Source organism: Hemicordylus capensis, chromosome 2 (genome assembly GCF_027244095.1).
Source record: "Hemicordylus capensis ecotype Gifberg chromosome 2, rHemCap1.1.pri, whole genome shotgun sequence".
NCBI classification, from domain to species: domain Eukaryota; kingdom Metazoa; phylum Chordata; class Lepidosauria; order Squamata; family Cordylidae; genus Hemicordylus; species Hemicordylus capensis.
In genome coordinates this window covers 320,964,875-321,036,584 of record NC_069658.1, presented here as the reverse complement: position 1 = coordinate 321,036,584, position 71,710 = coordinate 320,964,875, and the positions used below count along the sequence as shown (strand labels likewise).

At 44.9% G+C, this 71,710-nt stretch overlaps 1 protein-coding gene across 4 annotated transcripts; it reads left to right on the top strand.

Annotated features, from left to right (window-relative positions):
* The first annotated feature begins 29,332 nt into the window (after window positions 1-29,332).
* On the top strand, window positions 29,333-67,454 carry POC1A (POC1 centriolar protein A). 4 transcript variants are annotated; one of them, XM_053296686.1, is made up of 12 exons: window positions 29,333-29,487; window positions 32,576-32,660; window positions 32,756-32,927; window positions 37,195-37,374; window positions 39,377-39,484; window positions 41,786-41,901; window positions 43,161-43,294; window positions 46,310-46,378; window positions 49,027-49,125; window positions 56,567-56,626; window positions 57,947-58,096; window positions 67,187-67,454. In XM_053296686.1, the coding sequence occupies exons 1-12, from the start codon at window positions 29,485-29,487 to the stop codon at window positions 67,283-67,285; spliced, it is 1,275 nt and encodes a 424-aa protein (XP_053152661.1). In that variant the 5' UTR covers window positions 29,333-29,484; the 3' UTR covers window positions 67,286-67,454. The 4 variants fall into 4 exon arrangements, with proteins under 4 accessions (XP_053152661.1, XP_053152664.1, XP_053152663.1 ...); XM_053296688.1 differs by lacking the exon at window positions 29,333-29,487 and adding an exon at window positions 29,751-30,249; XM_053296687.1 differs by lacking the exon at window positions 29,333-29,487 and adding an exon at window positions 30,252-30,384.
* Window positions 67,455-71,710: the final 4,256 nt, after the last annotated feature.

The window sequence follows — 71,710 nt, the reverse complement described above, 5'->3', positions numbered from 1 at the left end:
ACAAGCATATGCACCACTGTTTTAAAGTTGTTCATCTTGGGAAATGGACGTAGCTGATGTATCAACTGAAGCTGATAAAAAGCACTCCTGGCTATTGCCTCCACCTGAGATATCAAGGAGAGGTTTGGGTTCAGAAGTATTCCCAAGCTTCATACCTGATCTTTCAGGGGGATTGTAACCCCATCCAGAACAGGCAGATCTAAATCCCTTCCTAAGTTCCAGCCTCCCACAGCAAGTACCTCCCTCTTGTTTGGATTCAACTTTGGTTTGTTCTTCCTCATCCAACCCATTGCCAATTCCAAGCATGCATTTAAGAGGTTAAGCCATCTCCTGACAAAGCTGATATGGAGAAATAGGTCTGGGTGTCATCAGCATATTGATAGCACCCAGCATAAAATTTCCTGATGATCTATTCCAGCAGTTTCATGGAGATGTTAAAAAAGCATTGGAGATAGAATGGAGCCCTGTGGTACTCCATATAATAGCTCTTGCTTTGAGGAGCAACAATCTCCAAGTGACACCATCTGGAATCTACCCGAGAGGTAGGAGCGGAACCACTGCAAGGCAGTGCCTTCCACCCTCAACCGCCTCAGATGCTCCAGGAGGATATCATGGTCAATGGTGTTGAAAGCCACTGAGAGATCCAAGAGGACTAACAGGGTCACATTCCCTTGTCATTTTCCAATTAGAGGTCATCCATCAGGCTGACCAAGGCAGTCTCTACCTCATGGCCCTCCCGAAAGCCAAATGGGTCCAGATAATCTGCTTCTTCCAAGACTGATTGGAGTTGAGAAGCCACCACCCTCTCAATCATGTTGCCCAACTATGGAAGTTTGGAGACAGGCCTATAATTGCCTAGCTCTGAGGGATCCAATGCAGGCTTCTTCAAACGTGGTCTAACAACTGCCTCCTTGATGAGGCAATTTAATATGAGCTCCTTAAAAATTGTGGTTATAGCTGTATTTACCTGAAAGGAACAGAACTCTGAATTTAAGATGACCTCTTGATTTCTAACATCAAAGAACTTGGAAAAAAAAACCCTTGTCTTGGATTCAAGTAAATACAGTAATTATCCTTCATATTAGCTCTGCCGCTGAACCATGAACTGCTCTTCCATTACCCCACTAGGGTCAGCAACATGTTTTTGGAGTGCTGGGAGTACTTGCAAGTATTAGGGTTTTGGTACAACAGTGTTCATGCTGGAGGACTGGTGGCGGGGAGCTGTGGTTGGGCTCCCGCTGTGTGCCTGCAGAGCCCAGAAGTCTGCATACTTATCACTTCATTTGTCAGGATGTCAGCCAGTGTTTCGATCTTGACAATGTCTGTGATCCAGTTTTATTGAAGGAGTTGCTCATCAATAAAACAGGTCTTGCCAGGCCGGCTTGCAACTCATGCGGCAACCTCTAGCAATCACTACCAGAGACACAACAGAACTGGCCACCGAACAAATATGATGGCGTTAAGTATCTCTTGAAGGCCAAAATGAGAAATGTCAGCACCTGACTGACAATGTTCTGAGAAGTGCCTGGTTATATTTGATTAATCTAGCAGTGGCAAAATCAACACAGCAGAATACCATTGAGGTTTTTTCTTAGCAATGGGAAAGCACAGGAAATGAAGCTCCCTTCCTTCCTTCCTCTTCTCTTTGACTACTTGGAATCTTGTAAATAATTAGGCTGGGTGGGCCTAGTTGTTCCCTTAATGCCACAATCCACACGTATAACTGTTAATGGGATGGCAGCCAGAATTGTCGAATGAACTGGACAAGAGCAGAGAGGGACAGATTTTCAAATCCTGGGCAATGGGAAAGAAATAAAAGACACACACAACAGGAGGATTGGATTTTGGTACAACTGGATCTTCTTTGTCTTGTGTGCTCCATGAGTTCTGTTCAAGGATATGACTGTGCATTTGTCTGTGTTTCAACTCCTTTGCACTCTGCCAATTAGCTGCCAAGAAAACAGACAGATACAGCCAGAGCAAACTTTCCAGGTCATCTCCTTGGCTCCCACACACAGCTGCACATGCTGTTTAATCATTCAGTGGAGGCAAAAGATTAAGAAACATCTTTAGTGATATTGCATTATGTTTGGATTAGTCTTGAGATTATTGATGAGCATATTTATTTGTTTTAACCATTTTTTAATCCTGCTTTCCCACAAATTATATCAATAAACAGTAAAAATCCAGACAACTGAACAACTTTTAAAAGTGCCTTGCGTACCATGTTGTGAAAAGCAGGGTAATTTTTTAAAAAAATAAATACATAGAACTGCTGTCCTGCACACAAGCTCTTTGCCTTCTTCTTGTTTTTGCTATACAAACCACTTTGTGAACTATTTGGTTGAGAATTGATATATAAATATCTGAAATAATCATCATCCCATTCAAGTCAATGGGATCTAAGCAACCTGTGTGTAGGACTGCTGCCTCAACTTACAGGATGACTGGATGTACATTGAGGCGGTAGGAAGTATGTGAACTTCCATGAACTCTAATGGCTTTCGTCTGATACTGATCTTGGCATCCAGCCTATTCGTGCCTGTATGACCCTGAGAGCAGCACAGGCTGTGAACTTTGTTGGCCTTTTTATGCAAACACCGTTCAGCAACAGACTGTAGTGTGCACACATCAAGGCCAGGAGAACTTCATGCAGGGATGTTTATGCAAAGGCTTAATATCTTTTGAGCTAGAAATTTCAACCCACTTTGTTTTTGCCTAGCCCGCCAAGTCTGACTCCTCATGAGCTTCCCAGGAGATACTTCCCAGGAGATGATTCCCATCCCATACTGTCAAGAAAGGGATGGTGCCCACCCCACCCCACAGCTAGAGCTGCTCTTTTATATTTTATTTTATTGATTTATTTGATTTCTATACCTCCCTTCCAAAAATGACTCAGAGAAATAATAAATACATAAGATGGCTCCCTGTCCCCAAAGGGCTCACAATCTAAAAAGAAACACAAGATAGACACTGGAGGTACCGTGCTGGGGGAGGATAGGGCCAGTTACTCTCCCCCTGCTAAATAAAGAGAATCACCATGTTGAAAGGTGCCTCTTTGCCAAGTTAGCAGGGGGTCAATAAATTTTAGCACTAGGAACATAGGAAGCTGCCATATACTGAGTCAGACCATTGGTCTATCTAGCTCAGTATTGTCTTCACAGACTGGCAGTGGCTTCTCCAAGGTTGCAGGCAGGAATCTCTCTCAGCCCTATCTTGGAGAAGCCAGGGAGGGAACTTGGAGCCTTCTGCTCTTCCCAGAGCGGCTTTATCCCCTGAGGGGAATATCTTGCAGTGCTCACACATCAGGTCTCCCATTCAGATGCAACCAGGGCAGACCCTGCTTAGCTATGGGGACAAGTCATGCTTGCTACCACAAGACCAGCTCTCCTCTCACTACTTCATGCATTGGTTCATATACTCCCTTGTTACAGGAAAGCCAAAGTTTTAGAATTTTCTCCAGTCTGTTATGTATCCCAGCAGGCTTCTCAGCTAAAGACATGGGGAAACCCAGGTTCAAAATCACTTTTCTGCCCTGTCCTTCATTCAAGCAAGTCAGAGTGACACACAATGGATGCACTATTTTGTCCTTAGAACAATCCTGTGAGGAAGGTTAAGGTAAGAAAGAAAAACTGATCCAAGGTCAGCTGTGACTATGGGGGGATTTGAACCCAGATCTCCCCTGTCCTAATCCAATACCACTAATCACTGCACCACACTGGCACTCTTGAAAATGCTTGAAAGGGAAGGATTCCCCCTCCTCTGACTGTTCAAATTGATCATTAATGGGTTTTTTTGTTTTTTTTAAAAAGCACTACATGTTTGGATATGGGGATGAGCAATAATCTTTTCACATATTTAAAGATATCAGGATTCAGATAAAGGACTTAAATGCCTGTTTGGACATCTGTCTATTTACACATATAACTTTTCTAAAGACTACATTTTGAGAACAAACACAAGCAGGTTAGCAGTACTTTGGACATCCAAAACACATTCCCCTCCCAAATAGCAAAATGTTCATGTTTATACTGTTGATGGGTGTAATTTACCCATGATGGGTTTTGTAATTAATTAGCAGAGCACTAAGGAAGCTAGCCACTCCAGTTACAAAGTAGAAGGCAGAGTTTAGTTGTTGCAGTTATTTATAGAAGACACATGGAGATTCTTGTAGAATCTAAATACTAAGTAGATTTATTGGTGAAGTACACTTTGGATAGGAAAGACGGAATCCTATCACAGGAAATGCCTGAGGAGTCAAGGCAGGGGTCATAGAGTAGAGGTAAAGCAGGGACGGTAAGTAGACCCTCACTAGCAGCATCTACTCCTCATTCCCCTAGTGGTCATTAGGATAGTTGATGCAAAAGGTCGATGCACTGGAACTCCATCTCCAACATAAACAGCGCAACTGTCAAAGCGTTCATGTATTTCACACATTCATCAAAGAGCTCAGAGATCATACTGCAGTGATGTTTGACTTCTTGTTTCCCTTTGTCTAAACAGAAAAAAATGCAGATTGTGTTTGCTTTACCATATTATTGCTAAACAGAAAAAGATGAGTTATTCTGCTTTGGTGTTGCTTTTTCATTTATAGCAGGGTTGTGTTCAAGGTTCTTGCTGAATACGATATGCTTTTCATGAAAAATCAGTGCTAGTTTTATATCATCAAGGCTTTGGCTTCGAGGAATTTAAAGCTTTGTTTGAAGAAGCTAAATTAAGTATTGGAGAAAACTATCTCATATTGATAGTTAGTCGCATTTACTGGAGGATAAAGTATGTTGTATTCAGAGTTAGGGTTAAGTCAAGTGTTCATTACTTTAACTGATGGAGATGTGCTTAACTCTATTCTGGACTGCAAAGTGCTTTAAAAAAAAAAACAGGTTCATAAATTGGATAACCAGCATAGCTTGCTTTCAGAACTGAAGTGATCTTCTCCTAACTAAAATGCTTACTTTAATTTAATGGAACCAACATTTAATCTCAATTTCATGATAAATACCTACTTGGTACAAAGTAGATTACGGCTTCACCCACGATACATCATGTTAGAGAGCTTGGAGGGGAGATTTCTTTATCTACCCCAACTATAGCAAAAGTGCACAGGTAAGGAGAGCACTGCTAATTAATATTGTCTGGAGATATGGAGTTGTTCTAAATAAAATAGTTTATTTATTTATTTATTTAGGAAATCCATCAGGGAGATAGATAAGCCTACATGCCCGACTGCTTGCTACATACAGGAAGGGGGAATGGAGAAGAAGGAAGCCTCTCTCTCCAGGTGAGAGAATGAAACCTGAGACAATCAGTCTAGCAAAGGGGAGTCGGAGTGGAGAAAGCATGGTCAGAGATGGAATGCCCTTACTGGCTGTCTCTACCCCTAATGCCCCTAGTGGTCAATTTTATTGATTGATTAATTGCATTTCTATACTGCCTAGTATAGACATCTCTAGGTGGTGTACAAATTAAAACATAATATAAAAACATTTAAAATTCATCAAAACAGTTAAAAATCACAGTAGATAAAAACACACATTAAAATTTAGAATTTAAATTTCAGTTAAAAGACTGGGAAAACAGGTATGTCTTCAGGGTCCTCCTAAAAGCAAACAGAAAAGGAGATGCTCTTATTTCAGCAGGGAGTGTGTTCCAAAGCCCTGGGGCAGCCACAGAGAAGGCCCAGTCCTGAGTTGCCACCAAACGAGTTGGCGGCAACCATAACCGGACCTCTCCAAATGATCTTAATAGGCGACAAGGTTCACGATGGAGAAGGCATCCTCTTAAGTATCCCGGACCTAAGCCATTGAGGGCATAGGTAATAACCAGCGCTTTGTATTTCGTTTGGAAACATATCGGCAGCCAGTACAGTTCTTTTTGATTCGGTGTTACATGGTCCCTTCGGGTAAACCTAGAGACCAATCTGGCTGCCGCATTCTGTACCAATTGTAGTTTCCGAACTACATAAAAAGGCAGCCCCACGTAGAGTGCATTACAGTAGTCAAGCCTAGAGGTTACCAGCAGATGGACCACCATTTTAAGGTCATTTGTCTCCAGAAATGGATTTATCTGGTGTATCAGCCGCTGCTGATAAAAAGCACTCCTGGCCACAAGCTCAGCCTGAGAAACCAGGGGGAGTTTGGGATCCAGGAGCACTTCCAGACTACGGACCTGATCTTTTAGGGAGAGTGCAACCCCATCCAAAACAGGCAGATCTAAAGCATCTCTCGAATCCCGGCCCCCTACAGACAGTACCTCCTTCTTGTTAGGATTCAACTTCAGTTTGTTATCTCTCATACAGCTCAATATCACCTCTAGGCCGGCACTTAGTGGGGTCATGCCATTTCCTGATGAAGTTGGTATGGACAAATAGGGATGTGCATAAAACCGGTTCTCCCGGTTCGGTTCGGGTCCGAACCGGGTCCGGACCGGACCGGGGTGGTTCGGTTTTGGTTTTGCCAGACCACCCCCCCGGTCCGGTTCGGTTTCGAACCGGTTCGGATCCGAACCGAACTGGTTCGGATCACAAAAAGTGGCTGGTTTTGAAGGGGACATTGTGTTCTACCTGCCACCCAAATTTCAAGTCGATTGGACCTTCCTCTGATTTTTTACAAATTTTTTTCAAAAAATAAATTTTTGCCCATAACTCACAATGTGGAGCCCTTAGGGGCAAAAAAGCTGGGGTGGGTGGTAGCCACCCATGGGTGTCCTCCACCCCCAAAATCCCAAGGCAATTGGTGGCTCCTAGTATTATTGGTGAATTTCTGAAGAAAATTTTTTTCCCATTGGCTAGAATGGGGGTTCGGGGCTGCCCCAGACCCACCTCTGTGGGGTGGCAGCACCCCCAAAGTGGGTCCGGGGCCATGGCAAAAATGCCCTCAGTCCCTCCCAGCAATCCCCGTAGAGATAGGAGTGATGGTTCTGTTGTTTTTCTGAGGTATTCTGAGTGTAGATTCTATGATAGCTTATGAGATTTCCAATGAGACACCATGAATCCACTCTCATTTGCTATCACAGAATCCACACTCACTCAGAACACCTCAGAAAAACAACAGAACCATCACTCCTATCTCTACGGGGATTGCTGGGAGGGACTGAGGGCATTTTTGCCATGGCCCCGGACCCACTTTGGCGGTGCTGCCACCCCACAGAGGCGGGTCTGGGGCAGCCCCGAACCCCCATTCTAGCCAATGGGAAAAAAAAATTTCTTCAGAAATTCACCAATAATACTAGGAGCAATCCAACAATTGCCACCCCATCTTTTTGGCCCCTCTCTCTGGGCGCCCTAACACGTAACACCTAGTCAGTCCATCTTAATGCCTACCTACTACCACCACTCCTATCCAAGCAAGTAAGAGGAGGACACTCAGAGAGACAACACCCACTCTCTGATCTAACAAAAAGGCCACTGCTGTGCTGCCTGCCAGCACAGCAGCAGCAGCGGAGCAGCACACTAAGCACAAGAGCAGCACACACAGAGAAGAAGCAGGAGGCGGAGCAGCAGAGCAGCAGACCTGCCGCTCTGCATGATGGGTGACGTGATGCCCAAAGGAACCACCGCCTCACTCAGTGCCTGCCACTGACTAGGCCCGACAGACAGAAGCCAGCCAACCTGCTCTGCTCTGCTCTGATGCTCCCCATGGATGATGCACACACACCCTACATCTGCATCCCAATGACCAGACCAGACCAGACCAAGTGCGCAGAGTCAGCACAGGCCAGCAGCCACCAGCCCAGCAACAACAACAGCTACTACTGCTACCACCACAACCAGTGTTGCCGCTACAATAACATTCCCAGTCCAGTCACGCGCGCCACAGCCTGAGCCTAGCACACAGCCAACAGCTGCTGCCAGCCAGTGCCTGGCAAGCCCAGCCAACATGAGGAGGAGAGAGCTAACAAGTAGACGGCGCACGCACATCACCAACCCATCACGACGGCGCAACTGCAAGGGGAGAGGGCACAATTACAGGCAGGAGGAGGAGGAGGAGGAGGAGGAGGAGGAGGAGGAGGCGGGCGAGGCAATCCTAGCACAGATTTGAAAGTTTAAAATCCACCAGGACATCTTCTAGAATCTAGACTTCTGTTTTTTCTACCACCAGCTGTAGTGTCTAGTTAGTCAGTGTGCTGTGCAGCTGAGCTGAGCTGAGCTGAGCTGCATGTGAGGAAGGGTGATTGTAGCTAGTTCTTTAGTTTCAGCAGACTGAGCATTGAGCATGGGCAGTGGCCTTGGGAAGCAACACAATTACACGACACTCACCTGCTGCTGCTGGTTCTAGAAGTTGCCTCTTCTCGTCTTCACCTCTTCGTGTGTGTGTGTGTGTGTGTGCAGTGAGTGCATGCCTTTTGCCTTGCTGGAAAGAAATGCTTCTCTGGTCCACCACCACATATCTGCTCAAGGACACAGAGGCCCAAGGCAGAGGTGGTGGCACCAGTGTGAGTGCATGTGTGCTGGTGGTGTTTGCCACCACAGGTGTTTTGTGTGTGTATGTGTGCGCTGCTAGCTAGGAGGGGGGAGGGAGGCAGGGAGGGAGGCTGGGAGGCAGGGGGGAGGAAAGGGGAGGGGGAGAGGGATGTAGAGGGGATTGAAGGGGGGAGGGTCCGGCTCAGAGTTGGTCAGCCACATATTTGTGCACACACGTGCTCACGTGTGTGCTTCGGTGGGAGAGACCAGACTCTCATCATCTGCCAGACCGGGGTTGGGGGCAGGTGAGGCGGTGGTGGGCTGGAAGGGAGGGAGGATGGAAGGTGGTGAAGAGGAAGGGGAGAGGATGAGAGGGGAAGGATGGAGGGAGGCATGGGGGGGAGGAAAAAAAACATGTAGACAGACACACACCACACTACACACAGAAAGCATCCACACACAGAGACAGTGCTAGGCATCCATTCACACAGACAGACAGACAGACAGACACACAACAGGAAGAGACAGACTGAGCCTGCACCACACACACACACACACAGACCCAATTCCCCCCCTGCACAGTTATCAATCAATATGTTGTGTTGGCAGCCAGTTCATTGCTATTCTGATGGTTTTGGGTTTTTTGCCATCAGCCAACATCAACAGTGACCACAATCAAGATGAACATAAGATGATAATAATTCATTCGTTTCATTTCAAAAAATCACCCAATCATCTTCTCCATGTAAACCAAGCCCCCCACACATGATTTCTGGTGACATTTTCAATAAAATCAATTCATTTGGCATTCATCATTTTGTTCTCCCTTTGTCACCTTTTTTTCTTTCTTTTGCATAATTTTGAGGCTTGATTTTGACATGGGGTTTTTAAAGAAAAAATTATTTACATGTTTATTTACATACAGTATTTACATATCTACACTGCATTTTTGAACGTATACCCGCCGCTGCCGCTAAGTCTAGTACTCCGTGGGCTGTGCTACTTTGGGGGGGTGTGCCGTGCCCACGCCAGGTCCCCAAATGCTGACAGGTGGATAGATAAAGGGCCTGTGCTGGTCAGCATTGGGTTTCTTTTTAGGTGGGCGTGGGCATTGTAAACATCTGGCCAGTCGCAGCACTACAACTACTACTACAACTGCATCTCTGTGTGGGCACACTACACGCTGCGACTGGCTGGCACGGCTCAGCATCTGTCACGTCAGCTCAGCTAGAGGTGGAAGGGGGGAGGGTAGGGATAAGCACAGAGTTCGAGCCAGGCAGGTGACCAACCATGGGGCAACCCACGGTAATCACTCGCCCGTCTCAAACTGCAGCTTGGGGTAGCCCAACACGGGGAGGTTCACCTTAAGGAAGACCAGCTGCTCCACCAGACCAGGGTCCAAGCGGGAGCGAGAGGGTGTCACCACGTCCCCGGCACGTGAAAACACCCGCTCGCTCTGGACACTGGTTGGGGGGCAGGAGAGGAGGCGCACAGCCACCACCGCCAGGTCCGGCCAGACTTGGCGGCGGCTCGCCCAGAACTGTGCGCAGTCCACGCCGTCTCCCTCCACAGGCTCCTCCAAGTACTGCGCAACGCATTGCTCAGCACTGGAGGGGGGCCTGGCAGGTCGAGCCTCCCGCATACCAGGCATGGCGCCATAGCAGAACCGCTGAAACCACTGGGCGGATCTCGAGTCGGTAGCAAATGGCTGCTGCGATGGCGCCGCCTGGGATGCCGCGCTGCTGGACTGGGAAGAGGGAGGGGAAGGGGAAGCTGACGCCGGCTGGCCGCCCATGCTGCTGCTGGGTGCGGGTTGGGCCGCGAGGGCTGCCCCCGCACCACTACCAACACCCTGGTCTCTGCGGGCCCTAGCGGCCTCCTCCTCCCTAACCTTCTCGACCAGGATGCCCTTCCACCTGGGCAAGTCGTCGGCACTCACGGCATTGCCCTTGAGGGCTGGGTGACAGAGACAAGCGAGGACATACTCCTCCCTGTCTCCCAGCACATCAACGAGCCGCTTGTCAACCCCAGACCTCAGCCTCCCAGCCAGAGCACGACCCTCTGGCGTGGTCAGAGAGATATGGAGTCCACCCATCAGCTTCTCGAGACCAACAGCTGTGGGCAGCGCCTGGCTCAAGGGAGTGGTGTCGCCACACAAGCCCTTCGTGGCAAGCTGGAAGGGCTCGAGTGCCGACACCGCCTCGGACATCTGCTTCCACTCTGCGTTCGAGAAGTCGCAGACATCCAAGGACTCGTCCCTCGCCAGGGCGACAAGGGCTCTCTCCTGCTCCAACAGGCGCTGGAACAGGAGGAAGGTGGAGTTCCACCGCGTCTCCACATCCGTAGGGATGAGATGGCGAGGAAGGCCAAGGTCATCCTGCTTCTGGCGAAGCAGTCTCCTGGACTTCTCGCTGCGGTGGAAGTGGGCGGCCAGCTTGCGGGACTTATCCACAAGCGTGGCCGTGGCAGCAACAGCACCTGCGATGGGGCGGGCCCCCTTCTCCTGGGACGCCCTCAGCTCCTTAAGGCCAAGGGCGTCCCTGACGGTCAGATGGAGCGTGTGTGCCATACACCGTATGTTCACACAGTCCATGACTGTCTCGACAGCGGCGGTAACGTTGGCTCCATTGTCGGTGACAATGAAGCCGCGGGAGAGGTGTGGACACCCGCCAATCCACTCCTCTATCTGGCGGTCGAGTACGGCCGCCACCTCCTCCGCGGTGTGCCTCGTGTCCATCGTCTCCACGTGCAGGACGGCCCACCTGTGCCGTAGTGCATCGGGAGCCGCGCCGGACCCGGAAGCATCGCCCGCGGAGGTCCCCTCACTCTCCGGTCCCCACCAGTGGGCAGTGAGGGCCAGGAAAGAAGCGTGCATCCCACTGACACTGGTCCAGAGGTCAGTCGTGAAATGCACGCTTGTCCCGGCCGGAGCTGCACGCAGCTCGGCCGACACGAGCTCCCTGCACCGGCGGTACAGGGAGGGGACCACGTTCCGGCTGAACGTCGTCCTTGAGGGGATGACGTATTCGGGAGCCAGGTATTGGAGAATACGGCGGAAGCCGTTGTTCTCGACCACCTGAAACGGCTGGTCATCGGTGGAAATCATCTCCCCTATGAGGCGGGTGAGGTGATGATGGTCCACGCGAACAATACGCTGGCTGCCCGAGGACTGCGTCCACCGCTGGACGGGCAGTGTAGCCTGCCTGCTGGCTGGCACACTGCCGCTGCCCGCCCTAGTGGCAGATGCACAAGGCGCACTAGCGCTGCCAGCCTGTCCCCTGAGACCTGGGTGGTGACGCTCTAGGTGTCTCCACATAGGCGTCGTACCAAGGTGCGCAGGGTCCCTTCCACGGCTGACAAGCATCCTGCAGTGGACACAGCGGGCGTGGAATGGGGCATCTTGAGGGACCTCAAAATGCACCCATGCACCACTGCCCTTGGCCTCCTGCGCCCTGGGCGCCGTCCTAGGCCGTTTCTCGCAGGGTGGCTGCAGTCCTAGGGGGGGGGCGGCCGCCGCTGCCTGCCCACTGCTGCCACCCAACCCGCCCCTTCCGCCCTCCACAGCGGAGGAAGGGCCCGGCTCAACTGGCATCGGAGAGGCAGGCCTCTCCTCCACCACCTCGCCAGACCGCTCCCCACCAGAGTGTCGGGCTTCACGAGGGGGGGCCCCACTGAGCGGCGAAAGGATAGGGGGAAGGGGCCCCAGAGGGAGGGAGAACCTGGCTGCATCGCTGCCAGCCGCACGGTCCTCACCGCCCTCTACCTGCTCTTCCAACTCCACAGTCTCCTCCACCTCAACAACTGGCGGTAGCTCAGCAGCACCTGGTGCCGCCGGCGAGGAGGGACCCGCCACAGCCCTAACGGTGCCTCTGCCTCTGCCGCGATTGGCGGCAGCAGGCGTGGGGAACTGAATCCTGCGCACCAAAGATGGGGCCGGAGCAAAGAATTCTCCAATGGGGAGAACTGGGGTGTCCTCAGGCTCCCCGCGTCCTCTCCCTCCCCGTGCCGCAGGCGCACCCCGCACCTGGCCTCTCCCACCTCTGCCTGCCAGCCTTGAGCGAGCCCTGCCCGCCACACGGCGCTCAGACATGCTGCTAGGTCAGAAGGAGGGAGACTTTAGGAGGAAGGCCAGACAGGGTCAAAAAAATAATTTGGAGGGGCTTAGGGGCCAAAAAAAGGCAGCTGATTTGGAGGCGGCGGGGGGGAAGTTTGTTTTCAAAAAAGGAAGCCAATTGGGGGGAAAGGAAGACTTTTTGATATGGGGGGGGAAGCCAATCGAAGTGAGGGGGAGGGTGTCCTTTTTGAATTTGGGAGTCAACCACCAAGCCAATTGGGGAGATGGGTCTGGGAGGGTTTTTTTTTAGAAAAATAGGGGGTTAAAGGTTGGAACCCCGGTGTGGGAGGGTGGCACGGGCAGTTGGGTGGAGTAGTTGTGGTGTGGGTGGCAAGTTTTTAGCTTTTTGGGGGGGGGAGAGTGGATGGGGGGAGGGCACAGCACCTACCGGGGGTGGGGGAGGGATGCAGTCAACGCTTGGGAACCTGCAGATCAAAGGAGGAAACCCTTATTTAGTGAACTGGAACACAAAGTGTGGGTTCTGGGGGGTGGTTCTCAAGTAATGCTCCTGTGGGGGGAGCATCAAACTCAATGCAGCCTATTTAGTGACTCTAAATTGCACACAACCAAAACCAGAACCCAGTCACACCAACACAGAGGTTGAACCCACCCACTCTGTGACTCTGCCTGCCCAATGCCATGGCAAGCAAGCAGCAGCAAACACTTGATGGCAGCCTCATGGATTGAACATCATGATCATCATCATACGTGTGTATTGGCCCAGCATGTAGTGGCAGCATCAGAGCCCAGCCAGGACCCCACTCAGACTGCCCCAGAGGCAAGGAAGCACTCTGGCATGGCATGGGCCCAGCATGTAGTGGCAGCATCGCATCAGAACCCTGGACCCCACTCAGACTGCCCCAGAGGCAAGGAAGCACTCTGGAAGGCACCTGTTCAAAAACCACCTGCAAGACGCATGCAATGCAACGCAACACACAGCAGCAATTTCTTTACTGGGCATGGGCATGAAGACACAAGTTTTACAACAGTACATCTCCTCTCCAAGGTTCCCTCCCTCCTCCCCACACCCAAATGCATTTCAGAATAGGGGTGTCCCTATTTAAAACCGCCAGCTAGGGAGAGAAAGGGGCAACAAAAGGTGCACAATCGCACACGCACTAACCCCTCTTCTTCCGGTCCTTCTCCTGCCACTCACTGCTGGTCACGGATTCGCCGCCGCCAGCCAGCCACCCTGGGCTGAGACACAGCAGGGCGGCCGCACGAGGCACACAGGCAACCGGGGTAGTTCAACAACGATGGAGGGGCAGAAGTGAGGAGACAACACTATTTGTGTCGCTCAACTCACCCCCAAGCAGAGACAAAATCAACCAAAAACTATAAAAAGAAAAAAAAACCGATGGCAGCCGCCAGGTGGGTAGGCTACTGTGTGCGGCTGCAGCTGTGGGAGAGGAGGTGGAAAGTGAAGGGGAGCAGAGAGAGAAAAGACTAAGAGAGAGAGAAAAGAGAGGGGGGGCAGGGACAAAGAGAAAGAGAGGAGAGAGAGAGAAAAGAAAGAGAGAGAGAGGAGAAAGAGAGATGATAGAGAGAAAGAGGAGAGAGGAGAAGCGCAGCGCAGCAGGGAGGGGGGATTCAGGTGTGGGGGGAGGACACAGCAGTAGCAGCGGTCCAAAGAGGTGGGGGGAGCAGAGAGGGTGTGTGTGGTTGGGGGCTAGTGTGTGGCAGGGGGCCTGGGGTAAGTGGAGAGAGTCGGGGGCAAGGAGGAAAAGAGGTGGGGTGGGGGGAGCAGAGAGGGTGTGTGTGGTTGGGGCTAGTGTGTGGCAGGGGGCCTGGGGTAAGTGGAGAGAGTCGGGGGCAAGGAGAAAAAGAGGTGGGGTGGGGGGAGCAGAGAGGGTGTGTGTGGTTGGGGCTAGTGTGTGGCAGGGGGCCTGGGGTAAGTGGAGAGAGTCGGGGGCAAGGAGGAAAAGAGGTGGGGTGGGGGGAGCAGAGAGGCTGTGTGTGGTTGGGGGCTAGTGTGTGGCAGGGGGCCTGGGGTAAGTGGAGAGAGTCGGGGGCAAGGAGAAAAAGAGGTGGGGTGGGGGGAGCAGAGAGGGTGTGTGTGGTTGGGGGCTAGTGTGTGGCAGGGGGCCTGGGGTAAGTGGAGAGAGTCGGGGGCAAGGAGGAAAAGAGGTGGGGTGGGGGGAGCAGAGAGGCTGTGTGTGGTTGGGGGCTAGTGTGTGGCAGGGGGCCTGGGGTAAGTGGAGAGAGTCGGGGGCAAGGAGGAAAAGAGGTGGGGTGGGGGGAGCAGAGAGGCTGTGTGTGGTTGGGGGCTAGTGTGTGGCAGGGGGCCTGGGGTAAGTGGAGAGAGTCGGGGGCAAGGAGAAAAAGAGGTGGGGTGGGGGGAGCAGAGAGGGTGTGTGTGGTTGGGGCTAGTGTGTGGCAGGGGGCCTGGGGTAAGTGGAGAGAGTCGGGGGCAAGGAGGAAAAGAGGTGGGGTGGGGGGAGCAGAGAGGCTGTGTGTGGTTGGGGGCTAGTGTGTGGCAGGGGGCCTGGGGTAAGTGGAGAGAGTCGGGGGCAAGGAGAAAAAGAGGTGGGGTGGGGGGAGCAGAGAGGGTGTGTGTGGTTGGGGCTAGTGTGTGGCAGGGGGCCTGGGGTAAGTGGAGAGAGTCAGGGGCAAGGAGGAAAAGAGGTGGGGTGGGGGGAGCAGAGAGGGTGTGTGTGGTTGGGGGCTAGTGTGTGGCAGAGGGGTGTTGGGGGGAAGGGGAGGGGGCAACAACAAACAGCAAAGGAGAAACTGGAACAACTCGGGCAGCAGCAGCGATTAGGCTGGATGGGGTGGTTGGGGGAGGAGCTGGGCCTGGGCTAGGGTAGGGTCTGGGAGGAGGGACGGTGGGGGGGGGGCAGGCAGGGGGGGGAGGAGGAGGAGGAGGGTAGCAAAATATATAAAGCAATATATATCAAGAGAACACAAGCCAGAAGTTTAAAAAAAAAATTAAAAGAAAGACTATAACCAGCAGAAAAAACTTGGGGGTGGGGGGGTGGGGAGGGGGAACCAAACACAGACTCTGAGGGGGGCCACTAAGTGAACAGAGACAATGAAACCACAATTGCTGCAAATTAATAATAGCAAATGAATAAGTGGAACCAAGCAAAGAAAACTGGACTCGGTTTGGCAGCAGCAAACTTGGGAGAAGGCTGGATGGGGTGGGGTTGGGGTGGGGTGTGGTTGGACTTGGAGGGGCAAGTTTGGAGCAGGGAACCAAAACTGATTATATGGGACAACAAGAAACAACAACAGAATCCTCTGGGGGTGGGGGGGAGGGATTCAGGGAACCAACTCGCAGGGCAGCAGCAGTCAGCAGAAACAAACAAAATGGTACAATTTAAGCAAAACCAGCAAGCAATATATAACTGAAACCAATGGAATGCAATGTGAAAATCAAAAAGTTGGACAACAACAAGGCAGGACAAAGAGCAATAATTAATGGAAGAAGATTTAAAGCAATGAGGATGCAGTGGGTGGGAGTGGGGGAGGGGGAGGGTAGGCCCAAAGGATGAGAAGGGAAAGGGGGGGGAGGGGGGGGAGAAAAGCAGACAGACAAGGAACAGGGAAAATTGGGGGAAATTAAGAAGAAAGTAAAGTGAAGTAACACACAGTATACAGGCAAGAGAAGAGACAGACAGAGAGAGGAGACACACAGAGAGTCACAAAGGGCTGGTGGACAAAGGATTAGACAGAGCACACACAGAGAGACACAGGACACAGTCAGGACTCACAGAGACACCAGAGCAGCCAGCAAAGGGCAAGCAGGTCTCAGAGATGATCCCACAACTGCAGCCAAGAGAAGTTTCCAGAGAAGAGGCTTGGGTTTATATAGGTTTGAAATTCCCTCCTTTGGGAGCCCCCACCTTTGCACTCCCCCCACGGCCAACAGGGTGCCAGCTCTCAACAGTGCAACAGCCAAGCAGCCTACCAGACCAAAGGACTCATTCTGGCCAATCAAGGATCAATAGCGCAGCCAATACAATGCCTGGAAATAGCATCACAAAATGGATGCAAGGAGGAGCAAAAGTTTCGGGAAGGAGACACAAAATGGAGGACACACTTGGAACTTTAAAGAGACACTCCAGAGACTCAATTTCGTTCCCGAACCGGTTCGGGAAACCCGAGCCGGTTCGGTACCGAACCGGCTCGAATTCGGTCCGGCTCGGTCCCCGGGAGGGCCCGATTCGGTCCGGGATCGAGCCGCCGGATCCGGACCGGTTCGGACGAACCGGTCCGGATCCGAACCGAACCGCACATCCCTATGGACAAACAGATCTGGGTGTAATCAGCATATTGATAGCATCCCAGACCAAACTTCCTGATGATTTCTCCCAGCAGTTTCATGTAGATGTTAAAAAGCACTGGAGACAGTATGGAGCCTTGTGGAACCCCACATTTTAGCTCTCGTTTTTCAGAAAAACAGTCTCCAAGTAACACCATCTGGAATCTGCCAGAGAGGTAGGAGCGGAACCACTGTAAAACAGTGCAACCCAATCCCACCTCCTTCAAGCGACCCAGTAGGATACCATGGTCAATGGTATTGAAAGCTGCCGAGAGATTCAAAAGGATCAGCAGAGTCACCACAGATTTGTATAAGGGAATTATAATATTAGCACTCTTATTTCCTAATGATCCCTAGCATGGAATTTGCCCTTTTCACAGCTGCCACACACAGTCAACACTTTCAACAAGCTGTCCACACAACCCCAAGGTTTCCCTCCTGGTCAGTCACTAACAGTTCAGATCCCATCAGCGTATATGTGAAGTTGGGGTTTTTTGCCCCAATGTGCATCACTTTACACTTGCTCACATTGAACTGCATTTGCCATTTTGTCACCCACTCTCCCAGTTTAGTGAGATCCTTTTGGAACTCCTCACTTTCTGCTGTGGATTTCATTACCCTAAATAGTTTCTGACATCTGCAAATCTGGTCATTTTGCTGCTTACTGCAACTCCTAGATCATTTATGAATAAGTTCCTTCTTACCCAGGAGCTTTACCCACCTTTTTAATGAGGTAGCCAGCTGCTGCTTAATAGACTATCTCTGCCAGCGCCTCCAACTCTAATTTTACTCACACGCAATCAAAAATCGGGAGCATGTATGGCTCCCAAAACTGGGTAGGATGTTTGTCCTACTCAGTTAATGATCGTGTGAACTTTCTTAGAATCTAAACCAGAAAAATTTCAGACTGGATTAGAGAATCATATGAAAGATAGCCCCCTATAATTTTCCCTTCTCACATGAAGCTATATGTGCCCCAGACCACCCCACTAAGTTTCATTCTACTCAAAAATTAGGAGGGAACCCAAATTTTTAATGGCCCATTAGGGGGCTGTCTTTCTCTTCATAATAGATAGGATGGCCATGCTACAACAATATAAGGCTTAATTCTCTCTACTTATAAATTGAGGAAGAAATAATTTAGTGAATTTCTCATGCAAATTCCAGTGTGTAGATGCAGCTTGTCTCCTTACTTAATAATCATACATTCATGATTTAATTTTCTAAAATATTTCACATTAGGCAATGTATTAAATGTAAAATATTTCCTTTACTTCACTGTGGTACATAGATGTTAATTGCCACCTGGTGGTTATGATATAGAACTACTTCCTTTGCTAAAGGGTATTAAAGGTAAAGGTAAAGTGTGCCGTCAAGTCGATTTCGACTCCTGGAGCCCACAGAGCCCTGTGGTTTACTTTTGATAGAATACAGGAGGAGTTTACCATTGCTTCCTCCCATGCAGTATGAGATGATGCCTTTCAGCATCTTCCTATATTTCTGCTGCCCAATATAATACCAGCAGGGATTCGAACCAGCAACCTTCTGCTTGTTAGTCAAGCATTTCCCCACTGTGCCATTAGGGTTGCTCATTCTGTCTTCTTCTGTGGCTTTTGTTGGTTGTTCAGATGATGCACAGCTCTGCCCACATGGTTACTTCACAAATGTAGCCCAAACCGTGGAGAACCACCAACTTCTGAGCACCATTTTTTTGCTGACATGAAGTTGTAATGAAAAATATTGAGGGAGGAAGAGGCAAGATGTGGACAGTAATTGTGTAAGAAGCAGTTCTGTGTTGGTGAGGATTTGGAGAGGGCCCTGCTAACAGCCCTGTTAAGCACCCCACAACTTCCACTCCTGTATTCTTGGCACACTTCTCTTCCAGTTATCATCACCTGCAATTGGTTTATGTTTTGTGTCTTTATTTCCTGACTGCTCTCCTTAAAATATAAATAAAAATTACATACTCCTGCGGTACTCCGCCTCTGCAGTCAGCTGCTATGGTGGGATTTTCATTGCCAAAAGTGCAAGTTAGGGGGCACCCTGCACATTTGCTGGAGGTGGTGTTTGTTGTGTGTATGTTTGTCCGCAGCTCCCAAATAAAAGACCAAACATGGGTCTCTCTTTCACTAAACTCCCACCCAAACCCTCTTTCCAAGGCCTTCTGGTGGAGCATTTTCTTTTACCTTGGTGTAAATATTAATCTGAAAAAGAGCCATAGATTGCAACTAATAATATTGGAGGGGATATCGACAGAGCAAAAGGGCTTTCTCTCATCTTCCGAGCTGCAACTACTATGTGGGAAGTGGTTTGTTTAATTTATGCATTCTTACAAACAAAAGAAAATTGGCTCCTAGCATTGGGGATCGAGGGTATAGTGTGCATCCCCTTTTAAAATGGGGCGCAGAAGGGGTGAAGAGTAGGCATAGAGAGCTGGGTCAGGATCCCAGGAGCACAGCTATGGACGAAAGGCCAAAAAGAAAGAAAGAAAAAAAGTAGCCAGGAAAGGCAGAATTCACATGCACACAACTGGTTTTGTGGTGGGCAGCAATGGTTGTTGAAATACAGCAGGTGCAGAGAAGTCAACACTCACTGTAATCAGCAAGACTTTGAGTTGCTGTGTGGACTGAGAAACAGGACAGAGACAGCATAAGAGGAACAGTGTTTGAACCACCCGCATTCACTACTCATCCAGTCCCTCATGCAAGCAGGAAGAAGCTCACACAAAGAATCCCCTCATTCAGAAGCAGCCTAATTTAATTTAATTGTATGATGGTCCATTCAAATGTGGGGACACATTTTGCAAAGGCCACATTTTTGCAGTTGATCTACTTTACTTTACAGAGAGGAAGGATTTCTTGAATAAAGATTATAATTAATTAAAACTAAACTGAAGCTCTGCTCTTCACTTCTACTATCTTGGTGATAATTACTTGACCGACGCTAATTACATGTAAATCACTTCAATGAGATTACACGACTGCTTCCCTTTCTGACCGATTTTAAGAGATTGTGTCAACCCTTATTCTGCAAAGACTTTTAATTCTGTCATTTTAGTCAAAATTGCAGTACATTTCTATACAAAGGATGTGCACGGATCCGTGGCGGGGAGGAATGAAGGCAGCGGGGGTCTATCTTTAAGAGCGGGGGAGGGTGCACGTACCCCTAACCCTAAACCCCCGCTGGCGTCTGTGTTTTCCAAAGCCCATCGGGGGTGGCAGTGTACCTCCCTGCTGCCCTCGACTTCCAGATATGACCAGAAGTTGCCAACGCGCATGTGCACACGTGATGTGTGTGTGTCCTTTCTCTCAGTTCTCCGAACCGGTTTGGAGGCCCATAAAGGGCTTCCAAACCGGTTCCATGCACATCCCTATTCTATACTGCTTATTTGGTTGTATTTTTATAGGGTTGTATTGTTTTGTTTTGTTTCAGGGCCGGCTCAAGTCCCACTGCCACCTGATGCAGCTTGGTGAGCTGCTATCCCCATCCCCGTGGTCCAAGCACTGGGAAGAGAAAGGATACACTTTGCCAGGGCCCAGATAGCCAGGGGTCCCAATCTGCCAGGGAGTCCCAGTTCACCAGGGGGTCTCAGTCCATGCAACAACCCTATTAGCAGGAGGGAAAAACAAACTAGAACCAAATTGTAGGTTATGCTTGAGGATATGTATGGAAAGTTATTTACTACCTATGGGATCTCCACACTGAGATTTGCTGGAGGCACTCAGAAGCAGGACATGCAGCATTTGGTGAGTTGCGGCTAGTCAGCCCAGCACCCCGCTGCAGAGAACTGAGGGAAAGGGTGCTTGCACAGTTAGTTAATGCTGGGACTTGTAGTTTGAGAGACAAAGGGATTTATGTCTTTTACATACTCTCTCAAGAACTACAGGTCCCAGAGTCCATTGTGCTTGTAAATGGTGAGAGGATGGACTTAACAGGCCCCAAAAGTGAGCAACAGATTACACTTGGTGGTGTCTCTACACATTGCACAGAGAAGAGCAAACAGGGAGAGGGTTAGTAGGTCATTTCTCACCCCCCACCCCGCCTCTCACGCATGCACACAGAGAAAGCGCCCATTTTGGGCAGTTGCTATAAATATAAATCAGGCACCCAGAGACACAAGTGGCTCTTTTAAGGCTGAAAAAAAGTGAACCAAAAGAAGCTAAAGGATACCAAGACTAATGATAAAGCTTTTTCTGCATATACTTTTTATTCAATTTTCACAACATCAAAAGACAAACACAAATAGTACAAACACTCACAAACACACACAATAAGGACTTCCATCTCATCCTTGGAACAAGTGTTGTTAACAATAACCAAGATCTTGCCTATAGGTTAAACATTCTCTCCCCAGTAGTTCATGTAACGATATCTTTAATTGTTATCAACACGTCTGCATTGGCCCAAATCATCTATTCTCATATGCGTTTTATATCTATCTAAAAAGAAAGTATACTCCCTCGCATCTAAGTTTTGATTCTCCATATGTCATGTCAACCATATTGAAGAAAAACTCTTGGTGATTTCCCATCATTTTTCTTCAAATCTGTTGTATCTCTATCAGCCTGTGTTGAGACAATTCCATTAAAGTCTCCCATTAATATAATCTGTTGCCTATCTATCTCTGTTAGTTGTTTTTCCAATTTTCTATAGAATTCTACTTTTGCCTCATTGGGGGCATATATGCCCAATACTATGTACTTTGGATCTCCAACCTTTATTTTTACCACCAATACTCTTCCATAATCATCTTTATATAACAATTTTGGCTCCAAAAGGTCTCTTGTATAAGATTGCTAACCTAGTGCTTTATTTTGTAAATACTTTCTATCTCTCCATTCTTATATGCACTTCCTGTAGGCAAATCAAATCCAGTTTTCTTTTTCTCAAATTGTGAAATATTTTTTCCATTTTGTTTTTATGTTTAAGCCATTTACATTTTTTTAAAAAAGAGTTTTAATTCCATACTGACTATTTGTTTATATTGCTAATTCCTCCCTTATTTAGCGCCTTATGTCTTTTGGACGTCGTCTGAGATCTGAAGATCATTCCTATACCTACGAAGAAATTGTTTTACTTTTAGGTCTTCAGTTAATCTATGCTTCTTATCTTTAAAAGTAAAGGTAACCCCTTGAGGGAACTCCCATCTAAAGGGGATTTTGTTTTGTTTTAAAATATCAGTCAAATCTTTGTAATCTTTTTGTTTCATAAGAAATCTCCTTGGGATTTCTTTCATTACCATTATAATTTGACCGTTAATTTTCCATTTATCTTGAAAATGGGCTTGTATAATACGATCTCAAGTAGATTTGGAATTGAGTTGGATTATGCAATCTCTAGACACTTTATGGGAGACTGCAAAAGTGTTGTTTACTCTGTAGGCATCTTCAACCAGTCCTTCTATGTTAGATATATCCACCTGCAAGAGTTTAGCTAATTCATTTGTCAGAACATCTAGTAAATTTTGAGTAGTACTTTCTGGAATTCCCCTTATTCTAAGCATTCTTTCCCTCTGCACCATTTGCAACATTGCAAGTTGGTCGGCTAACTCTTCCTTTTCCTTTTCCAATTCTTTTATCTCCTGGCTTACAGCTTCTACTTTTTTAGAAGTTAACTTAGTATCCTCCATCATTCTCTTGCTTATTTCTTCCAAGTTGTTACATTTGTTTAAATTGTCTATCCCTTGTTTCATCACTTGTACCTCCTTATTCAACTGCAACATATCTTACTTTAAAACCTGTGAGTCTGCTTTTATGTGTTGTATATCCTCTTTAAGAGTTTGCATATCATTAACCATAGACTGTACTACTTCATTATTTGTATCTAGTTTACTATTAATAGCTTGAAGCAACTCCCAAATTCCACCAGTGGTCCTTTCCACTTGGGGAATCGTTCCCACTGATAGTTTTCTAGGCATATGGGTTTGGGTTCCAGTTGGAGTATTCTTGTTCTTAAACATTCTAATATACAAGACTACAGGGACTTCCAGTTGGACTGCCAATGCAGCTGCATGCTTCCCTGACAGGGGGAAGACCGAGGAGAAGAAATTAAGGGGGTTTTGAGGCTTCAAAAAACCCCCACCTCACCCTGGATTAAAGGGTTGACTTCAAGATAAGCCACTGTCCCCCTTTTGCCAGCTCCCTAATTCAGAGTTGTGTCGAAGGACGCAAGTCTGTCTTAGGTAAAGAGCGGCGGGGGCTGGATTTAATCAAGCTGACTTCTTCTGCGGGAATCTTTCTGACCGAAGCTGGCTGCCAGCCAATTTCTACGGTTTGGATCTAATTAATCGTTAAAGTTTAAGAAGCTCACCTTTCAACGTGATTGATGATAAATTGCTGGAATTCCTCCTGCGTTTACTGGAAAGATATCACAGAGCTACAAGACGCGGCTGTAAGTTCTTTTTGGCTATAATTAAGGAGGGGAACCCAATCTTCTTGCTAATTATTGGAACTTAAGAGTTCAACTGATGTTTAAAAGTTTTCAGTATTTGGAAAAAGATCTTATTAGTGGAAACTATTTTTTTGCTGTTTGAAAAAGTTTATGGAAGAGGAGATTTGCTGTTTGTCATTGAAGCTGCCTATCACTAATTCAGCCAATTACAGTAAAAAGGCATTTCACACTACCGTGAGAAAACTGAACTGCCAGTGATAAGATATATGAGTTGTGGTGCAGAACTGTTTATATTTGGAAAATAACTACAGGCCTTTACTTTATCTTTTGAGATCAAGGACATTAAACCCTGTTGTGAAAGTGCTCTACTCCTTTCTCTCTCCTCTAAGAAAGGGGAGGGGGGGAAAAAGAACAAGAAAGAAAGAAAGATAATGCAAAAAAAAACCTACACCAAAGCCAGATACATCTACAGCCTAGGAAACTTTCCCTTCCAAGTCCAGGTGTGGGGGAAGTCAAAATGTCTGCAAATTTGGATCAGACACTGTCAGAAATGAAAGAAATACTTCAGTCAAACGCTAATGCTCTTAAACAAGTTACTTTGGATATGACTCAAGTGAAACAAAACATCCAACAAATAAATGATAGAGAATCAAATATTGAAGAAACAGTCAAAAAATTAGCACAAGATAATAAAGAATTTAAATCAAGGGTTGACACTTTAGAGAAGGATGTGGGATCACTGAAAGATGACAAAGAAAAATTATTAGATCAAATGGTATTGTTGGAATTAAGACAAAAAGAGATATTTTTAAGGTTCAGGGGAATTCCAGAGAAAGCTGACCAGAACATTAAAAAATTACTTGGGGAGGAACTTGCATCACTTTTGGGAATTACAGTTGGAGAGATGGAGGCACAGATTGAGACAGCTTTTTGCCTAAATTCAGATTTTGCTACAAGAAATAAATTAACTAGGGATGTGCACAAAACCGGTTCACCCGGTTCGGTTCGGATCTGAACCGGGTCCGAACCAGGAGGGGGTGGCTCGGTTTTGGTTTTGTCCGAACCACCCCCTGGTTCGGTTCGGATCCGAACCAGTTCGGACCGGTTTGGATCGGTTCGGACACCTGAAAATTGGTAGGATGGTAGCTGGCACCCAGGGGTACCTGTCACCCAAACCCCAAAGCAATCGGACACTCATACGATTTTTTATGAATTTTTGAAAATTATTTTTATTTTTTTCTCATAGGATATAATGCGACTCCAACCAGCCCATTATTCCGTATTGTGGAGCACCCATGGGTGCGAACAACCATGCAAACCCTGAAGCAATCAGACACCCCTATGATTTTTTTAATGAATATTTGAAATATTTTTAATTATTTTTCTCATAGAGTATAATGGGACCCGAACCAGTCCATATCCCCTATTGTGGAGCACCTAGGGGCACAAAAGCGGGGTGGGTGGTAGACAGACAGGGATGCCTACCACCCAAAAAACCCCAAGGCAATTGGACATTCCTCTGATTATTGGTGAATTGTTAAAGTATTTTTGAATTCCTCATAGAGAATAATTAGGATTGCAGCAAATGTATAGCTTCACGTCGGGGGGAAAGGGGTGTCGTAGAGTGGAGTGTGGTGGGTGGTAGTTCCTAGGGTGGGCAAGGAAGCTATCAGAATTATTTGAAAGGAATTGGGCAAAGGGGTGATTTTTAAGTGATTTTTGAAGTTTACGCGTCTTTAAGGTTTTTCTCCATAAAGAAGCATGGAGGTGTCAGCAAATGTATAGCTTCACGTCGGGGGCAAAGGGGTGTCATAGAGTGGAGTGTGGTGGGTGGTAGTTCTTAGGGTGGGCAAGGAAGCTACCTGAATTTTTTCAAAAGATTTGGGCAGAGGGCTGATTTTTGGTTAATTGTTTAAGTTTACGCGTCTTTAAGGTTTTCCCTCATAATAAGTTATAATGGAGCTTTCAGCAGCCCCATAAGTGCACTTGGGGGGTGCTGGGGTGGCCCAGAGCAAGTGGTGGTATAGTGCACATAGGGTGCCAACCACCCCCATGGGTTTCTAACCCATGGGGTACAGGGTTCTCTTGTTTCTGAGGTATTGAGTGTGGATTCTATGATAGCATATTAGAGTGGATTCATGGTGTCTCATTGACTGCGCTTGCACAGGGCATCCAGGAACTTCTGGGGGCTGCATGGCCCCCGATCCCCACCTCCCCTGCTGGCTCCATGACAGAGCCAGCAGGCGTGTGGGTGGCCGATGTGGCCGCCCAGCTACGAGCGACTGCTAGTCTGCGGGTTAGCCCCAAAGCTCTTCTTACTGATCGTGAGAAGAGCTTCAATATCTTCTTCTGCATGAATCCCACCACTTATTAAGATCCTTTGGGGAGGTCTGCCTGCAGTGGCCACTGGTTCGTAATAGCAGCAACTTGCTGTCAGGCCCTTTCTCTATGGCTGCCCTTGGGCTTTGGAATAGCAATAGCAATAGCAATAGCACTTACATTTATATACCGCTCTATAGCCGGAGCTCTCTAAGCGGTTTACAGTGATTTAGCATATTGCCCCCAACATTCTGGGTACTCATTTTACCGACCTCGGAAGGATGGAAGGCTGAGTCAACCTTGAGCCCCTGGTCAGGATCGAACTTGCAACCTTCTGGTTACAGGGCGGCAGTTTTTACCACTGCGCACCAGGAATGCACTCCCTGCAGGAGTAAGAGGTTCTAAATCACTGACAACTTTCAAGAAGGCTCTGAAAAATAGGGGTGTGCGCAGAACCGGTCCGGCACTGGGGAGGGGGGCTCTTTAAGGGCGGGGGAAGGTGTACTTACCCCTCCCGCCACTTTTCACCCTCCAGCTATCTCCGCTTGGTAAGCATTTGGGGCAGCAGTGTACCTTCCTGCCGCCCCTACCCCCATTCCTCGTCCAAAGGCTTCAAAAGCCTCACTGCCCGTGCGCACGTTGTGCGTGCACCTGACGCGTGCATACACACGATACAGGACGTGATGTGCACGTGCGATGTGCGCGCGCAGTGAGGCTTTTGAAGCCTTTGACGAGGAACAGGGGTAGGGCGGCAGGAAGGTACACTGCTGCCCCAAATGCTTACCAAGCAGAGAGAGCTGGAGGGTGAAAAGCGGCGTGAGGGGTAAGTACACCTTCCCCCACCCTTAAAGATCCACCCCCCGGCGTCAAACCGCTGAACCGGCCCCAGTCAGGACTGGTCGGGAGGCCCTAAGAATGGGCTCCAGACCAGTCCGTGCACATCACTACTGAAAAATAATCTGATTGAATAGGCTTTTAGTTTGATTTTTAAAAGTTTTGTTTAAACTGTTTTGATATAAATCTTGATTTTTGCTAACTGCCTTGAGACCTCATGATTTGGCAATGCAGGAATGTGATGGTTGAATAAATAAATAAGTTTTTTTTGTACGTGGGTTGGGGGTGTGTGTGGGAGAGGGCTTGTCTTACAAGTTTGCATTAGCGCCACAGAAATAATGCTTGTGCTCTACCCATCCCACATACAGCAATTTTCCTCCCCACTCACAGACTGAACCTTTCTCCTTCCCCCCTCCTGGCTCACAACCCATCCTTGTGGAGCACTGTGCATCTCAGAACCACCCCCCCTCCACACAGCCCTGAAATGTACTGCTCCTGATGCAATGGCCTATTCCCATGCACCACAGATGATTTTTCCTCTTCCCTGTGAGGCCTGGACCTCTCTCCTCCTTCCCCAACATTTCTCCCACCCCACCACTGTTTTCTCTAAGGCGTGCACTTGTGCGTGCACTCACAAGTTTTTGGATGTCTGCTCAGTTCATTTTAGATCCTGCTCAGGTTGAATCAGGAAGGCCCCATTCTGAATGCACACGCGTACACACTGCCTTGATACTGCCGCCTAGAACAAAACTCATTCTGCACAGAGATGAAAAAAATTATCTGCACCACTGCACCCCACACCTCCTTCTTTCACCCCCATATCACTGGGGGGGGGTAGGGAGCTTGGCAGGGGACCAAGTCCAACCGGTGCCCCCCCCCGATGTTTCTTCGCACGCACAAAGCCACGTCCCCTGCAGCTGACATCAGATGCAAGTGGGGTGGGGCAGTGGCAAGAATGGGACTGTCACATCCCCAGCAGAGTTTAATTTCCCCTGTCAGTGGTTGGTAGAATCGCTGAAAGGGAGCTCCTTCCTAAAGTGATTCCACCACATGCTGACAGGGAAAATGGGGAAATGAAACTCTGCCGGGCAGCGGCGCTCTTACCCCTGAACTTCAGGGCCGAAGTCCAGGGCCTCCATACTCCCCTGGGGGCCCCCTAATCCTTTTTATTCTGTCCTGGGTGGTGTGGTTTGTGCCCTCAGGAACCCACATGTTAAAAAATAATGCTTAACTTGCAGTGGGGGAGGGGGCCTCCAAAGGCCTTTAGGTCCAAGCTCCAAAATTACCTAAGTGCACCTCTGCCGCTGGGCCTGTGACAGTCCTGTTCTCAGCATTGCCCTACCCACCTTGTGTCTTTTATCAGGCGCAGGGGAGGGGCCAATTCCGGGGGGGGGAGTCCATCCTTCCCCAGCCAGGGTTTCATTGAAATGCTAGCTGGAGAGGAGAGGGGCGTGCCTCACACTAGCAGCCACAAGCACTTTGCTTGCTGGCTGGGTGTGGGAGGGGGCAAGGGGTGCCCTGGCTGAAGGGGAGCTGCGGAGGCCCCCAGACCCTTGGAGCCTGGGGACAATTGTCCCCCCCCCCTTGCTCAGGGATCTGTAGACCCCTGTATACCATCCCATCAGCATTTTTCTTTTTCTGTTTACCTGCTAGTGGAAGCAGAACTGGGGAATTAGCAATGGCAGGACAGGCAGAATAAAGTGAGGCCTGGTGAGGCAGCAGCAGAGTGCTGCCACTGCCTAGTCCAATTTATCACCGAAGGTGACTTTCTCAAAGGGGCCCACTGGGGTCCTGACCTGGCCTTGTTGATTTGTTGCTTTGAAATAGTGTTCTGCTTTATAATTTGTTAACTGCCTAAGGCTTGCATCTGCAGGAAAGGTGGGATATACCACATGTCTTTAAAGTACATACATAAAGTGAAGCTGGAGAGCAGGATCACAGTGGCAGGCTTCTTTCCCAGAGTCAGTTTGAATGTGATGTCCAGTGGCACACAAAGGAACATAGGAAGCTGCCTTATACTGAGTCAGACCATCTAGCTCAGGATTGTCTACTACACAGACTGGCAGCGGCTTCTCTGAGGTTGCAGGCAGGAACCTCTCTTAGCCCTGTCTTGGAGATGCTAGGGAGGGAACTTGGAACCTAGATGCTCTTCCCACAGCAACTCCATCCCCTCAGAGGAATATCTTACAGTGCTCACACATGCAGTCTCCCATTCATATCCAAACCAGGGTGGATCCTGCTTAGCAAAGGGGACAGTTCATGCTCGCTACCATAAGACCAGCTTTCCTCCCATGATCAGGACAGAGCACCCCTTAATCATGTGAGGAGGATGTTAATCATCAGTTCTAGATCAGTCTTCAACTGGTGATACCCTACCTCAAAGCAGTGGTGTGCAGAAAAGACCACCACAAAAAAAAATTTAAGCAGGTTATTGTCTTGGTTGGCAAACTCCACTCAAATAATAAAATATGCAGAAAAGGGAGTTCAGCACCCCAAGCTGAAAAATGGGGAATGCGAGCCAAATCCCAACCTCAAATATCCCGCAGAAATAGTGTTAGCAGGATATTACCTCGCTTGGCAACAAGTAATGCCTGCTGTGAGAAATGTGAAAATGAAAAACAAAACACTCAGAAATAATTATATATTTTGGTAAGATAAATTCACATAAGTATTGCTGGTAAACTGGATTTTATGATGCAAATTTTAAGAGGGGTTCAGCTACCAAACAAAAGAGGAAAGAAGAAACTGTTTTTGTGTGTGTGTGTGTGTGTGTGTGTGTGTGTTTAAAAGCATTTGGACCCCTAGAACGCCAACAACCCACAGCACTTCCTTCTGTTTCCACCTGCGCCTAAATGTCTGAGTTCCCGCTCTTCCCTCCCCCCTCCCCTCTGTGCTCAGGAAAGCCCCGCCATTGGTTTCCTCTGCCCCAAGCCCCGCCTCCTCCTTCTCCAGGCATACTCCTATTCGCTTACTCCGCTCCGGCAGCAAGGAGGAGGCGGGACTCTTAGCTGCACGCCGGGATAAGCAGAAGAGGAGACGGGGGTGGGGGGAGCGATCGGAGGAAGGGAAGGAGGCGGGGCCCTGAAACCAAACCAGGGGAAGCCTCACAGCAACGGTGGAAGAGAGGCCTGGGGAGGGATCAGCAGCAGCAGCAGCAGCAGCAGAATGGTAAGGGTCCCCTGTCCCCCCCTCCTCCTTCTCCCCCCGCTGTGCTTTCAGAGTCTCCTTTGGATTGGAAGCTTTGTTTGGGGGGCTTAAGTTGTTTCCAAAGCCCCGCCTCTCTCCCCCCGCCCTCCCCCGCGGCGGCTGCTTTGCGGGGCTGCACCGGGAAGGGAAGGACGGGGGCCAAGAAGCGCCCCCGCCGCCGCGACCTGCCAGCTCTGGGCGCCTGTGCAGGGTGTCGTCCTGGTGACGAGACTCGTCCTGGCGTGTGTGAGAGGAGGAGCACCGGCGCGCACACACCCCACGTCTGGCTGCTCTTCGCGACCTGGAGAAGAGATTGGCCCTTTTCCCCGCGGCGAGCTTGCTTGCTTGAGCCGCTCTGGAAGCAGCCGGGATGGTCACCTCCCCGGCTTGTGCCGGTTGCCCTGCCTTCCGCCCTGGGCTGGGTCAGGGTGGAAGCGGCCCGGCAGCTTCCCGGCTCCTCCTAGAGCGAGCGGGGCGAAAAGGGCGCTGCTCTGCCCCACTGGGCCGCCGGGGGCGTCATCGGCACTGGTGAACTTGCCCCGCTCCCCAGAGGTGCGGCGAAGAGAAAGCGAGGAAGGAGTGGACTCTCTCCCACAGCCCTGAAACAGCCGCGCATATAAGGGGTGGTGGGTAGGAGGTGCCCTCCTAGGGCTCCCCTCCAGGAGTGGAGAGTCTGTCAGAAGTGGAGAGTCTGGTTCCTTGCTCTGATGGCGCTGCTGTGTCTGGCCCTTCTCCTTTCCTCTGGTATGTTAGAAGCTGCTGTGGTTTTTGAGGGCCATACTCGGCCTTTGGTGAGAAGTTGGATATTGGTTTTGTTTGGATGATCTTTTTTTGGCTTGACTGCATTTTTACACTTCCTGAGGGAAAGCTACGTGCATGGTAGGTATGGCGGAAGCATGTGAAACGTTACCTAGTGCTACGAAAATCATAGTCGGGATGTTATAAGTATCATAATTCTCAGAATTGTTCTGTTAAGATCAGTTCAAAACACTGACCCCCCAACACCAGAATGTAGCCCTGGTTCTAGTAGTGAAAACAAAGAGCCCTGTGGCACCTTCAAGACTGACAGGCTTATTGGGGTGCTGGCTTTTGTGTGCTAAAGATTATGTCACCTCTTAAAATATGGTTCCCTTCCATAATATACATATATAATATATGTGCTGTACTTAAAAAGGTAAAATTCTGCACCAGAACGTCTGCAATCTGTGCCATGGAAACTAGACTGTGACTAGTATACATTATTCAAACTTAGCAAATCCATATACTTTCCCCTTATTTTGTATAATTAGTTTGGTTCTGTTGGTCATAGACGCAAGAAGATTCTGAAGCATCCAGCAGAATTTTTATGTGGCCTGCCATTTCTCTGGCTTCCCAAGTTTCAGCAGGAATTGATGGACACACTGCCGAATATCTCTTTGTAACTGTGATGTCTAGGAACTTGCTACTTGAAATGAATGCTGAGATTCTGAGGAAGTCAAATTCTACACACACACACACACCCTTCTGTGCTGCTACAGAATTGCAGCATATCTACAGGTGTGCACTGTCCCTTTCCAAGGAGATATTTAGTTGCAGACTGAGTATCTGCAAGGGTCCACAACCTTGTGCTAGCCTTAGTAGTCATACAAAATTGTGCTCATCAAAGACTGTGACTCTCTTCTGAGAGGGACATTGCACTGAGCTTCAGAAGTGCTACAAGTATCTCCAAGATCCAGCATAGCTGCTGAGGCAAGCCCCTGCCCTCCCCAGTTCTGAGCAGCCAGGAGCTTGTCCTTGTGGCACTGAGCTTCAGAGACATTTAGAAACGCTTCTCGCCACTTGTGTGAGGTTGTGGAGAGGCCCTTCTCTTCTCCAGGCTCCAGAAGAAGGTGGGGACTCTTCACAAATTCTACATCAGTGGCAAGTTCACAAGCACGATTTGATACCTTTGAGTATCTGACTTTATTTATAAGGTTTAGACAGAACTCTGGCATAGAACAACTGAACTACATCCGGACATAAAGAATGCTAGGTTGCTCTTGAAGACTGATATCTTTCACTATTCACTAAAGGCACAGTTCTACATGAGTATGAGCACAGATTATGCATGGTGGTGTTTTTTTTTGGCATCTTCTACTTCTTACACTTGTCCTCCAGTGAGTATATAAAGTGCTGAATGTTCAAATTCAGGGCTGCAGCATTGTATCACTGTGAGCCCTTTCTTACAAGCAGTGAGAAAGGGCTACGCGGTTTGCGAGGAGGAAGCCCGAAAGTGCTTACCTCCCTGCAGATAATCATAACAGCCCTGCTGGATCAGGCACAAGGCCCATCTAGTCCAGCATCATCCTGTTTCACACAGTGGCCCACCAGATGCCTCTGGGGAGCCCACAGGCAAGAGGTATGTGCATGCCCTCTCTCCTGCTGTTGCTCCCCTGCAACTGGTATTGAGAGGCATCGTGCCTCTGAGACTGGAGATGGCCTACAGCCATCAGACTAGTAGCCATTGATAGACCTGTCCTCCATGCATCTGTCTAAGCCCCTTTTAATAAGAACATCATTCTGCTGTCCTTAAGCAGGCGGATTCCCCGCCCAGACTAGCACCAGCTGTCGCCAGTAGCTCCGAGGGTCGGGATGCTGGGACACGTTGCCTTGCACTGCCCCCCCCCCCCCGAGCTAAATGAGTGTGCGGTGCATTAATGGAATCCACCCTCCCCTCCCTGAGTCTGTCAGCTGAGGCTGACACAGGGTGAAGGAAATGGGGGTAGGAGACCACTCGCTCTCCTAACCATTTTTTCAAGGGTGGCTCCATAGGTGGGTTTTCTGCTGTGGTGCCGCTGGGATCCGGCCCAATCCCAGCAGTTCACATGCATGTGCAAAACCAGTTTGAGCTCCCTTAGCCTAGTTTTGCACACGTGTGTGAATTTGGGTGTAGTAACACAAATTCAATATGGACTCTGTTCTGTGTTCTAGTCATCTTAACTCTAATTGATTTCTAGTTAAATTTCTCATCAGTCAATCTGACAAAAATGGATTTTTATTGTGTAAAGCTTTCTGTAGCCTGCAATTACTCCCCTCCGCTTCTTTTTTACAGGAAGATCCAACTCTGGAAAGGCATTTTAAAAGCCACCGAGATGCAGTTACTGGTGTTGATTTTAGTCTAAATAAGAAACAATTAGGTAAGTTACTATCCAAGCATTGTTTTCTTTAATTTCTCTTTCACAAATATAATGAGAATATATTGAAGTATAATGAGAATATTCTTTTAATCTAGTAAGTGGCTCTATGGATTCGTGCTTGATGGTCTGGAGTTTGAAACCTCAAATGAGAGCCTATCGCTTTGTTGGTCACAAAGATGCAGTAATGTGTGTGCAATTTTCACCTTCTGGCCATCTGATTGCTTCAGGTTCTAGAGACAAAACAGTTCGTTTGTGGGTGCCAAGTGTGTAAGTATATGCTGTCCTCACCTTGTTAAGTTGAGCTGAGTATGGGATTTCCTCTGCTTTCTGAATTCTCTTAAGGTTTAGGGTTGTTCTTTTTTAAAAATAAAATAAAAAGGACTTCCTTGAACAAGGACTTCTAAAATAATAAAATTAAGCCTTCTCAAGAACAGCACACTACAGTAATCCAAACACACTAAAATACACACAAAAATAGTTGTGTGGTGTTGCTGACCACGCAAGTGGCCTCTGCACATGTGCAGAGGCCAGATGAGTGTCGTAGATGGGGCAGCTGCTATGCGGGACACTGCTGCTCCCAGCAGCTTCCAGGTGCCAGCAGTATCAATGGTAATGACTTCTAAAGGTACCACTTGCTGCCCCCCCCCACTCCCAGGGCCACCCTCACTGACTGCCTCTGAGTTTAGATAATATTTATTATTTATTATTGTGCCAGTCACACATATGGTACTTCACAAGTAATGAGAAGACAAGCTCTTGTTCCAGCAGACTTGCAATATACAGTCTTTACAAGGGAGACCATGGAGGAAGCCCATGAGTGGTGGGGAGGTGGATGTGGTGGTGGAGGCTGTCTTTGCTCCCTTCTAGGTTGCACCTCTCCACCCCATCAGGGTTGAGATTGGGGGGAATGGAGGGTGTTGGTGCACTGGCCAGGCCTACTACACTCCTTTGACTTGGTGCCAACAAAAACAGATTGCAAAGAACAGCAGGGAAACAAGGTCCTGGGGAAGAAGTGAGATGGTTCATAACCACAATGCTCCTGAATGGGGTAACACAGGGGACTTTCTCCACCCCTACCCCCCCACTCCCAACTGGCAGAGTCACCCTGAGTACTTATGGAAAGGAGAGAGGCAAACTGCCACCATCCCCTTCACAGCCTGAGTGGTCCTCTGCTGACACCTGGTGGACAAAGAACAGAACTGTGTGTTAAACTACGGATGCGTTCAGACACAACACGGAACCACATATGATTTTTACCAAGCTTCATAAAGCAAACAAAGTCACTCCACAGGCAAACAACATTAATATGGTTTGTTTTGCCTGCTAGTGGTTTCTTCAGCCCCTCCCTTTGCCAGGTCCTCCCAGGCACAATCCCAGAGTTTCCAGCCTACCTGACTCCTGGCAGTGCTTTGCCTCACATCTCCTTTACCTGCCATTGGTTGCCAGCTTGGTCTGGGCTTGGAAAAGCTGCACAAGCTGCTTCAGCAATATTTGTCTGTTCTCGGCTGGTCAGAGCCTAGCCCTATGCAAAGAGGGCAGCCCAGAGCATTCTTGGAATAGTTTTGCAGAGAAAGTCTGCCGTGATACATGCAGTCCGCCCAATTAAAGTGGCCATGACTGCCCAGAAAAGGGGATTAACGGAGCCTTCCGCACCTGCTGCATTCAGTAGTTTGGTCCTGGCAGAGTAAGGTGCTGGTTCTGTTTCATAATGGAGGAGGAGGAGGGAGTGTGGCATTCAGAAACAGTTCCCACCATCACCACCCTCCTTGCAGTGAAGCGGGCTAATTGTTTGCCTAGCCATTTCGGGCCATGGCTTATTGCTCACCTCTCCACAGTAAAGGAGGCTTATTGGTTGCCTAGCCATCCACTTGAGCACCCCCTCAGTCCCTTCTTCGGCCCCTTCTCCCACCATTATTCCCATACATGGGGGGAAACACAACTCACTAGAGATGTCCAGGAACCAGTTCCTTTTAGGAGCGCTGAAGCAGTTTGGAAGTCTGGCAATCAAACTGGTTCAGGGGCGGGGGGCGATTTCCTTTCAAGCACATTACTGTACCTTGTTCTCTGGTAATGCCCCCCAACCTGCACATCCTCTTGATTTCAGGTTTTTGGTGCAACCCAAGAATGCTCATTGAACCGGGGTTTCACACTGCGTCTGAATGTGCCTTGTGTGCTCTATTGCTTATGAAGAGAGTGGGTGGATAGTTATAGAGAACCAGCTCATGGATGGCTCAGCTGAGGAGGCAATACCAGTATTCATGGTATCTCCTCATCATGCCGTTCTTCCCTTACCGTGTCACTGTGATTATGTCATGTTTACATACTTAAGTTTAGCTGCAATATGGTGTGAGGACTGGCTAGATAGTTGCTCCTCACAAGAGGGAGCTTGGTGAAGCAGCTCCACTCCCTCACCAGTGACAGTGGTGGTTCTGACTTCTCTTGCCACACAGTTGTTCTTGGAGACTCTTCATAATACAGGAGACGCTCATTGGCCATGTGTACGTGGTTTCTGTTATTCATAGGTGGATCATAGAGACCCAGTTTCTTTGTTTGCAGGCCAAAAATAGCCCTGTTTTTGGCTATTCACAGTATAGAGACCTGGTTTATTTGTATGCACACTGAAACTATGATAATTTTCAGCTATTTGTGTCTCAGTGCCACCTGGAAATGACTTCCAGTGGCCATTTCTGGTGGCTGTTCTTTGGTGACTTTTGCACCAAAAGCCTGAAATCAGATGATTTGCGATTGGGGTGCATTGCTGGAGAACAAGGTAATGTGCTTTCCTACTGTTCTTTCTGCCCTCCGACTTCTTAATGAGATTAGAGCACATTTAAGTAGTGCTGAGGAACCTAACCCCTCAGTCCCCATAGGGTCAAGGATTCTTTTTTCACGGTTTACCTGTTTGCCCTGCAAAAAAAGACAGCCTCCTGTACTACTCTAAAATTAAAAACCATGTTCTAAATTTCACCCCTTGATTACTGAAACGAAGGAAAATGGCTACTTTCTAACCTAGCATACATTTCTTGAAACTGCACCCGTCTTGTGTTACATGTTAATTTTTTATATCATACTACTACGACAGTGACGAATATTTAAATACTGCTCTTCAACAAAAGTTCATAAACAATCATACTTTTGCCATTATTTTAAAGAATTGATATAATTTTAATTGTTTTTTAAAAATGAAGATAGAACCGAAACTCCCAAGTTTCTTACTACAAAACATATTCCAGACATATTACAGATCTAATACACACATTCTTAATATTCAGTGAAGTTTTATTGAGATTCACTTAATTTTATAAATGAATTCAGTCATGGTGAAAATGGCAGTTTTATTAACAGAGGGAGAAGCAATTGATCTCAGACCACTGTCTGGCTGACATTTTTAACACTATCTTCTTAACATCATAAAACAAAGGTAGATGAGGACCAAAGCCATTGTTGCTGTTCAAACTGCAAAGGATAGGCTTCGGAAGGCTTGTGTGTGCTGTTTTGTCTATAAGTCAGCTTATATGGGGCTCAGTCTGTGCAGAGCTGATGTTGCTGGCCCTCCAAATCTAATTCATTCAGAATGTGGTTTAAAAATGTGTTGCCAATCAGGGCAGTGCTGGTTAATGGCATTGGCAGACCAGTAGTGCCTGCATACCTCTCCCTTGCTTAAACAACAAGAAGCTACTATACTGTTAAATGTAAACCGCTGTATTGCACTCTGAAAAAATCTCACAGAGTATACTTTCCTGGAGGGAATAAAACTTTGCCATCTCAGTTTTTGGGGAACGCACTGAACTAGTTTTCCTCTGCTTGTTTCCTGTATGTAAGTCTCTGGCAAGGAGCCTGTAGCATCAACTCTTTAAAAAGTAGCAGTGCTATTTGAGAAGAAAATATACGCCAATTGGCAGGACTTCTATGTTCATAATTGGAGCAGACACTTCAGTGCCTGTTTTTGGAAACATGTCTAATGTTTCCTAGCTTGATGGATTTTAGTTTCATGTAAGCACAAAAGTTATACGCAAGAACATATAAAAATATTTTAACTCATTACTTATTTGTACAAGAAAAGTTCTGGACAAAGTTATGTACAGTTAGGATTAAATGATGGTATTTCTCATTTATTATTGTAAAGCTTTTCTGACTCTTAACATGCCCCTCTTGTTTACATGTCCTTTCCCTTTTTGCAGTAAGATGTACTACGTGATGTTCTTGCACATTATTATTGCAACATTGGAACAAACAGTTCTAATAAAATATTGTTTGAGTTGTGCTTTCTCTAACTTTTTTTACTACTCTGCATAGAAGCTACAAGTGTAACTGGTCTGAAATTAGGAGGCATTCATGTAACTAAATAAATGCAGAACAGTGTCGCCTTGTCCTGTGTTCAGTATGTTTCTTAGGACTCGTCTCTTTAGTGAAGATCAACATTTTTCCTGTTAGTGTAAATATATACACTAGAAAATAGTAGACAGTTTGTATGACCTCAAACTGTTTGGCATGCAATATCTTGATATTTTCTTGTCCTTTTCCCTAAATTAAGAAAAGGAGAATCAACTGCATTCAAGGCTCATACAGCAACAGTCAGAAGTGTTCACTTTTCCAGTGATGGCCAATCATTGGTTACAGCCTCTGATGACAAATCAGTTAAGGTGTGGGCTGTCCACAGACAAAAATTCTTATTCTCATTCAGTCAGCATATAAACTGGGTTCGCTGTGCTAAGTAAGTACATCTGTTTTTCTGTGTTGACATTGTTATGGTGATATATATGTGATCACATGTAAATGATGTGTTGAGTCTCATGCCTTCTGCCTCTGGTATCCATTTCCTGAATCCCATGATAATTGGAATGGTATGGTTCTCTTGTGTTGTGATAGTTTGCATTACAATCACATGGGATATTGCCTGAACAACTTGTTTAGCTGCTGGAGTAGCTAATCTTAGGAGACTGCCTATGATTTTAGTTCTCTACAGCCTCTTAAGTACTGGCATCCTCTTTGACTGCCTGATTAATGTGTGCAATAATGTTATTTTGGAAAAGGGGAAAAACACAAACAGCCTAGAGAACTTCCCCCTAAACAAGCAGCTATGAACCATGGGATATATTTAAATGGGAGACCGTTATCAACAATCCTTAGAGCTTCTTCCTCAACCAAATGTCACATGTGTTTTTTTATCTTTAAAGATACATATGACAGTGATTAGCTTCCTATGACATCTGCTCATATTCCTGTAGTGACATCTGCATTAGTTACTTACTTTCCCAAAAAATCCTTTGAGGAGAAGCTCGCTGCAAAGATTTGTCATGCATGTTAGTTCATATTAGAACTGAATTACAGTATGAAGAATCTGAAATAAATCAATTTCTTTAAACAAAACCTCCTCACTTTTCTTCTAAGTCTAAATGGAGAGAGTGGGGCATGGGAGGAAGAGAGGGGGTGGTTTTAAAAAAAAATCAATTCAACTAATAAAGATAATTTTTCCTTCTAGAATGAGCAGTCTGTTTCAAAACAGTGACCAACGTCCTGACTAATGGTGTACTTGTGGAAGGACATTGCTGAGATGAGTTCTGCTGTGTCAGAAGCTTGCATTCCAGACTAGTGTTGCACTAACATAATGTGCTAGTTTAAGGATTTAGTACAAAGTTGTTGTGCAAAGGAAGGAACCACTAGTTTGAGACTTGTGCTATTGGAAAACATTGACGAGTTGAGCAACAACTTCCCCACAAGATAGTTAAGCAGCTTTGTTGTTTTGCCTTGTATATGTCCCAGAGAAGGTCTTCCCCTAGTGGTTGTGCAGTGTCATGGAGTATCACAACTTTGTGCTGTTCTGCAGCCTTCTTGCATGAGCAACTTTGGTTCTTGTGCATGTGTAATGTTAGTCAGGACGCTAGCCTGTATGTATAATATGGCTGCTTTCTTAAATATGTCTTACAAAAATGTTGGAACTTTTTCTGGTGTACATAGAATAACCAATAGCACTTATAATGTAAGAATATGAAACCTCTTGTAAGAACAGTACATATATACAAAGACACCCTGCCTTTAATAGTCAGTTTAATATTAAGTTGTAGGAGGAGGAAATCTCAAGAGTTACTGTTCATAAACCCAATATTGTGTGGTGTTAGCTGTATACTTCTAAATTTAGAAATATAATTGTATTTGTGTTTTGTGTGTGTTGTTGCTATCTACTATGTTTTGTGCTACTTTAATTTTTTTTTATTGTAATCTTTGAGATTTGGTTAAATGTGGTTGGAACAAATGCATTTAAGAAATATCTTGTAACTGAGACGAATTCTAGGGATGTGCATAGAACCGGTGGGGGAGTGGCTCGAAGGGGGGGGCATACCTTTTAAGGGCGGAGGAGGGTGCCCTTACCCCTCCCACTACATTTCCACCCTGTTGGCACTCCATTTTAAAAAGTGTTCGGGGCGGCAGCGTACCTCCCTGCCACCCCGTGTCCTCCTCGGTTGTAGGTAACAGGAAGTATCTGGCGCATGCCCTGACTGACATTTTTAAAATGGAGCACCAGCAGGGGGAATGTGGCGGGAGGGGTAAGGGCACCCCCTGCCCTTAAAGGTATGCCCTGCCATGCCCCCAGCTGAACAGCTGGTCTTTCAAACCGGTTCAGAGGCCCTTAAAAGGGTTCTCGAACAAGTTCATGCAAATTCTGATCTAACGTAGGTCTCTTGCTTCTAAATTTCTATTAAGTGTCTTTATCTTAGATTTTCTCCTGATGGAAGATTGATAGTATCATCCAGTGATGACAGAACTGTCAAGCTTTGGGATAAAGCAAGTAGAGAATGTATACATTCTTTCTGTGAGCATAGTGGGCAAGTATCAATAAAGTTCCTTGGGGTTACAGGGGCCTGTCTTTGATTTGTGTAAAATATGTGGGAACTGCTTTTTCATGTATAATTTCTGTATCACTTATTTATTCACTTATTTAACATATTTATATACCGCCCAAAATGCAAGTCTCTGGGTGGTTTACAACAAAACAATAAAAACAGATATAAAGATTAAAACATTACAACTAAAATTTAACACATTAAAACTATTAAATACAATTAAAACAGTATCTAATTAAAACCCTGGGTGAACAAATGTGTCTTGACTGCCTTGTAAAAAGTTGTAAGAGATGGGGAGGCTCTTATTTCAGCAGGAAGCACATTCCAAAGCCTCGGGGCAGCAATGGAGAAGGCCCATCCCAGACCAGCTGGTGGCAACTGCAGACGAATCTCTCCAGAAGATCTCAATGGGCATAGCAAAGAAGACGTTCTCTTAAATACCCAGGGCCCAAGCTGTTTAGAGCTTTAACCAAAATCTTGTGTATTGCCCAGAAACCTATTGGCAACCAGTGTAGATCTTTTAAGATAGGAGTGATATGTTCTTTTTTGAGATGACACAGAGACCAAACTGGCTGCTGTATTCTGGACCAACTGCTGTTTCCGGTTAGGTACAAAGGCAGCCCCACATAGAGCGCATTGCAGTAATTAAGTCTAGAATTGACCAACAGATGTACTACTGTTTGAAGTCATTTATCTCAAGAAACGAACGATACACTCCATCCTGACGGCATTGTTAGAAGTAATTCTATTTTTTAAAAATAGAGCTTACTGCCAAGGAAGTGTGCTTATAATCAGAGCAAGGGTTTGCAGCACCATTTCCAGTGATGATCATAAATGTAATTTTAGCTGCTTCAAGAGCCAGTGTGATGGCAGATCTATTCTCTCCATCCCTGCAAAATGCACTTTGCTTCAGCTCCACCAAACTACCGTCTGGAGTGAAAAGTAACTGGGGGCAGCCTAGAAGATACACACAGAAAATGATGGAATAAAGACCCAAGTCCGATGTTTTTCTTTTACCTTGTTAGTCATATTACCAGAGCTGAGAGTTGCACTGAAGACTGATGCATTAAATACTAGTTCTAACTAGAAGATTATCCTCTCAGGTGTAGGTATACCCATTGTGCGCCATGTCTGGAATGATAGCCTGGATATTATTCTTTGCCACCTCATAAACATGTCTAATGCTCAGGCATATCCCTTAGGATAGCTGCTACCAGTGGTCCCTCTAATTTTTTTTTCATATCTGTGCAGAATGAGTTTTGTTCCGGGTGACAGTATCAAGGCTTTGTGTGCGCACATGTATTCAGATTGGGGTCTTCCTAATTCAACCTGAGTGGGATCTAAAATTAACTGAGCGACATCAGAAAACTTGTGAGCGTACGCACATGCCTTAAAGGGAACAGTGGCTGCTACCCAGGATTTAGGGATAATGAGGCTCATTCCTATCCTTGGTGAGGGACCCCAGGCCTCATTCTTAAATTCCAGGCCTGGGCTTGTCTTCATGCTTAGGTTCCTTGTCAGGGAGAAGGGAGCATGATCTGCTACTGCTGCTTCTTCCTTGGCCATTTTGAAGTGTGAAGCCAAATACCCTTGGCTTAGTTGCAGCAGTGTAAGGCTTTTTAAGGCCGTTTGTAAGGTCCGTTTCCAGACCCAATTCAAAGTGCTAGTGTTAACCTTCAAGCCCTAAATGGCTTGGACCAGGTTACTTGAGAGGGTGTCTTGCCCCATATGTCCCCACCCAGACCTTAAGATTTTTGGAGGCCCTCCTCTGAGAGCCCCTGCCAAACGAGTGAGGCGGGTGGCTACTAGGGAGAGGGCTATTTTGGTGGTTTTACCCCATTTATTAGATAGTCTCCCCAGTGAGACTTGCCTGTCTTCATCACTTTGTTCTTTTAGATGCCAGGTGAAGACCTTTTTATTCACTCAGGCCTTTTAAATTTTGATCTGTGTTTTTTTTTAATTTAAATTGTTTTGTATTTTCTCCCCCACCTTTTTCTGGGGAGGGGGGGAAGTGTCTGTTATGATTTAATCTGTTGTGTGTTTTCAACTCATGTTTAATGTGTTGTAAGCCACCCAGAGAACAATTTGTTATGAGGTGTCTAACAAGTAGAGTTGTTGTTGTTGTTGTTGTGTTATGAACATTTGAGCAACTAGTTATTTTACTACTTGTTGCATCAATATTTTTCTTCTTCCAAAATTGGAGAGCTAATCTTGCATTTTATTTACTCCTACATTTGTATGTGCCTCCTTTCGTTAAAAATAGCCTCATTTTAATCTTTATAGGTTTGTACCTCACGTGGACTTTCATCCTAGTGGTACTTGTATTGCTTCAGCTAGTACAGACAATACAGTGAAGGTATGGGATGTTAGAATGAATAGACTCCTGCAGCATTATCAAGGTATGCAGCTCACTGGTGCAGTGCCTTACTTAGTTAAGCCAGTAGTTGGATTTTCAAGCAGTGACCAAGCAGTCTTTAAAAATTAGGAAAGATCTATTATATATTCAGTCTTCATAACTTAAAGATATCAGAAAGGGCTGTTCTTGATTACATGCAGAACTTTGGGTCAGAGCCATTGTCTTGAAATGTAAACTATGTAAAAATGGAAATAACATGGTGGTGAGCTTTTAAAAATCTTTTAAGTACAATCCCAACTTTTTAAAAAGTGGGGGGGAGGGGAATAGAAGATTCAAATACGCTTTCTAAAAACCTTTTTCAATTAATGATGCTAAGGTAGTGTGGAGACATTTCTTATGTTGTTCGTATAGCACATTAAACCATCAGACTACTAAATAATTCATAGTAAAATATCACAATAGGGAATTAATAGAATCAAGTTGAATTGAATTATAACCGTGTGTGTAGTTTTTGTTTTGTGTTTTAAATGTACAGAAACTTAGCTAGGTTGTTTTAAAATGAAAATGTCATGTACAGTATTGTCTGTCTGTGGGTTTTTATCAAAAAGACTCCTAAACTGCTGAGCTGTTCTGCATCAGTAAAATGTCACTTGCACAGCCACACTGTCATGCCTACACAGTTTAGTTTAATTACTGTGGCTTGTGAACTCTTTAATTTACAATGCAGAGGTCTCCCAAACTTCCCTTTACTATTTAGCTGCTCAGCCCAAGGCTCCCTGGGTCTGACATCAGTGCAACTAACCGCTTGGCACTGAGGCCGATGCAGTGGTCAGAAAATACAAAGAAGAGAAAAGTAGAGAAGGAAGAGTGCAAGAAAAGGCACATTTGTCCACTTAAACAGAAGGGCTGGTTTGGTGGCTGGCTGACTACCTCTAATGCTTGTATTTTGTTAAAAAACATGCAGTGTGGCCTTTAAACTTCGGTGTCTCATGTAACCAAAATAAATCAGCTGGAGCATTCTTGTGGGGGGTTCTTTAAAGTTACAGTTATGACAGACCTTGAGAACCTCTCTGAGGAAGAATGCAAGTAGTTGGTGCAGAACCTGACATTTATGATGTGCCAGTTTTCAAAGAACTGCAGCAATCTGTTCTCCTGGAGTGTTTGGAAAACTAATGTGGATCTTGCATGAAAATCAAGAGCAGAAAAGTTGTCACTTTTGGTTTAGTGACTATCTTATCTGACTTCCTGTTTCATTTTGTACCCCTTCTAAAGTACTCTTTTAAATGTCTTGTTTTATTTTAGTACACAGTGCTTCAGTGAACTCTCTGTCCTTTCACCCATCTGGAAATTACCTCATTACTGCTTCCAATGATTCAACTTTAAAAATATTGGATTTACTAGAGGGGCGGCTGCTATATACACTTCATGGTCACCAGGTGAGAACTAACTAATAAACTAATGGGTAATTTGTGTCTACACTACAGCTTTTGTATAGGTTTATTTCAAACCCATGAAATTGCAGAAAAGATACATTCTGTGTTTGAGCATAGCATGCAGAATGGCATACACATCTTTAAAAATATTATGTGGAAACTATCTCTATATGGAAAAAAACATAATATGTGAAGTGGCTTTAAGAGTTCAGTGACTCTTAACTAAAATATATTTAGCTGTCATTTTTAATCTTGACCTAAAGTTTTGGTCATGCAAGCCAGCACTGTGGAATATGTTCTACACCTGTGACTAGCACTAGTGACTGCCTTTTTTCAAAGTTTCAATTCCTCTTTCAAAGAATGCCCCCCAGAAGTTGTTTTCTGAAACTCCCCAGTTTCATATGGCAGTTGGGAGATTGGTGCGTGTTTGAATGAAATCTGCTGCAGCAGCATATGCAGTATCTTCCCTTGAGTTTCCCCAAAAGAAAGAAAATCTGTCCTTTCATCTAATTTCCAAACTGTGTTTTTAGAACTTGGTGGAATTGGAAGAACAGTTCAGAGAATATGGGGACTACTTCATGAAATGGGTACTCTGGAGGGGAGAAAGAGGTGCATGTACTCCTCTGGATCCCAGCCCAGAGTTTGATCTTGATGGTGTCTTCAGGGCAAACAGCACATAAAGTGCTTTGGGTTGTATGTGGCATTAACCAGGGAGTTCCTTGTGGGACAAGTAGCCTTTGCAAGGATGGTCTTCGTCAGGGCCATAGTGAGGACAAAGGCTAAAGTTCCCAGGCTGTGGTTGTGAGGGGAACACAGTCAAAGCTGCTAGTGGTATTTCCGGTTTCCAAGGACTCCTCTCTCCCACTGCAACTCCTAATGCTGTATCCCATTGTGATGCAGCTTTTCAGAGAGCTCAGGAAGTTGCAGTAGGAGGAGGGGGCAGGCAAGATGACTCGTTACCCATGGTTTCAACAACCATGGTTCTGCTTATCCATGGACGGTCTTAGAGACCCGGTTTCATTTTATTAGGTCTAAGACTCCTGGTTTAGCCATGATATAAAAATAGGCTAAAATTTGACTATTCGGGAGTTTGAGTGCCCAGAAATGACTCTTGATGTCATTTCCAGTTGCCATTTTACAGTGCAGTGCCATTTTGTGGCTCTTAAATTCCTGTGGAAAATCAGAGGGATTGGGGATGGGGGCACGGGCATTTCTGGAGAGCAAGATATAGTACCTTATCATTTTTCTGCCTCCTTCCTGTTTTTTTAGCCCTTTTTTGCATAGGAACCTAAACCCTGGATTCCCATGAGGGTAAGGTTTTGTTGTTCGTGGTTTCTGTATTCACACCTATAGGCAATAATGGACCCCCATGAATAACAAGGGCCACCTGTATAATAAATAAAATAACCTAAAGGGACTTGGGGGCTGCTGCTCCCCCACTGAGTGAATAACTTGAGTCTTCTTTTCCTACTCCCCCAAATATATAATGCTGTATGCATTTTCTTTCCAAGCCTACAACCTTAAAGACTTCAGAAAACTCTTACTTATGCTTTTTCTATTGAATATGTAGAGAGTCTTGAGGCTTCTATATATGCTTAGTTTGTTTGCATACCATAGCTCACTAAAAGATACCTTCCTATTTGATGACATGTTGGAACACTTTTTCAAAATGATAGCTAAATCTGTGTTAATGATTATGGATACAAACAATGTTAAAGATGCACATTTCTAAATCGGGTGTTAAGTCTGTGGGGAATATTAATCACCTAGATGAACAGCTTGGTAAAATGTTTATAACTTGCGTGTCTGTTTCAGATTTGGTGGTTCTTCTGACAATTGACTGGTGCTCTGGGATAAATTATTCCTTGGATCTAGCTTGACGTAACTGTTAGTGTACCATGAATTCATTACCAGCTGATTAGCTCTAGTTTACATAGAGAAAACTGCCAAGTTTACATTGCTGCCTTTAATTATAATGGTGCTTAGCCTTCATACCAGAAGGAACATTAGGGAGATGGAATTGAACTCTCTGCTGGCATTTTGCAGCTGCAAAACTTGGGACACTGTGGTTATGTCTTAAGTGCCTCAGTTTACGAAATACTTTCCCCCTTGAAATACAAACAAGAGTTAGAATGAATACATAGATCCATTGCTGACTTGTACAGAAACGGCATGTTCCAGAAAGAATGCTTGGGTGGTCATTAAAACCTGTGCAAGAGGATATAGCTGTGAATGTGTGTGTACATATATTTCCAAACTGTATATGCTGTTTGGAGAGTCTTTAAAAAGCTCTTCCTGCTATCTAATAAACTAATCCTGCAGGAGAGACTAATTCCTGGGACAGCAAACTAGTACTATTCTCGACAATTGACTGGGCACACAAGCCAGGCTTAATGATACAAACGTAGCTGTAATTGAGGTCACTGCTGTTGATCGGGAAGCACAGGATGTGATGTCTTGGCTACAAATGAGAACCTGTTACAAAGGATGAGCAAAAATTCAGGATGTTATCACTGGAAAAGATTTTTAGATATAATTGTGCCATAGGTTTATGATACCAAGGTCTTGAGTTGCCATTAATGTTTGTTAATCCACCTAAAGGGTATGTCACTGAATTAAAAAAGCAAGGTGTTTACGTGTGTACACACACACTCCCCTTTGCAGTCCTATAACCTTAAAGGCTTCAGGAAAAAACTATAAATATTTTAAAGATTTTTTTACCCTGCTTTTCAGTTTGTTTCCAAAGTGGGTTACAATATAAATAAATACATTAAATGCATGCAAACATCCATCACCATCTCTGATGGAGGGTAGTTGGCTGCAGATGGGCAGAGCTCTTGGAGAGGAGGAGCCAGATCACAGCTGGTCCATCACAGCCAGGCTGATGGAGGAGGGTCGGCTCTCTGAAAGGGAATTTAGAAAAACGGCCTTGGTTTTTCTATTGTTTCAACACATCTTCCCCCCCTTTCCAATAGTTTGTCAATCCATAGTATATAAATTCTTCTTTTGTGTTTACAGGGGCCAGCTACTTGTGTTGCTTTTTCAAGAACAGGAGAATTCTTTGCTTCTGGTAGCTTTGATGAGCAGGTATCTCCTGTAAATTATGTAAACTTGTGTCACATGTACATTGATTTTTGGAGATTTCGTATGAGATGCCTTTGGCGTATTAAGGTTGCCCAGTCCTGTCATTCCTTTTCATCTGAGTCCAGTACCATGGGCTGTGTTGTAGTGTCTGACGATAATGAGATTGGATGCAGTTAGGCCAACTGAAAAAGAGTGAGCCAAAGAGCTATCCATAACTTCATGTTCTGACTCAGTCGGGGAATTCTCCAGGCAGATATTCTGGTGGTATTCCAAGGCCGAAGTGGGCAAAACCCTGATACTTGAAAACTGTGACAGATTGTTGGCCTTCTCCTTAAATGCTCTCTGTATATACAAACCTTTGTCAAAAAATTGCATTTATTTTAGATGTATGTATTTTTAATTGGATTTATATATTTTTATAATGTTAACTTCCTTTTCATAAAAATGCCCAAGGCAATGCACAAAAGAGCTTATTACTTTTATTTTAAAATATGCAGCATAAAACCAGATAAGAATAACAAAATAGTAAAAGCAGCAGGCATTTAAAAAAAAAAAAACAACCTGGGGATAATAGAAATCTATTAACCTCTAGTTTTGAAAGTAATAGTATTTCTTGGTAAGCCTGTTCCATAGTTTCAGAGAGAACCCAGATACTCCTAGATCTTGTATAATAAGTGGGCTGAGCTGGGATCATCCCCCCTAGCGGATGTGCAAAAAAACAAACAGGGAAGTACACAAGGCAGTGATCTTCACTGTTTTTCAAGCAGAGGCCACTTTGGCAAAACCTTCGAATGTGTGAGCCATTTCCCATTGTGCTGACCTCCACACAGTACTGCCTTTTCTCAGGAGGGCCTTTCAAGAGAGATGAAGCCCGCTTAAGAGCTGTAGATGGAAAGCACCGGGATGGGCTACAAATCGCAGTACTCTAGCGTGCTTTCCAAGATGACTCGAGGGTTCATTTCCATTTAAAGGAGCCCTCTGGTACTGAGCAAAGTAACAGCACTGCATGGTGAGTATGGTAGTCTGCATGGTGCTGGGGGACTGTGCAGAGTATTCAGTTTTAGCCCAATAAGAATAAATGGGCACAGTAAACACTGGGGGAACTACATGTTGGGTTGATTGTGGGGGCTGGTTGCCACTGGCCCCCGGGGCTTAAATGAAGAACATTCTCCTAGGGTATGTAGGGCCCAAACCTTTGAGGGCTTCATAGGCAACAACTTGGACCTTCAGTTGGATTTAGAAGCAAGTTGGTAGCCAGGGCAATATTGCTTCCAATGGCCTGCCTTCAATGAGATGTTAATAGGGGGCCCCCTTCTTCTGCTAGGGCTCCAAAGTTATCTTTTCACTTGTTTATATATAGAGCAGGGGTCTCAAACTGTAACTCCCTCCTGCAGATGTTGGCCTTCAGTTTCCATCATCCCTAGCTATGTGTGACTGGGGATGATAGGCATTGTAGTCCAGTAACAGCTGGAGGGCTGCAGTTTAATACCCCTGATACAGAGGCTATAACTTTTCCTTGTTTGTAATGACTACCAATAACCAAGTTCTCATTTTGGGGTGTGTGTGTGTGTTTTGCACATTCTTATTTCACCAGACTTGGTTGTAACTCTGAACCAGCTTGAATGCCATTCTGTGGATTTCAGTGAAATGGCACTGGAGCTGACTTTGCATTCCGGACTGTTTTACTTTATGGTGAGCTAGGAATGTGTGAGTTAAAGCACTGTTATTCCAAAGATGCAATCCTGAGTCAATTTACTCACAAGCCTTATACAGGTGTATGTGTAATGAGAGAGATAGTGGGGTGTGTCTTCTCTTGTTTCCCCAGGATTTGTAAGCAAGTTGTGATGTGTGGTGCCTGTTTAGATGCATTTAATCTTTATGGTTTGTTTATATTCTTATATAGAGTATTAACAATAAACTTAACAAAACAGACCCAGGATTATTATTTTATTTTTCTGACTGAAGGCTTATAAGGTACAACTCCAAACCTATCTGCAAGAAGATTTTTTTAAAAGTAGACAGCACTTACTTTTGGATGGTTGTGGTGGGGAGGGAGGCACCCAGGCAATCTTCAAACCAGTCTGAGACCTACTTTGATTTATCAGTTTAACAGCATTAAATATTCCAGACCCTTCTCTGGGCCACAGTTTAGAAAGTTTCAGTAGCTCTTTAAATCTACTCTCTCCTAAGGATTTGAGAACACATTTTCTATATTTAAGTAATATTCTTTCAGATAATTGGCACAATTTTATTGTGATGCTTCTTTCTGGCACGTATGTACTCTTAATTATATACTACTAGTTTGGATGGCTTTAAAAGGGACTTAGACAAATTCATGGAGGACAGGTCTCTCAATGGCTACTAGTCTGGTAGCTATAGGCCACCTCCAGCCTCAGAGGCAAGATGCCTCTCAATACCAGTTGCAGGGGAGCAACAGCAAGAGAGAGGGCATGTCCTCAGCTGTTGCCTGTGGGCTTGTCAGAGGAATCTGTGTGAAACAGGATGCTCGACTGGATGGTTCTTGGGCCTGATCGAGCAGGGCTGTTATGTTCGCGTGTGTGTGTGCGCGCACACACACATATATATCGTTCAGGCAAATTCTGAAACAAGTGCATATGTGAAAGTTGTCTCAGAGTGGCTTTATTTTGCAGGTGATGGTGTGGAAGACTAACTTTGATGCTGCTGATTATAGCGATGTACTGAAAACACAGAAATACAGTATGAATGTGAATGGTGCTTTTAATAATGTGGTAAGTTGATGTCCTTGATTGTGTTAGAGCTTTTGGTTATCTGGCTATTACACAGTGTTCTGAGAAAACTGATGGTTCAGGATTCTTGGTGAAAGAAACCAAGATTGCTTTCTTTCTAAATCTGTAATTCCAGTCAGTATTCCCTCTAACAGGGATTCCCAGATGATGTTGACTACAACTCCCAGAATCCCCAGCTGCAGTGGCTTTTGCCTGGGGATTATGGGAGTTGTAGTCAACAACATCTGGGAATTCCTGTTAGAGGGAATACTGATCCCAGTTAAAAACTTCTCTCTGCATATCTGTGATAACGAAAGCTCAGAAAACTAGGAAAATCAGAAATTATATTCTACTGATTTACAGACTAATTCCTAATGCTTCAATAGGTGTAGTTGAGGACCATGAGTTGGAAATCAGCCTTTCCCATCTCAGTAAGCTCACTATCCTGACGCTGCCCATAACTCACTGCACTACTTATTTCTGTTTTTCTCTGCTGCTTTGGGCTATGGAGCTACTATCTGATTTTCTTCTCTAATATTTGTAAGAAATGCCAGCATCCAGTAGGATTTATGTTCTGCCCTTCACACTCATATATATTTAAATCCTCTTGTCTAACATATTTCGCAAATGAAATATTATGTCCCATTATAATCCATAGTTACGGAGTCTTATTCTGCTGGCGGAGGGAAAATAATATATGTAGTGCTTTGTAGCAATTGATAGAACAGATCAACAGTTTTAGAATTTGGAGCTTTACAGTGCTGAACAATCTTAAAACAGATTAAATGAGAGGCAAGTAGTGGAAATAATGGTAATGGGAGAGAGCAGCAAAGGAGATATGGTAGGAATCCTTACCGATACTCCCTTTTGTTTGCCTGTGCAAGTCTAGAATATCAGTTGCAAGGATGAAGAAGAATAGGACAACACTAAGTTTACTCGGGGAAGTCAGTTACCTGAGAACAGCAGTAGGTTGTTTCCTAAGGAGCCCTTGGGATGTGACCCAGTGTAATTACCTTAGTTTATCATCCAGTTCTCAGAATTCAGCATAGGGGAGGTTATGTTGTCCATAGATAAAATTCTTCCAGTGTAAATGTAGGCAAAATGTGAGCACTTGTACCACTTTGTCATTGAATCTCTTCAAATGGGAAAGGGAAACCTGTTCAAATAGGAAATGGGGATGAAAAGCATGTTTTCTGGCTGTTACTACTTGTACAGCTACCCGGCTTGAAATAATAGGTAACAAAATTAATAATACAGGAATTTGCTGGAAATCTGTTGACTAGTACTTTCACAATTGGTTTGCAATCAATTTCTAATACATGTCCTGGGTCCACATTGATAGATAGCCTTATCAGCAAAGATGCTTGTAATAAAGAAGTTTTTAGTGTTTGTAACCTAAGCAGCTAAGGCTCCAATCCTAAGCGTTCTGACTAGGGAATAAGTTCTTCTGAAACCAGTGGAGCTTATTTTCTGAGTAAATCTGCTTAGACTTACATTGTAAGGTTCATTTCACATGTGCCAATGTTCCTACATGGTGATCATCTATCTCTGTATAAGAGGAAAAGTGCACATAATAATTTCTGAAGTGCAATTCAAGTGTTTGTGCTGCACTGTATATAGGTTGACTTCCAACATGTGTACTTGCAGCAAAACTAACACACCGTTCTTCAGTTGATGATCATGGGTGTTCCTCTACTGTGTGTTCAGGGGAAAATGGCATGTGTGATTTGGGGCTAAGAATTACTAACAAGGTCCCTTCAGATCTTATGACCTGAAGCACACAAACCCTCCAGTATGGCTCTTGTCTGTACTAGTTGTTGTTGTTAATGAAAAGAATTGTAAATCACTTTGTAAAATGTATTAGCATTATCTTGTAAATGGTCATTACAGACCTTTGTGGGGGAATTGTGAATGGAATCCAATGTGATTATTGTTCTTGTTTGTTGGTCCCCTCTGTGGGTGGGCAAGTACCCCTGTGAAGAAGAAGAATGCAAAATGAGAAATAGAATCGTATTGCAAAGTAAAAGGCAATATCCACATGAATTTTGCCGAAGGTTTCTATGAGCTGGAGCATGCAGAAATCTTAAGTGTCTGCTTACAGAACTTACTTGCAATAATCGGCTAGCATCTGAACTAAATTACTCATGACTAACTGTCCATTTAATTTTAGTGGATTAGTCCTCATGAGTAATGTAGCCTGGGTATCTACCTCTGTGTGAATATCACATTCATTTTTCACTTTGGTCTGGTTTAGACAATCCACCATGGCATGTTGGATTGGGAATGCAAGCTGAAGGAGTGCCAAGCTCACATATTTCCTCTTCTCTTGTCCCCCTTGGCTCAGGTGCAGAGCTGCAACAGAGGAATCCTGCTCGGTTAGATCACAGCTCTTCATGTCGTCAGAATCTGGGAGCTGTGGCTTGCAAACCATGAGATGAAACTAATATCCTGGTGGTTAAACCACAGCTCCTGGGCTCAGATGAATGGAGTGGGTGGGAATGTGCGGGGATGCAGTGGTTCCACTCTTACATCTTGGGCACATTCCAGAAGGTGTCCCTTCTGCTGTTCTTCAAAATCTGTTCTGCTGTTCTTCAAAATCTAAACTTCGGTATGGTATCCCTCAGGGCTCCATATTTTCTCCAAAGTTGTTTAACATGTACATGAAACTGTTGGGAGAGATCATTGGGAGATTTGGTGCAGGGTGTTATCAGTATGCTGATGACACCCAAATCCTTTTCTCCATGTCAACATCATCAAGAGAAGACATAACCTCCCTAAATCCCTGCCCGGAAGCAGTGATGGGCTGGATGAGAGATAACAAGCTGAGGCTGAATCCAGATAAGATGGGGGTACTTATTGTGCGGGGTAGTAACTCGGGAGATGATTTTGATCTGCCTGTTCTGATTGGGTCACACTTTCCCAGAAGGAACAGGTATGTAGTCTGGGGGTGCTGCTGGACACAAACCTCTCCCTGTTGTTCCAGGCTGAGGCAGTGGCCAGAGGTACCTTTTATCCGCTTAGGCTGATACAGCTGCGTCCATTTCTTGAGATAAATGACCTCAGAACAGTAGTACATTTGTTGGTAACCTCTAGGCTGGATTAGTGCAATGCACTCTATGTGGGGCTGCCTTTGTACGTAGTCCAGAAACTGCAGTTGGCCCAGAATGCGGCAGCCAGTTTGGTCTCTGGGTCATCTTGGAGAGACCATATCACTCCATCTTAAAAGATCTACACTGGTTGCCAATAAGTTTCTGGGCAAAATTCATGGTGCTGGTTATAACCTATAAAGCCCTAAATAGCTTGGGCCCAGGGTATTTAAGAGAATGTCGTCTTTGCTATGAACCACACCGCCCACTGAGCTCATCAGGAGAGTTCTGTCTGCCGTTGCGACTGGCTTGTCTGGTGACTACTCGGGGATGGGCCTTCTCCATTGCTGCCCCGAGGCTTTGGAATGTGCTTCCTGCTGAAATAAGAGCCTCCTCATCTCTTACAACTTTTAAAAAAGCAGTCAAGACACATTTGTTCACCCAGGCTTTTAATTAGATACTGTTTTAATTGTTTTTAATAGTTTTAACCTTTTTATTTGTTTTTATTGTTTTGTTGTAAACGGCCCAAATACTTGCGCTTTGGGTGGTAAACAAATTTGTTAAATAAAAAATAAATTAATAAACTTGGCTCTCCTTTGGCTTGTGTTTCCAATCCAGCAAACCCTGGTTTGTTGACCCAGTTTAGATAATCCATTGTATCCATTCCTTGGGTACTGTGGATTCTGGAATGAAGTATATTGTAAGCTTAGGGTATTCTGTTCCCCAGCCCATTGATTTGTAATACAAATATTTTAGTTGTTTAAAAAAACCAAAAAACCACATACTGTTGTTTTTTTTAAAATATTTTGCAATAAGACTGCATATTACTGTTACATATGCGTCGGAAGATGATAGAAGTTTGGCATTCAAGTCCAGCAGTCCCATTTTTAGTTTCCCCATTCCTATGTAAGAATTTGCCAGAGGTCCCTTGAACTGTTCCTATTGCTGACTATCACATTTTGTTCCTTTTATCCACTTATTCTTTATGTAAGCAGATTCTTCCCAAGCTACTCATATGCCAGATGTGCCTTCTGTTCTGACCTCGTGGTTCTCAAATTAGGAATGCATTCTAATGTTGGCATTGGTTCATCATTTTTTTCAGCATCTCTCTATTGTATCCCATCTTGGCAGGAAGCATTATAAACCGTTTCCTTGGAACTGGGAGCTCCTATTAGGAGTAATTGGAATAAAAGAGCTGTCACCATGCACAGATTTTTTAAATTGAGGATATACTCCTTTAAAAAGCAAACTTATATTTATTAAACATATCTTGAAACCTTGTGGGAAGAATCTGGTGATGGATCAAAATCGAGGCTGGATAGGGTTCCAGAGTTCTGTAAGAATTCCCATTTGTCACTTGCAACTCTATTTCTTGTGCTTCTTACAGGACAACACTTTGTTACCTTGTCTGTCCATGGTTTGTTTCCTTTTACCCTGACTCTGTGGCCTTTGCAGGAAAAATCCAAGTTATTTGAAAAACTAAATCAAGCAAAATGTACTGTCTTGAAAGAATCTCTGAATGCTTTTGAGAACTTTAGTTGGGAATCTGTGAATCAGTCATCTTTTTGCTGCTGTGGTACATGGGTATTGCTGAATACAAAACAGATGAACTAACTTTGATTGGAGAGGAAAGTTATGAATGAGATAAAGTTTGTGCTGTACTACCCCTGTAATCTATGGTATTTCTCAATACTGGCTTGCTTAGTTTATTACCATCTGTTTCTTAATCAAGTAACAGAAAAAGAAAGTGAAGGCGGTCTTAATCAAATTATTTTTAAGTACTCTTCGCATTGAGTACACTCTTCTATAAGTTTTAGGACTTTCTTTTTAAACAGTTGTGGTGGATGGGTGGGCGGGCTTTGGATTTTAGAGAACTGTAGATAAAGGTAGTTAGACTTGCTGCCTTTTTCCTCCATTTGAAAGCTAGCTTCTAACTTAAGTCTAGCTTAGTGTTTAAAGAAGGCCACCTGTGTTCATTTAAATGTTCATTTATTGGGCAGTGAAGCAAGTGGATTGTGTTGGAGGTTTTGGATTTATTGCATTTAAAATACTTTAATCTCACCTCTCCCAGAGTTCAAGGCAGTTTACCAAATTTAAAATAACAATACAACAGCATAGGTCTTTAAAATAAGAAAAAGTCTTCACTGCTGAATCATTTGAGGCCCTTTGCTTGGTAGCAGCCCTGTTGCAGTGCAACTTATTCATTCTGCTTGCTACTTCTTGTCAAGGGCACTGTGGCCTGGATTGGGTGGGGTGAGGACTAATATGCAGCTCATCCTGCCTTGTGATTAGGTTTAGACCTATAGTCTCTGTTCCCCTTTACTCTAGAAGTCCTTCCAGAAGTGTGTTGAATTAATATTGTATTTAAAAGATGTGGTGGCGGTTTGGCGAAAAACAAGTTTGGGGACAGGGATGTAGCTCAGTGATAGAGCATCCGCTTTGCCTGCAGAAAGTCATAGCTTCTGGCATCTCCTGGTTGAGCTGGGAAAGACTGCTGCCTGAAACCTTGGAGAGCTACTGCCAATCAGTGCAGACGCTCAGTGTAGACATTGAGCTAGATGGACCAATAGTCTGACTGAGTATAAGGTAGTTTCCTATGCTCCTACCAGTGTAGGGGGAGAAACATTATAGGAGCTACGCCAATAGCTATTTAACCTTTAACATAAGAGAGAGCGATGATATGAGAAGTTCCCACTTCAGGTATTGTTATCACCCCAAATTCACTAGGTGGCCTTAGATAAGCTATTCCTTCTTAGCTTCAGCCCCAGATCTGTATTATGGGGATAAGAATATAGATCTTGTGTTTGTGTGCAGTGCTTTGAACACAAAACAGCAATATACAGATGCTAAGTAATTTCTCATATTGAAAGTTAGGCTTCTTTGAAGAATAGCTGCTCTTTAGACCTATTTGGACGTGCATTACTGTCAGAGTGTGGGGGTATCATTGAAACCACTTATGGATACAGTTCAGTCACTGGTGGCCCAAACCACAAGCTTGGTCTACCTATCTTTTTGGCCAGCCCCTCAGTTAATGAGAGTCCTCGTAGGAGTATAACTGGATTTTCAAATGAAGGCTGATGCCTTCTCCCCCAGCTGCAGTAACTGCTGCTTTCATCTTCTGGTGGAGGCTATAAATAATTCAATTATACTATTTATTTGTTGCTAGGAAAGGTACTAGAAATTGTGTTGCTGTTCTATCATTTAGTGTTCCTCTGTTCTTTTAATATTTCCACTACCTGTTAAGTAGGTATTCAGTATCAAATACTTTTATTCAGTTGTGCTGATTAAATCATGCACTAGAACAATTGCTAAAAGAGATTCAGTCTCTGTACTAGTACAATTATATAGTATCTTTTCATGAAGTCCCTATTTAAAAATTTGACTGTGAACAAGCTCAAAAAGCACCTCAAGTTTTAAATCTATGACTAGGTAACCACTTAGCAATTTTAAAGTGGCATTATCTTGATGTGCCTGTGTGTGGTTTCCATGCTCGATAGGATCTGAAAAGTCCAACTTGGTTGAAAATAATGAAATTAAAAATTAGATTTGGAAAGGCCATAGTTTGAAGGGGACTACAGGAAGCAGCGGTGGGTCATGGTTATGGAAAAGCCAGGCCTCTGCATGTTGTCACAGACTTGGTTGTACTGTTGCTGTACTCATGGTGCAGCTGCTTTTGAAGCAATCGGCTACTAAACTCCCTGCCATTGTTTCTTTCTCCCCATCTCTGCTCTAGTCAGTCAAATGGAATTGTTCTTCTAGATCAGGTTACTCAGACTTGGGGGAAGGCACTTGAAGTTGAGGAAGAGGCTTGGTGTCAGTGGCCGACATCCAGAGCAACAAAACGCTTGCAGAAGGATGTTGTGCTACCACAAACCTGTTGCAATGGCTAGTCATGCTCCAGACTAGCGGCATGCAATGGTGGCATGCCTTATTTCTTTTCATGGGTACCTCTGTGCAAGAGCACTAAAACATAATAGCACAAAACCAGCAACTCCTTGATTTTTAGCACAACTAACATTTTCTGCTAGTGCAGATTTGCTTGCATTTGCTGCTCTGGGTGTTGGACCAGTCTTCTGAGTATGACTAGTGAAGATACATATCTCTCATTTCTTGAATGTAGTCTTTAAAGGTAACTTGTGGTGCAGTGGAGAGCTCAAGGTCTGAGGCTGGCAAGTTGGATGTTTACGTGCTACTTTACACTAGTTTGCTGTGTTCTGTTTCAGATGGCAGTACACGATGAGCTGATGTTTGAAAATCTAATCGAGTGTACTAGAAATATTTTGGGTGCACAGACTTTCAAATGCATATATTCAGGAAATTCAGAATAATATTAACTTTCTTGGAATGTTTCCTTGTAGAAACCAATGGATACTGGCAATGGTGATATTCAGAAATCTGGAACTTCCAGACAGGAAAAGGTAAGCAAAGTCAGACACTTCTCAGTGCAGAATACTCTGTTTCTTCGTAATTGTGATGAGTGGAAACAAATTTAGTTGACTGACTTTGCCTTCTAGAGTATTTGAGCATAGTCATGAGCTTTTAAAAAAAAATGTGGTGACAAAGGGAGATGCTTGCACGCTATGAAAAAGTGTTTGCAACTGGCCTGCTCTGTGTGCCAGCAGTGAACATCAGAATGCTTGAAGGGCAGACATGTCTTCAGGTGTGATTAATGTAAGTTCAGGACCTGCAGTTGGCCAAGACCCCCGGGCTTGTGTTTGCAGCACGTTTCAGGCATATGTCTCCCTTTCAGTAATATGATGGAGATGATGCAAATTCCTCTTTGTCTGAAACAGCCTAAGCTAGCTTTTGAACCTGGATCTCTCCACATTCCGTACTTCTTGTGAGTGGACTGTCTTGGCCTACATAAACTATATGCGGAATACATTTGTAGTAACTATTCAAGGATAAAGCAGAATGTGAGTTGAGCTGGAAAGGATGGTTAAGTATCCAGTTCATTGGGAAAAGAGAGTTAGTCTGTTATGAAAGTTTTAAGAACCCCTGGTGGCGCAGTGGTAAAACTGCTGCCCTGTAACCAGAAGGTTACAAGTTCGATCCTGACCAGGGGCTCAAGGTTGACTCAGCCTTCCATCCTTCCGAGGTCGGTAAAATGAGTACCCAGAATGTTGGGGGGCAATATGCTAAATCATTGTAAACAGCTTAGAGAGCTCCAGCTATAAAGCGGTATATAAATGTAAGTGCTATTGCTGCTATTAATAAAAGCTAAACTGTGGTACAACTGTAAATAAAGTTGTGTTATCCACAATGCATACATGTATATCTCCCATCAAAACATACGTGGATTATTTCCATCCTGAAGGTACAAATATGAGCTCAGTTTTATTGGCGCACCTTGATACTTAGAGGAGAGACATTCTCTCATTTTTCAAACTCCAGGTTGATAAACAGGTGTTAGATAATGCCCTCAGGCCTTAAAAGTCTTGTTCTAAACTCCCTGATATTTTATAAGTTGTCTATTCCTCCCTGGTATATTTGGATGCGTTGCATCTTTATTTTAGTTCTTACTGTTTTGTTGAATACTCTTGGTGTGGTGATTTGAAGGCAGAATATCTGTGCATCACTGATCTCCATGGAGTAGTCTTTGTGGTCACTATGCACTGGGCTGCACTGGCACAATGCTCCACAGTGGATCGGGCAGACTTTCTGTGTGTGGTTTCTTTTCACCATAGTTCTTGTATATTTGGTTTGATAATTGTAAGCAAACTCTCTTTGTCCTATAGCAGTCAGAGATGGATTTTGGAGAAATTCCAGACAAACAAAAAACTCAAGAAGCTGTAGAAATGGTCCGAAAGCAACAAGAACAAATTGATGAGACCAGTCTTGCCACTACCCTACAGCATATTGTGGGACAACTAGATGTCCTTACCCAGGTATGGAATGCTTCAGGTGTCACGAAATTAGCGGGGGACTGGAAGCCTAAAATAAGACTCAGTTTTGGAAAGCTGATTGAGAAATCTTTTAGAGTACTCCATTTCAGAGCTTAGTTCGAAGTAGATTTCTAGAATTTCTTTTATGTCTGCTTTGTCCACAGATAGAAGGAAATGCATTTGATGAATAGGAAACAAATTTAGCAACCCAATTTTTATTTGATTAAACATTAATAACTAATTGGCAAATGGTGGGCTGCTGCAGATGATGCACAAGTAGCAACCCCCCCCCCCCGTGTTCTCAGTGCAGAATAAACACTTGTGCTGGACTTTATAAATAACAGCCTACACACCTTTTCTCCTACATGAAGATTCTTAGAAAAAAGATATTGTTTAAGTCTGTTTGCCCTGACGTCTGCCTCTGTGTTCAGAGTGTAACCCTGCACTAACTGGGAAGATATTTTTGTGTGTGTGTGCATGCATTTGTGTGGGGAAGAGTTGCAGAGATGGCTGGCACTTTGAAAATTTCACCACAGGGTGGCTTGCCTCTTCAGCACATATACTGGGATGCAATGCCAGTGTTGCAAAAATTTCAAAGATAGCTCTGACTGTGCATGTGGTCCCCACCAATGAGCATATATTTTGTTTAGATCCAAGTGTATGTGCAGGGTTATCTGGAGTCTTGTCCTTTAAGATTCATTGCTTCTTTACTAATGTTAGAAAAGAGATAGCTAGAACTAGAATGGAAAACTGTTAAAATCCAGAAATGGCTATGGCTGGGAGTAGAATCCAGTATGGATGATCAAAGGTATTGGATGTCATGTGTTCCTGTGTCTTAGTTCCAACAGGGCAAGAAAATAACTGCCTTGCTTCGTTTTGCTTTGTTTTGGTCCTATCACATTTCCCAGTATTTCCCTCCTCTGAGAACCCCACCTCTGGTGCTGGGCAAACCGCAGCACTGCACAGTGGGAATGTGCCAGGAGAATCTGCAGAGTATTCAGCGTTGGCTGAAGCTTCACACAGGTTCAATAAACAATTAGTCAGGGAATGGATGGGGGCTGCCACTGCCCCCCAGGCTTTACAATGAAGAACATCGACTTTTAGAGAAGGCATTAAAGAAAACTCTGGAAATCTGGCTTGTCCTGCTGCCCAACATGTCAGAGAGGGAGATAGGGGTGGTCTAGCAGCTGATACGATAAGGCAAACATTTGTAAAGTGTCCAGAGTCCTGGGGAATGGCATCTGTCATTATGGTAAACAAAGGCATAAGAACTAGTCCAGTATCCTGTTTCACACAGTTGGCCCGCCAGATACCTCTGAGAAACCCACAGGCAAGAGGTGAGGGCATACCCTCTCTCCTGCTGTTGCACTTAGAGGCATCTTGCCTCTGAGGCTGGAGATGGCCTATAACCACCAAACTAGTAGCCATTGATAGACAAATTCATGGAGGACATGTCTAAGCCCCCTCTTAAGCCATCCAAGCTAGTGGCCATCACCACATCTCATGGCAGAGAATTCCATAGATTAATTATGCGCTGTGTGAAAAAGTACTTCCTTTTGTTCCTCAAGTTCTTGGCTTTGTTTCATGGGATGACCCCTGGTTCTAGTGTTGTGAGAGAGGGAGAAAAATTTCTCCGTCTGCGCTCTCTCTGCTTCATGCATAATTTTATACACTTTTATTATGTCTCCCCGTAGTCGCCTCTTTTCCAAACTAAAAAGCCCCAGATGTTGTAGCGGTGCCTTATAAGGAAGGTGCTCCAAGCTCCTGATCACATTGGTTGCCCTCTTCTGCACCTTTTCCCATTCTACAGTGTCCTCCTTAAATACGGTGACCAGAACTGGATGCAGTACTCCAAATGTGGCTGCACCATAGATTTGTATAAATGCATTATGATATTAGCATTATTTCCAGTCTCCTTCCTAATGAGGGAAATAATTTCTAGCGTGGAATTTACCTTGTTCACAGCTACTGTGCACCGAGTCAACACTTTCAAGGAGCTGTCCACCACAATCCCAAGATCAATCTCCTGGTCAATCACTGGCTGTTCAGACTCCATCAGTGTATATGTGAAGTTGGGGTGTTTTTTTTGCCCCAATATGCATTGCTTGACACTTGCTTACATTGAACCACATTTGCTATTTCATTGCCCACTCCCCCAGTTTGAGTAATGCTTTTGGAGATCCTCACAATCTGTTTTGGATTTCACTACCCTAAATTTAGTGTCATCTGAAAATTTGGCCACTTTGCTGCTTACCCCAACTTTTTGATCATTTATGAACAGGTTAAAGAGCACTGGTCCCAGTACAGGTCCTTGGGGGAACCCCACTTCTTACTACAGGTTGAGTATCCCTTATCCAGACATCCAGAATCCTAAATGCTCCAAAATCTGGACACCACGCCGTAACAAAAAATAATACGCCTCAGCTCAGTCACTCGCAGATTCCCAATTTTGTTGCTTTTAAACATAGTCAAAACTTAATTATTTCAGAAGGTTGTTAGTGACAGGTTTTGTCTGTAATTCTCTCTAGTTGCGGCTCTGTTCTTACTGTGAAGTTTTTAAAATGTGTTTTATGTTTTCGCTTTGGCGCTAGAGGGAAAAGGGAAAGGCCCCCCCCCCCTCCGCTTCCTGTTCTGTTGGCATCTGTTTTGGCACTCTGAATCCCATGCCCAAGAAATCTCATTATGCAAATATGCCAAAATCCGGAACACTTCTGGTCCCCAGCAATCCGGATAAGGGATACTCAACCTGTACTTTCTGTTGTGAAAACTGTCAATTTATTCCTAACCTCTGTTTCCTGTCCTTCAACCAGTTACCAATCCACATGGACCTGCCCCCTTATCCCATTACTGCTAAGTTTACTCAAGAGTCTTTGGTGGGGAACTTGGTCAAAAGCTTCTTTGGAAGTCCAAGTATACTAGGACTTCCCTTTATACTAGTATATTTCTCTATATAATTCTCTAAGGCATACCCATGGCTAATCCCATCTGTGGCAGCTCTCGCAAGAGTTTGCGAGCAGAAGAACCAGAGTGACTGAGCAGTGGAGATTCCAAATGCGGATAGGGAAGAGTAGCCTGTGAGAGCAGAAGCACCATGGTGACTGGGCAGTTGGGATTCCATGTGCAGATAGGGAGGAGGAGCCTATGGCACCATGGTGATTGGGCAGTGGGGATTCCATATGCAGATGGGAGGCGGAGCCTGTGATGGTTAAGGTCAGTTGGAATGCAACTGTTGCTGGTAGGAAGATGTTCTTTACTGTAGAGGAGAGGAATCTATCTATATATAAAAGGATAATGGGCAGGGGTCTGCAAAGAGAGGGACCGTGAGGGAGGAAAGAGCAGGAAGGAGGCTGCTGTTGTGTGAATTAGATGAGGAAACAAGATAGCAAAGTTCTGTTAACTCAGGAAGGGAGAGGGGACGAGTGAGTGGAGGAGAGAGAAAGAAGGAAGTGCGAAGGATGGGCCCAAGCCTATGAGCGGCCATGGAGGCACCTATTGGCAGCAAGGAAGGGCCCAGACAACCACTGCTGCTGTTTGGGGCTACCGAGGCCATTGGAGGAGGGAGGCAAGCAGGCAAAGGATGGGCTGGGCCTGTCAGTGGCCTGAGGTGAATGAATGGCCATGGTTGTGGCAGCAGCGAGGAAGGGCCTGGTCAACCGCTACTGCTGCTGCTCCTGTGGGGAGGAGCAGGAGTGGGGCTCGAGTGAGGATGCAGAGGTATTTGGGAATAGGGGGCTGCCGCTTGGCATATAGGTGCCAGCAACGCTGCAGCAGCGACCAAGGGGGTGAGGGGGAATGGAGTAAAGGGATGTAGGAGTGACCAAGAGGGGTGAAGGGGGATGGAAGCAATGGGATGGAGGAGGAGGAGGAGCAGGAGTGCTGCTCAGGTGAGGGTGGGGAGATCTCGGGGCTGTGTTAGGGGGCGAGAGGAGCAATCAAGTACTAGTGTGCAAATTCTATGTGGGTTAAGCTAGTACTAGTTTAGTACTGGAGAGCCAGCACAGCGTAGTGGTTAGAGTGTTGGACTAGGACCGAGAAGACCCAGGTTTGAATCCCCATTCAACCATGGAACTCACTGGGTGAGTCTGGGCCATTCATGTCTCTCTCAGCCTTACCTACCTCACAGGGTTGTTGTGAGGATAAAAATAACCATGTATACCGCTCTGAGCTCCTCAGAGGAAAAGCAGGATATAATTAAGATTTTAAAAAAATAAATTCCCCTTGACTCTTCTACGTATATGCTCCTCAAACTTTTTTTGCATCCCTTATTGTCTCCTTCTCTTGCTAGAGGTTATGTTCCTTCCTGCTTTCTTCGTTTGGGCAGGATTTCCATTTTCTGAAGGAAGCCTTCATCCCTTTTATAGCTTCCCTACTTGTTAGCCACGCTGGTGTCCTTCTGAACTTGGTGGTACCTTTCCTGCTTCTTGGTATACATTCCAACTGAGCTTCCATTATTGTGGTTTTGAATAAGTTCAGATTACACTTTGTGCATCTGATGAAGTAGACTCTGGTTTGTCAAAACTTGTGCTACAATACATTATCTATTTAAGCATATTTATATACCTAACCTCTGGCATCTGTGGCTGCTTTAAACAAACAAACAAAAACCTTAAAACTTTTATTCAGGCTTTTACTCCTTATGGGTTGCCAATCTCTGTTCCAGCCACTCTGTCTTTTGTTTTTATGTCTGTTGCTTTTTGGTGAGTGTGATGATTTTATGGTCTTAATTAACTTTAATATTTTAATGTGATCTTATTGTATTATCTTTTGTAAACTGCCTTGGGATGAGTTTTTATGAAAGTTGGTATATAATTTGAACAATATATAAACTGAAAAATACAGTTTCATGACCCCTGAGGTTGTGGACAAGTTGCTTGGAATGGATCCTTGCTCGACATGGCTTATAATATCTGGCAGGAAGGCTGTTGTAGAGGGCCTGGTAGAGATCATAAATCCTTCTCTGAGGGAGGGCAGGATGCCTTCTTGTCTTAAGCAGGCAATCATTAGGCCCTCCTGAAAAAGCCTGCCTTGGATCTGGGTAGAGACTGCTTTGGTCAGCCTGATGGATGATCTCCAATTGGAAAATGACAGAGGGAGTGTGACTCTGTTGGTCCTTTTGGATCTCTCAGCAGCTTTCGACACTATTGACCATAGTATCCTTCTGGAACGTCTGAGGGGACTGGGGGTGGGAGGCACTGCTTTGCAGTGGTTCTGCTCCTTCCTCACAGACAGATTCCAGGTGATGTCTTTTGGAGACTATTGTTCTTCCAAATCTGAACTTTTGTATGGTGTCCCTCAGGGCTCCTTATTGTCTTGGACATTGTTTAACATCTACATGAAACTGCTGGGTGAGATCATCAGGGGATTTGGTGCAAGGTGTTATCAATATGCTGATGACAACCAAATCTATTTCTCCATGTCAGCATCTTTGGGAGAAGGCATAACCTCCCTCAATGCCTGACTGGAGGCAGTAATGGATGAGGGATAACAAACTGAGGCTGGATCCAGATAAGACGGAGGTACTTATTGTGCAGGGTCAGAACTTGGGAGACAATTTTAATCTGCTGGTTCTGGATGGGGTCACGCTCCCCCGGAAGGAACAAGTACGCAGTCTGGGAGTTATTTGGGATTCAAACCTCTCCCTGGTGTCCCAGGTTGAGGCAGTGGCCAGAGGTGCTTTTTATCATCTTCGGCTAATACACCAGCTGCGTCCTTTTCTTGAGATGAGCGACCTCAAAGCGGTGGTACATATGCTGGTAACCTCTAGGTTGTATTACTGCAATGCATTCTATGTGGGGCTGCCTTTGTATGTAGTCCAAAAGCTGCAGTTGGTCCAGAATGAGGTGGCCAGGTTGGTCTCTGGGTCATCTAAGAAAGACCATATTACTCCTGTGTTGAAAGAACTACACTAGCTGCAGATATGTTTCTGCGCAAAATACAAGCTACTGGTTATTACTTATAAAGCCCTAAGCAGCTTAGGCCCTGAGTATTTAAGAGAATGTCTTCTTCGCCATGAGCCCCACCACCTGTTGTTATCATCTGAAGAGGTTTGTCTTCATAGGTAATAACCAGCACCTTGTATTTTGCCCGTCTGGCGACAACTCAAGAATGGGCCTTCTCCCCTGTACTTTGGAATGTGCTCCCTGTTTAAATAAGAGCCTCCCCATCTCTAGCAACTCTTTAAAAGGCACTGAAGACCCATTTATTCACCCAGGCTTTTAATTAGGTTTCTAGTTTTAAAATTTTAATACTGGGTATTATTTATTTAATTAATTTCTACACCGCCCTTCCAAAAATGGCTCAAGGTGGTTTACACAGAGAAATAATAAATAAATAAGATGGATCCCTGTCCCCCAAGGGCTCACAATATAAAAAGAAATGTAAGGCAGACACTAGCAACAGTCACTGGAGGAACTGTGCTGGGGGTGGAGAGGGCCAGTTACTCTCCCCCTGCTAAATAAAGAGAATCACTACGTTAAAAGGTGCCTCTTTGCCAAGTTAGCAGGGGTTGCTAACTTGGCAAATGTTAAATTTTAAAAATTGTTATTAAATGTGTTTAATTTTAAAACATTTTAAATGTGTTTAATGTTTTAAATGATTTTAATTGTAAACTGCCCAGAGATGCAAGTTTTGGGCAGTATAGAAATCTTTTAAATAAATAAATACTGCCTAATTTGTATCCCTAAGTGGTGTACATAATTTAAAATACATGTATAGATCAATTTTATAAAATTAAAGTTTAAAATTGACTAAAAGCCTGATAAAACAGGTGTGTCTTATGGGTCTCTTTAAAAGCAACTAGAGATGGAGAAGCTGTCCTCTCGACAGGGAATGCATTCCAGAGCCCTAGGACAGCCGCAGAGAAGGCCCGGTTCCAAGTATCTACCAGACTGTAACCGGACCTCTGCAGATGATCTTAATAGGCGGGGGGGGGGGGGGTGACAAAAGAGGCACTCTTGAATACTTTTTACCCAAGCTGTTGTGAGTAGGGATATGCATGAACTGCAGTTTGAGAACTTTTTGGGCAGGGGGACCAGGAACTTTAAGGAAAAGGAGAGCAGGTCCTTACTTGCTCTCCACCGCCCCATGCAGCTTCCTGATGGGGTGACGCACATCCCAATAAACCCCCTTGCGGCATCAGCACACATGGCAGTTTGAACTGTGGTTCATGCACATCCCTAGTTACAGATTTTATAGGTAATAACCAGTACTTTGTATTTTGCTCAGAAACATATTGGCCAGTGCAGTTCTTCTAAAAGTGGTGTTATATGCTCTCTTGTTATCCCAGAGACAAGTCTAGCTATTATTAGTTTTTGAGATGCCACAAGATGCCTTGTTGTTTGCTGTTGCGGAGTAACGGCTACCCCATCTGAAATGAATGGTAGTAGAGTATCCAGTTTGAGCAATACCACAGAATGACCAGCAGGGGGCACTAACATATAACATGCTATACTGAAAGAAAGGTAGTATGTGTTGCAATTGTGATGGCTGCATATGTGCAATCTGTATTCTAATATACTTGAACTACATATCCAGGTTTTTCTATGGTTGCTATAAAATTGTGATTATCATTCATAGAAGATTTAAGGTGGTCATTATTACCAGGTGTTGTCCTTATGGCTTGATTTTTCTATAATATACATATAAGTCAGATTCTCTTTTGCATCATTCAGCTCAGCTTAGAGAATATTATTTTCCCATATTAATGCTTAACTCCACACACAATGAAGTAGTCTTGGTATGTGCTGAGAGGCAACAGCCAGTTTTTAACCTATAATGTGTGACTGGTGGATCTAAATAATTTTGCTTTATTATGCTGTTACTATATGATCTGGGGACATGGACACACACACACCAGTTCCCAACACTCTAACTTCAGTTTGTTCAAGAAATGGCAGCCAAGGCAGGGCATAGCTAGGTGGACAAGGGGGCTGGCTTGGTTCTCAGTGGCTCCTCTTGATTTCTATGGAACAAAGTAAACAAACTGCAATCTGTGGCACAGTTAAGATGGGGCAAGATCTACTTCTTGCTCTAAATGTTAAGGCTGAACCTGCCCTCCGCTGATACTTTACTTTTTCCTGTAGAGGTGAATTGCTACTGTTTATCCCTGTGGGGCAGATTTTTAGGACTAAACTGCAATTAAAACAGTGGGTAGACAGGTCTACCACCCATGAGTACCCCTCCTTCTCCATAGCTGCAGGTGAGGGGTGGCATATATTCTGGGGGGCAGGGGAAGCACTGGGAACCAAGCCCAAGGTTTGGCATAGCATGACCTCTTTCCTGCATCTCCACAGCAAATGCATCTTCTCGTTGAGCATGGGGAAGAGTTCCTTCTCTTCTTCTTGCAACTTGGAGGCCATATTGGGTTTCTGGAAATGGGGCAGAGCCTGGCCTGGAAAAGTAGGCCTGTCCCCCTCGCCTTGCTCTGTTTGAGACAGAGGGGCTGGGGAAGGGAATAGAATTCTCTGCCTGCTTGTCAGATTTGATGAGCCTTTAGCAAGTGTGCAATAAGTCATTTTTTTATGACACACCGAGCAGGATCCAGACTAAACTAGACATGATTAACTCCTATTGAAATTAATGGGGCTCAAATGAGTAATTACTAACTTGTCTCATTTATTTCAATAGTGATTTGTCATGGCTTGCTTAGTCTGGATACTGCTCAGTGGGAGTATCAAGGGAGCAAATTTTGTTTAAATACTGGGTAAATTCTTTGTTAAATGTTCCTTAAGGATATTTTTCTAGCATGGGGATTAATTGTGAAATTATTAAGTTTGAACAGCAGCAAGGAAATCCATATACATAATGAAGTGGGATTAATTTCTTTTATCAAAGGAAACTATACTTAAAATAGAAGTGAGGGCTTTTGTGTTGATAATAACAGGGTTGAGTCAGAGAATCTGCCTTGCCCCCCTACCCTCAGAGGCCCATCAATTTAAATGTTGGTAAGATGTTAACCCATGCATAGTTCCCTGAAAGTTTACTCAAAATGAAGTCTTGTAGTGTTCAATGGGCCTTACTCCCAGATAAGTGTGTGTAAGATTGTCTTCTTGTGACTTCTTGGTACAGTTGTGGGTTTTGTGTTTTACCTCGCAGACGGTTTCCATTCTGGAACAAAGACTGACGTTAACAGAAGATAAACTGAAGGAATGTCTTGAAAATCAACAAAAGATTGCTCAAAGTAAATCCAACTGATCCCCAGAGACATGAGGAGGCCAGTGTTGTTGGGGTATGACTATGTATGTGCATTTTAAGTATTCTGTGTGAATGGTTTTTACATTCCTATTTTATTAGAATGAATTGTACAGCAAATGGTGTCTGTAAATACTTTTTTGTTAAGATTAAACTTCCTTTTCTTACTAAAGATGGTCATTTGTGATCTTTGGCTTTACCACCTTATGTCTTGTGTCCAGATGTTGAGGAGCCTGTTCGTTTAATATCACAAGAGTCTCACTTCTGTGAGCTGCTGCATTTAAGGGTTAGATGACATCATTTTGGAAATGACAAGCTTCTAGAACTTGCTGTGGTAGATCTGTTGAAATACTGTGTGGGTGCATATGAGAACACTGTGGGAGTTGCCCTTCCGAGACAGAAATCCCAAAAAACTGGAGGAGTCTTCTATTCCAAATCTATTGCAAGCATTCCAAGCAGAAATGTGACTCATACTTTTGGGAGATTCTACGTAAAGTTTCAAATAGCTGTTAGAAATGTTCTCGGAGAGCACTTTAGAATCTTAATGTTACTCACACAAAAAGAACCCCATGTGCAGAATCTCATATTTCTCTTCTGTACGTTTGAATGTGAGATGAAGCATATCGGCAAGCAAGATCAAAATGGTCCCAATTACATAACCAAATGTAATCTATTCCTTAACTTGAACATTAGGCAGCACTTGTCTAAAAGTCGCACGGCCAAAACTTTGCTACATTTCCTCTGTGTATATTTGCATAGCCTGTGCTAGTTTTGTATGTGTGTTCCTAACCCTTTGTTTTGGCATAGCTGCATGATTTTATTTTTTATTCCTGATAGGAAGCCATGTCATTATCCTACACATATTGGTTGATATTGGGAATTACGATTCAGGGGGTGGGGACAATGATAGGACACTTGTATTGCAATTTTAATGGCAAGAGAGCCACTACATACAGGACAGCTGCAAAAGTAGTTTGCAAAGCCTTGGGCTGTGTGGGAGGAGTTCCATGGCTCCTTCCCATGCCAGCATCACCTCTCTTGAAAACTGGAGCACAACTGGCATGGAAGGAGCTGCGGCACAGGCCTCTCTTTTGTGACCCTGGTTGCCTTCTGGTACCCAAGTGGCACCAGAAGGAGCTATGCTGCAGCTGTTCCAGTGCTACCTAAGTAAGCTATGTGATTGTTGCCCTCTTTTGACTACCGATAGGTTCAGTATTGCTGTTTTAAAACTTTTTCCTTACCTGCTCAGCTATAGAGTTCTTAAAAATCCCAGTCTGTACCTTCTTCATCCCTGGATCAAATGGCTCACATAGCAAAATAAGCTGTGGGGATATATGACCTCACTTGCACCCTTTAATTTCCTAGAACCAGCTCTCTTCCCTGTACTCCTTTCTACGGAAGTCTGTATCCACCTACACTTTACGGAAACCTTACAAGTCTTACTGGAGGCGTAATACTTCCATCTGGGAGTTCTAAAATGTTGTCTTCACTTGCCAATGCCATAAACTATCCCCATCTTCAATTAGACCATGTTTGCTATCTCAGAAGGTCTGTTAGGAGCTACAAGTTCTTTCACTTGGCTTGAAACAGAGAGAGAGAAAAGATCAGTTCCTACTTGGGTTTTGTAGGCGACTTTTTCAAAACACCTTGCTCAGCAGTCTTTTGCATGTTAACAGGAAATGGTCAAAGAGGAAGCATGGATGACTTAAGCCTAGAAGATCTCCAGATGTGGGAACTGCTCTGCATGTCCCTACAGAGAAATGCACTAGGTCCCCCTCTGCACTGTAGCAAGAATGAGAGAAAAGGAAGCATGAGTCACTTGTACTTTCTCTTTCACTGCTTCCCATAATGTGCAAAAAGAAAAAAGCAACTGCTTCCCAAGCATTAAGAATTCCTTAATGTTCAGCAAGCTTCAGATCAAACAGTTTCTGAAAATAATTCCTGTAGGCGAATCTTTCTAGTGTCTCATTCTTGTTGTTATGAAGCTGCAGCACCATGTTCAATGGAGTTCAGTTATGATGCTGAATTGCTAAAAGAAAGGGGAACATAACAGTAGACTAGCTCTTAATGCATACGATGGTATCTATAGACATCACCAATGTTACTGACTGGCAGTACCTACAGCAATGCTTATCATGAAAGCTGTTTGCTTGTATGAGGAGAGCTGGTCTTGTGGTAGCAAGCATGACTTGTCCCCTTAGCTAAGCAGAGCCTGCTCTGGTTGCACATGAATGGGAGACTAGAAGTGTGAGCACTGTAAGATATTCCCCTCAGGAGATGGAGCTGCTCTGGGAAGAGCATCTAGGTTCCAAGTTTCCCTTCCTGGCATCTCCAAGATAGGGCTGAGAGAGATTTCTGCCTCCAACCTTGGAGAAGCTGCTGCCAGTCTGTGAAGAAAATAGTGAGCTAGATAGACCGATGGTCTGACTCAGTATATCCTATGTTTAATCGGCAAATCTGGAGCCATTTTGTAAGGAGCTGGAGGCTTATTGCCTTGACCTCTAAAATTCTTGTTTGTAGTTCCATTGCTTCTATTAGTCTTAGCAGTAATAAGTCAGGTACATAAGACTTTTTTTGTTCAGTTTCATAAAAGTAGATAAAAAATGAGTTGTAGAGAATGCTTATTGCTTTTAATGCACTTCTGTTTTTGAAGACAATATTGGAATAAGTATCCTACAGCAATCCTTGAATTAATAAACTCATGATGGTAGAGAGTGCATTTCCTCTCTTTACAGTGATGGCATCCTTGTTCTCCTTTTGGAGAATCTCTTGCTTCAAGCTAAGTTTGTGTGGTAAGCACTGTAGCATATATGGGGCTTACTCTATTGCCTTTCAGCCATTCAGTTAAGTAGAAAAACCAGCACAGGAACATAGGGAGCTGCCTGTATAACTGAGTCAGGCAGTTGGTCCATCTAGCTCCATATTGGTTTCAGGCAGGAGTCTCTCCAGGCCCCAACTGGAGATTCCAGGGATTGAATCTGGGGCCTTCCCCATGCCAAGCAGATGCTCTACCACTGAGCTATGACTCAATCCCATGTTTTGACTTTTCACTTTGCCCCTTGCCTCTAGGATCTCCTATGTGGAATGCAGTCTTTGATACATGTGCATGAGATCCTTGGGAATTTGCTGCATTCATACCTTTCTTTGAGTTAGTACGCTCTCCTGGTTTCTGTGTTCAACACAGCTCCAAAGTAGTTGATGACACGCACTGGTTCTAGGTAGGACTTTCTCCAATTGACTTGAATCCTCACATCTTGGAGGAGAGTTAAAACATATTGTGTCTGAGAAAGTAACTCTCCTTTGTCCCTGGACGTCAGGAGCCAATCGTCCAAGTACGGGTAGATTGCAATACCCTGCATCCTCAGAAGGGAGATCACAACGGCCATACATTTGGTAAATACCCTTGGGGCAGTGGCAAGTCCGGAGGGTAAGATGTTGTATTGGTACACTTGTTCACCTACGGTAAAACGTAGGTACTTCCTGTGCCATTCCCTTATGCCAATATGAAAATAGGCATCTTTAAAGTCCAACTTTGCAAGCCAGTTCTCTTGATAGAGACGTGGTAGGATCTCTTGCAACATTATCATGCAAAATTTCTTGAAGCAAACAAGCTTGTTCAAGGGGTGTAGATCCATGATGGGCCAGATTCTGCCATCCCTTTTGGGGATCTGAAAATAATGGGAGTAACAACCCTCCCATCTGTGCGTTCACTGCACCAGAGTGATTGCACCCTTCTCTAACAACTCCTTCACTTCCTCCTGCAATGACAGGCACAGTGGAGTGAACTTCATTTCTGTAAAGTATGGGGTTGTCTCAAATTCTATGACGTATCCCGAGGATATGACCTTCAGGACTCAGTGGTCCAATGTTATGCGGTGCCATGAAGGGGCATGGCGTGCCAGCTTGATGGAATTGTGTGCTGGTGGAAGAGATGGAATTGCAAGGCTGATGAAGGTGCTCACCTGCCAAGATGTTAATGCCCCTGGTGGTGGGAATGGGAAGGAGTTTAGTGTTGGTGGGCAATCTTGTACCTCAAAGATACTTCTGAGTTTCCTCTTGCTTGGTACGCTGGGACTGGTTGTTCTTGCCCTTTCCTCGGTATGGATGCTTATGATATGGATTATACTATTTCTTATAATCATGGTGCTCCTGTTGTCTGAAAGGAGGCCTTTGCCTGTTCGAATAAGAACGATATGCTCCTGAACCAGAGAGCAACTTCTGATCTAACCCCTCGGTTAATAACCCAGAGATGGAAGAGATGCAACAGAGTGGCATTTGTGGCAACAGAACTTGTTCCTAGGCCACTTTAGATGAATAGTGTTAAACTGGTGGTCTTCCAGCACCATTCCGTTTAAAACGGCACTCTCTCAAGATTAGTTGCCAGCCATGCCTATCTTAGCCACACTTGTCTGTCTTTCACTCCTATGT

Excerpts from the sequence above, each read along its gene's own strand:
- POC1A (XM_053296686.1), top strand. Across the intron at positions 32,928-37,194 it reads CGTTTGTGGGTGCCAAGTGT|AAAAGGAGAATCAACTGCAT; the intron begins GTAAGTATATGC and ends CCCTAAATTAAG. Across the intron at positions 41,902-43,160 it reads ACTCCTGCAGCATTATCAAG|TACACAGTGCTTCAGTGAAC; the intron begins GTATGCAGCTCA and ends GTTTTATTTTAG.